Source organism: Aethalodelphis obliquidens, unplaced genomic scaffold, assembly GCF_003676395.1.
Source record: "Aethalodelphis obliquidens isolate GAN/ISIS:26980383/991018 unplaced genomic scaffold, ASM367639v1 scaffold3, whole genome shotgun sequence".
In the NCBI taxonomy this organism is placed as follows: domain Eukaryota; kingdom Metazoa; phylum Chordata; class Mammalia; order Artiodactyla; family Delphinidae; genus Aethalodelphis; species Aethalodelphis obliquidens.
The window spans coordinates 368,405-438,945 of NW_020837947.1; the positions used below are offsets into that span (position 1 = coordinate 368,405).

The following is a 70,541-nucleotide window of genomic DNA, read 5'->3' on the forward strand; positions in this document are numbered from 1 at the left end:
TTCAGAAGCGGGACAGTGAACAAGGAGGTGGCGGGAGCCCACGGGGCTGCGGGAACCTCACCTTCACGACGGGGACTGAGGAAGGGGGTTGCTTTCTGTTTGGCTGAGATGTTTCGTTTGCAGAGAACAAGCAGGGCACCCAGCGCCCTCCGTGCAGAGCCTTGGGGTCCAGCCCTGCCCTTTGGAAGGGCGTCCTCGCTGCTGCGCTGCCCCCCTCCCCCCATCCACTTCCAGCAGGCCAGCTGCACCCAGGCGAGTGCCTCTCAGTTGCTCTGTAAATATTTACTGGGCGTCCAGGATGCAGGACTGGAGGCTGTTGCCACATTAAAAAACAAGCAAGTTCCCGAAAATTAAGCGTCAGAGGAGGGCAGGGGTCTGGTGCATGAGGCCCTGCTCTGGCCCTGACTCCTGGCTGCAAGGGGCGAGGTGCTGGGGCTGCCCTGGCCAAGAGGAGTGCAGGCCTCCCGGGAGGGGAGAGTGGGGCGCGGGCCGGAGCTCGTGCGTCTGGGGCGGGGGTCCACCCCAGCCCAGCCCCATCAGCAGTCGTGGCTCTGGTGGCTTATTAGGCCTCCTAAGGGTCCCTTCAGCCAAGGAGAGGCAGGAAGCCGGCCGTCCACCGCCACCTGGGCCTACAACCCAGGAGCCGCCCCCAGGGGGCCTGGGATCAGACCTGAGGGGCTCCGGGAGGGGCTGCAGGCCCGTTGCTGCCCCACGGGGCACAGGCCACTCCGCTTAGGGGTTTACACGTGGCTTCAGGGAGGCCCCACCCTCAGGTGTCCGCGGCGGCAGTGGTGTGTGTGTGTGTGCATACGCGTGCCTGTGAGCGCTGGGCGCCTGTGTTCATGTGCCCACGTGTGCGCGTGAACATACATGCGTAGGCACCTTGTGAGGACCGCGCTCTGGAGCTTGAGCACGTGTGCATCTGGCCTGCTGTGTGATGGGCCGGGGGGCGGTGAGCGGGGACTGCGGGCCACGGCCCTGCTGGCTACTGCGGGCTACCTGCCGTCCTCAGGACAGTCTGGTCCACCCGCACGGACGAAGCCGGGTCTCAAAGGCCGTCAGGGGGGCTTTCACTCACGGTCGGCACTGTCCGCGGGGAGGCCAGCCTCACCAGTCACCTCCGTGAGCCTGGGCGGTGTGCGGGCCCTGTGCCCTGTCCAGGCTGCTGCGGGCTTCCTCGCACCCTTCGCTGAGGGCTGCCTCCCGGCCCCTCCTCCCTCCTGTTCACCCAGACCCACCACGCAGCCCCCAAGAACACTCCTGGTCTCCACAGCCTCTGCGCTTGGTGCGTTCTTGGTCCGTGCAGCACAGGAAGAGTCTGTGAAGGTTGCCCACTCAAGACGGTGGAACTCACGTGAGGACCAGCTGGAGAGATGCCCACGTCCACCCAACAGCTGCCATGGAGCCTGTGTGAGAAGAGGGAGAGTCTGGGGGCAGAGGACTGGCAGGAAGCACCGCCCAGCCCTACTCACTGCGGCACAGGCGACACCCCCAGGAGGGGTTCATCCTGGCAAGGGACCCCCTCCACCCAGGAGGACAGACTCACGGCTCAGGGCAGGAAATGCCCGGGGCCAGCAAGTCCCAGAGTCAGCCTGTGGGGCAGCGCACCCCAGTTCAGGAGTGGAGTTTAGCAGAACGCAGACGTGTCGCTGGGCGAGGGGGTGCCCAGCCAGGAGCGCGAGGCCAGCGCGACGCCCAGTTCCCGTGGTCGGGTCGGAGCAGCGGCAAGGTGAGCTGCCCCCAGGTGCCCCTGCCCGAGGCTGGGCTGGCCCTAGAGCCTGGACGCCCAGGTCAGCGGGCCAGCTGGGGCCGGCGGAGCCAGAGGCTGCTCCTCAGCCAGAGTGAAGACCAGGTGCCTCGCATCTGGAGTCGGGAAACCTCGTCTGTCTCTGCACATGTGGGCCGTGTGGCTTGAGCATCTGCTTCCCTGTCCGCGAGGTGGGAAGAAAAGTGCCCATCTGATCAGACGCTGGCTCGTTCAAGGGTCCAAGTCTCTGAGGCAAAGTGATTCTTCTACCGGGAGCTCCTGGTAAAAACCCTAGACTTTCGTGCTCAGCGAACCACGTTAAATTGTCCATATTCAGCTGCTTTGATCTACAAAAGGACAGTCTTGTGCAATTGACCTCTGTGAGTGTTACTTTGCGAAAAACAAAGGGAAGAGAAGCACAGCCGTCCATGGGGGCTCCTCCTGCAGGTGCCACTGGAGGCCCCGCCGCCAGCACTGCCGGTTTCAGAGACACCTGCTCTCCATCCGCGCAGCTGCTCTGCCCCGAGGGAACCCGCAGGCGGAGGTGGACGCGGGCGGCGTCACTCGAGCGTCTGCCTCGTGGCCCCAGCGGGTCCTGCCCCAGCCGTGTCCTCTACACGTGCGGGGCTCTTTGCCCGAGTTTGCACACAGCAGCTCGTGGGGAATGCCAGCACAGGGGCTAGACTCAAAGCTTCCAAAGGAGCACCCTGTGCTAAACCACATCATTCCGCCTGCAGCCACGACCAGCGCGTGGAGCCTGTGCCTCCACTTTTGGAGAAGTTGTGGGAAGGGAGGGAGTCTGGGCAGCAGGGAGGGAAGGTGGGGGGAGAGGGCAGCGCCCAGAGCCAAGCGGTGGCTGTGTTCTCTTACTTCTGAGCCTCCCAATCACCTGGAGGGGCTGGTTGTCCCTCAAGTCACATCCTGGCTGCCCCATCTGAACCAGAAGGGCTCCCCCGATCTCCCTCCGTGGAGATCTGTGGTGCCCAGCACGGCCCCGTCAGAGCAGACTGGCCTGCGTCCTCCCTGCTCTGGGATGTGAGCTCTGAGGGCGGAGGAGTTCTCCGTGTCCTCAGCAGCCAGACCTGCTCATGGAAAGTGCTCTGTAAGTCTGTGTTGGACGGATTGATGGACACGTGGATGGGTGGGTGGATGTACAGAAGCCTAGATGTCCCCATGGCTGGGTAGACGGATGAGTAGTGGACGTGGGGACGGATAGGCGAGGTGGACTGTTTTTGTTGGCTCAGGGCTGGCACAGAGACCACTGCAGGCAGATCTGTTGTCCTCTCAGGCATGTCTGAAGCGGGTGATCACGAGCCCTGTGCAGGCTGCCAGTGCCCCAGCCCTGTGCACGCAGAAGATGTATCATGGGATACGCAGAACTCGTCTCAGATTCCGCACCATTCGGACCATTTCAGATTCACTAGAGACATGCGATTGGTTCCATAAATCCTCCCACAGAGCCTGTGCGATGCTCCTGTTTTGCTGACTGAACTGCAGAGAGGCTTGAATCTCTTTCCCAACTGGAGGTGCTTTGCAAGCAGACGGAGGAAAGCCACACGCTCAGCAGTGCGTGAGGGAACCTCGACGCCAGCATGCATTCCCCAGCTCCGTGGTCGCCTGCCCGGGGGTGGGGCTTTACTGTCTCTGTGCAGCCGGCTGCCCTCCCCACCCCACCAGGCTCTCAGGCCCACCTCCCCAAAACACACATTCCCTTTGGACCCATCATGCACCCACGGTGGGCAGAGGCCATGCCTGGGGTGGGGTCTGTGCCTGCCGCACCTGACACTCAGCTGGGGGGCGGGAGAGCCCGGGCGCTGTGCGGGGAGCCGCGTAAACCTGCTGGACTCTGCTCCTCCCAGGCGGAGACCACCCACCCCTCCGACCCAGGGCCCCTCCAGGGGTGGGAGTGGGCTGGGGGCAGCAGTGCCCTTTAGCCTGGGCCTGAGCCAAGTGAAGACACTCAGATTTTGATGTTCAGTGTTACTTCCCAATGTGGTCTCACCAATTATCACAAAAATATAGTAACACGGTTGAGAGGTGACATTTTTCTTCTCTGGGTTTCTATAAAGGTACATACATTTTTAAACATGTGTCTCATTATCAGACCACCCTGCCAATAAAATAGTAGGAATTGATACATTTCTAAATCATACAATTATCATGTGAATGTCATAATTATACATAAAAGCATTAATTTGCTAAATGCAAACATTTAAAACGGGTCGTAACTGTTAAAACTCTGTTGAGGGGCTTCATTTCTCACTCTACTAGGAATGTCACACCCACACTTCCACCCACACAAACCGGAAATAACCCTGGAGGCTCCTGGTTTCTGGAAGACCCTCCCAGCGTCCCTCACAGCACGAGGCTTTGCCTTCATGGACTTGTACATTTGTGTCTTTGATGAGGAAAGGAAGGAAGGAGGGAGGGGGCATCTCAAACACTGACCCCACCATCACAGTGGGGCTTCAGATCAGTCGCCGCGGTGTCAGGGACATCTGGGTTCATCTTCCGGCGGGGTGTTTGGGAAGGTGGGGTCCTCAGTAATTTAGGGCTCGGTCTCTGGGGTCAGACGGAGCGCCACCCGTGCCCTAGGCCATGGCATCCTCATCTGTATGTTGAGGGTCAGAACTGACGGACGTGGGCGGGACGTGCTGGGACAAGGAGGGGGCATCGGCCCAGCTCTGTCCTGGGGCCCAAACACAGCCGCTGTCACCAAAGGGCAACGCCGTGAAAACGCCCTGGAAATGTGGACACGGCCCTGAGGAATCGCGGGCGCCAGACAGACCTTCCCGCACCCGCAGCGCCCGTTTGCGGGCCTTACGTCCGGGCCCCCGGTGCCTGCGTTGCGGTTGGAGGCGGCGTGTCGTGATCAGGTCTAGACTTTGACCAGAGCGCAGCGGGGGCCACGGAAGTTCAGGGAGAGGAAGTGATGTGAGGGAGGAGAGCGGGGCAGAGCCGGGCAGAGCGGGAGGTGGAGAAGCGGCCTGAGACCCCGGCTGCCCTGCGCCAGCGCCGCACACCCACAAGCCCCGGCTTTCCCTCCTCAGCACCGAGTGCCACGTCCCGCCCAGACGACAGACAACCGCTGCAGCTGAAGACACGGCCACACACCCAGTTCCTTGGGGCCCAGGAGGAGGGTCCGCGGCTCCTCATCACGTCTCTCCTCGGGGATGCTTCTCCAGGCCCGCGGCGGGAAACGGCACGAAGAGGAAGGGGCGGGCTCAGGCCCTCGCCTGCGCGGGGCTGTGTGTGGGGCGTGAACCCCAGAGACTGCGCTTTAAGACGCGGTGAGGCGTGCATCGGGGCGGGTCCTCAGGGACGCGGCCGCGGGGGTGGCTGTGGACCCTGGAAGCTCCCTTCTCCTTGTCCCCCTGCCCGGGCTGAACGGCGTGGAGCCCCGGAAGCCCCCAGCTCTCTCTCTTGCTGCGTCCTGCCTTTGACGCCGCACACGTGCTTACTGGGATCTGCTGGGGCCCGGGACTCAGGGGTTCTGCCCCATGGGGACCACAGTCTACAGGGAGCTAAATATAAAACTAATAGCCATGCGTCCAAATACTTCATTGCACGTTGCCCTAAACGTTGTGAAGGTGAGGTAGCGGGCCTCGTAACAGGAGGACTTGGTTTAGGTTTGGGGTGGGCACGGCCTTTGCCCAGAGCCCTGAACTGCCGGCAAGAGTCTGGTGGAGCCCGAGGGCTGAACGCCCTAGTCTGAGGGACGGTCACGGGTCGCTACAAGGACCCCGAAGCAGGGGCAGCTTGAGAATTAGGACTTGGGCCCGATGGGCTTCAGATCCGGTCAGGGGCAAGCCCAGTGGGAGAGAGGCTCTTCCCGGGGGGAAGGCACCCGCGGCCACGGCCAGTGCCATGTCTGCCCCGAGGCCCCCGGGCATCCGTCCTAAGGGTGGCCTGCCCCCCAACCCTCTCGGCTCTCCCACCTTTGCCTCAGCATCACTGTGGTCTCAAAGCCCAGCCCCGGCCCGACCGGCTGCCTTGCCTGCTATTCCGACGTGGCTGTCAGAGAGGCACTTCTGACGCAAACCCAGTGCGCCTTTCTCTCAACCCAAATACCTTGCAGTGGCCCGCCATGGCCCCTGGGCCTAAAGTGAGGTCCAGTGCAGCCCCTCGTGACCAGCCTGTGCCCCTGTGCAGCTCTGCCCTTCAGCTCTCCCCACTCTCCACGTGAAGCCGCTTTCAGCCTCATGGAATCTCTCATGGTCTTGAACTCGAGATGCTCCCCTGCCCTGGACCTTTGCACACACTCTTCTCCTGGAAGACCCTCCCCGCCTCTCTCACCCTCAGGATCCGCCTCCCCTCTGTCTTGGGTGCAGGCTCCCCAGGTGCCCACTCTCCCTTTCCATCAGGCCCAGTGCCTGCAAACTCCAGACAGACACGCGCGAGTTCTCTTGCCTGACCCTCCCGTCAGCCTGTGAGAGCCTGGAGGTGACGACCTGCACCTCTGTCTAGGTTACCTGCGCCCAACACAGTACCTGAGCTATGGGAAGGAGCTCAAGAAAGGAAAGAATTTGGGATGAAAAAATGACTTTCTGCTCCTCTCTGATTCCTAGGGAAACCAAGAGGCATTCTTGTGAGTCAGAGAGTCTTGGACTGTGTGATGCCAATGATTTATGTGACGCACAAAGAGCTATAATAGGAGGCAATTCGAGGAAAACAGGGCACTGGGCCTCTGAGGGAATTCCCTAAACACCCCAAATTAGTAAGTAGGAACTGGTTGCCATTTCAGGGAATGATGCGATTTCTTTTTGGCAACATGGTCTCTGAATTTTCACATTTAGCAGTGAGCTTTGCTACAGAACGAAAGCAGAGCAAAGCTCACCTTATGCCCACCTGGCGGCTTGGCTGGCCAGAAAGCCAGGCCAGGCCTCCAGCAGCAGTTATGAAGGAAAGGGGCCTCTGTGTGCCTTTGTTGGTTCATCGTGATCTAACCAGCTTTTCTGGGGGACAGGAATTTTTTTTTAATAACTGATCCTTACTGCGTATTTACAATGAGCTGTGCGTGTTCTAAGTGCTTGCACACACTATCTTATCAATTCTCACAGCAAGCCTACGGCACAAGGAATTCCGTCCTCACAACCTTACAGCTGAGCAAGCTGAAGCCATAGAAGGCAGCTAGTTGGCCCAAGGTCACACAGTTGGTAAGTACTAGAGCCAGAATTCACGCTCAGGAGGCCTTGTCCCCAATTAGCCACGATTCCACATTGTCATGTTTCCTGTAAGTCTCTCAAGTGGCTTGATTTCCAACCAAGACCTTAGTGTCTAAACAGGTATTAAGTGTGTTTTCTAGAAGTTGCCCTCCCTGGTGGGGGCTGCTTCACCCTGATTTTCTCGCAGGCCCGTCACGCTGCGTTCGCCTGGGCTGTGACGTCATCTGTTGCTCTCAGTCTCTCAGCTATGAGAAGGGGCGATGGCAGGAGTGCCGTGACCTGTGGAGAAGGCCTGCAGGAGCCACAGCCCGCCCAGCACCATCTCTCTTACCTCCAAACACTGCTCTCCTTTCCGAATCCTTCCCGAGTCCCAGGACACCCAGACCGACAGCAATGACAGCACCTCCCAAGTGCCTTGCTGACCAGGGGGCGCATTCCTTCCCACGAGACCAGGTACACTTAGGACCCTGATGCTCTGCACAGAAACGCCTGCATTTCAGACACATCAGAAATACTACAGAGAGAGGAAAATCCCTTCTACTCCACAGGCCCTAAGCGGGGAAGATCCATCCTTTTCCGGTCGCCGGGGAGGAGATCTGTCCTTCCAGCCTGATGAGGCTCCGTGATGTAGGTTGTGTCAGCAGATCCCTCGTGCCTTCTGCAGCCTAGGGAGGTCATGCTGTCGGATGTGTCACAGTGTCCTGTGGGCCAGCATCGGCTGAATGCTGGACGTGGATGATGTCACCACCGGGGACGACACAGGCCTACCGCTGGCTCAGCATCCTGGCCTCGTGGTCACTGCCCAGTAGCAGGGTGCCACTGCGCTCTGTTAATTCCTTCTCCTCTCCATTTTGGGCTCCAGAGCTGCCCTGTAGTGTTCACCACGTGGAAGAATAAGTGAACCCGGTCCTCTTCCTTTTCCATGTGGCGGTGTTGCCTGGTCACTTGGATTCAGCCTCTTCTCCTCCCAGTTGGCAGGACCTGTGTGTTGCTTGTCTCTCTGCCAGCAGCAAATCAAGAGTGTCTTCTGGGGCGAGGCACCCGGGAGGGGCAGTTTCCTCCACCAGGGCAGCCCGGGGCACCTCTGGCCCAGGGCCCTGTGACCTCTCTGCCCGCCAGCTGCTCTCCTGGTGCGCTGTGCGTCCAGGGGAAGGGCCCCGGTCAGCTGCCGGGCGGGCAGGCCTCACCCTCCCGGGAAGCGCTGCCCAGCAGTGGCCTGTTGTCCTCCCAGGCAGGGAATGAAGGGAGTCCTTTCCCTTTCCTTGGACACTCCAGCAGGCAAGGCCGCGCAGACTGAGACCCGGGGCTCAGATCAGTGCCAGGGGCACCTCTGGCCCAGGGCCTCCCTTTCTGGGCGCCTCTCAGCCCCGCGATTCCCCTCTGGGGTGGAACCACTTGTGTAATTAATAACTCATCGAGCGGGGAGTTGGTTGATTCCAGCTTCTCCTGGGGTGTGTCTGAGTGGCTCTGTGCTGTACCCCCAGGGCGGGAACGAGAGCGTCGTGCAGGAAAGACCCTCCTCACCTCCTCCTGTCCCCGCTTCTCCCTCCATCTCCCCTCCCCCTCCCACGCTTCCCCCGCCTCGTCTTAGTTAATAAAGTTGGAGGGAGGACCAGTGACTGAACAGCGCACATGGAGGTGCTGTCACTGGAAGCAGGGGCTGCACGGGGCCGGAGCAGGGCATCCGCGTCCTGGCAGGGGCGGAGAGTCAGAAGAGACCCTGGAGGAGACCGCCCGGAGCCATCTCCAGGCAGGAGGAGAGGCTGCGCCCGGGGAGCCGTGTCTGGCCTCCCCAGAGCCCCCAGTGACTCTCCTCGGGGCCTCCAGGCACTGTCGCGTGGGCTGGGGCTTGGCCTCTGAGAGCTCAATGACCTAAGTCCCTAAAGGGACACGAGGAGAACTGGGGCCGGCAGCTCAGAGAGTCAGACGCGGCCTGCTGACCCCCGAGAGGGCGTGGCTCGCGGCAAAGAGCACGGACCCCGCGGTTGGCCAAAAAGTCCGTTCGGGTTTTTTGCCCATCGTGCGGAAAACCCGAACGAACTTTTTGGCCAACCCAAACCCTTCTTCCTAATCAGATACGGTCAGCTTCTCGATACGAAGCCAGTGCATACACACGGATAAAAAATTAGAAAATATAAATATGCAAAATTAGAGGAAGAAAACTCACCAAACCCTGCCAGCAGCACTTCGGTTTACATCCTTCCATTGTTTTCCTGGGATGGGGGTGTGTGTGTTTAAAGCAATATAGGACCATGCCTTCCGACCTGTGGAGTGAGATAATATTTTCACTTGGTAGTAAATCATGAACGACTTGACAACTACATTTCGTTTAGAGGAAATTTAGAGTGAAGTCAAAGAGCCACACATATTTATAAAACTCTACACAAAATGGGTCAGACAATAGTATTCATTCTCTGAACCTCCCGGGTGTTAAAAGGCAAGTCACATTGCGTTTGTGTGTGTGTGTGTGTCTGTGTGTGTGATGGGTTGGGTATATTTACTCATTTAATAATATCCATTGAGGGCTTCCCTGGTGGTGCAGGGGTTACGAATCCACCTGACAATGCAGAGGACACGGGTTCGAGCCCTGGTCCGGGAAGATCCCACATGCTGCGGAGCAACTAAGCCCGTGCGCCACAACTACTGAGCCCGTGTGCTGCAACCACTGAAGCCCGCGTGCCTAGAGCCTCTGCTCCGCAACAAGAAAAGCCACCGCAATGAGAAGTCCGCGCACCGTAACGAAGAGTAGCCCCTACTCGACGCAACTAGAGAAAGCCCACGCGCAGCAGCAAAGACCCAATGCAGCCAAAAAAATTAATTAATTTTAAAAAGTGCTTTTTTTAAAAAAAATAATATCCATCGAGCAATTACTAGGCATTAAGCACTGTTTTGGGAACTGAAACTACATCTCTGAGTAAGAATGACAAGGCTCTGTCCTCATGGAATTTATGCTCTGGTAGCTATGAAGTTGGCCATTTTGGATCTAAAGCACAGATTACAAGGAGGAGAAATATATTTGATGCCAAAATATTATCAATTACAGATAATTTTTGAAATATCAGTGAAAAAATTGGTACCTCCTATTGCAACTGTTTCTAGCCCTTAAGATGCTAAACTGTGATTTAACTGCTTTTTAAGGATTCATTCAAAATTTCCCCAAATTGCTGTATTTTAATCTAAAAGAAAGTGGCACATTAATCCAATTTAAAAGAAATTTTTCTCATGGGCTTAATTCAATGTATTAACAGATTTAATTTTAAAAACCTTTATTATGTTTATTACAAGTTCAGCGATCAAAGCAATACCCAAGGTGGGTATAGGGAGGTCAGTTTTACAGCCCAGAGCCCTTGTTACTGCCAATGCTCACCCAGGGGTGTCCCGGCTCAGTCGCTCTCTTCCTGCGACTCTCACCAGTTGTGACTTTCCTCCTATAGTCTTACTGACTCAGCTAATGAAACCCTCAACATTCCGAGGAGCTAAAAATATGAACAGCCACCCCGTCACGCTTCATGATGGAGGCCGGCGGTGGTCCGATTACGGAGTTGCCATGGACACCACACGAGGGTCCCCATATCTCTGTTCTGAACACCCTCGAGTCTCCTTCCAGGGGTTCCCAGCAGGCAACACCGAGAACGTGGATTCCTGACCCTCTCTGTAGCCACCTCCTCAAATGAGCAAGTGGGCAGGCACGGAAGCAAGACCTTTGGAGACAAATATTCTAAGCAAAGGACTCGTCTGCTGTGTCCACGGTGCTGGGAGGAGCCCAGCTGGCCTAAAACTCTGCCGAGAACAGAATAACGTGTTAGGCTTGGAGCAGCTGGTTTCAGACCCACCTGCCTCACTCCTGGAAACGCCCCACCTCAGTGGTTTCAGACTATCTCCCGAGCCTGCACGCCCCTGTGGACCTCTGTCTGCTTCTCCTGGGGTCTCCCGGAGCCCCTTCCACCCCACTCGGTTCCCCAGGGTCCCCGTGCAGGGCGGTGCTTCTTTTGGCAGCTCTGCAGTGCAGTATAAATTAGCATCTTCCTATCATTATATGCACAGCACACACACACACGAGGAGATGCAAAAGGCTGAGGAAAAACACAGGCTCTGCTCCGTGCTGGAGCTTAATAAGCAGCAGTCGGTGAGAAGGACACGGAGGATTCCGGCTTATTATCCCCTAAGGAGCGGGGCCCCCGGCGGCGGCGGTGGTGGTGGCGTTAGGCGTCAGCTTGCATAAAGAAATCATTTGAGAAATCTCTAGGGTAGCTGGGGGGCGGGATTATAAACAACATCTATTGTGAGCATAAACTCCTGCTCAGTCACAAGCTGGGGCGCAGGTCTGCTGGATGCTTCCCTAAGAACAAAACAAGGCAGGGCAGGACCTTCTGAGTAGCAGGGAGGGGAGCTGTATGGCCCACGTGGTGGCCCTTTGTCATGCGCATGTCCATGCGGCTCCCCGGCTTTCACCTGAGGCACCGGAGATGACACCCTGGAGTGGCCCAGGTGACTTGGGGTCCTGACACGGGCGAGGTTGGTTCAACTTGATGTGACGCAGAGTGTTAGACCAGATGCGGGTCCTGTGGCTCGTGGCCGCCTGCCCGTGAGGGGAGTTGGCCCTGAATTGAACGTAATGCCCTGAAAACAGAAAATCACAAACACGCTACAGAGCTCTCTCACGGCCACGATTTAAACAAACTCTTTTGGATTCGGTGGGACACAGGCAGCAGTGTGGGCCCCGTGAGCTGTCCTGTGCTGAGCGGTCTCATCACGGGGGGGGCCCCGAGCCTCTCCCACGGGCCTGGCCGCCACAAGGATGTGAGGTGTCCCGAGGCAGCAAGGTCTACTCACCTGGAAGCTCATACCTTTTCGAGGGGTGAGTTCCTTGAAGGCAAGAATGGTTTGTCATCATATGTACCCGGTGCCTATCACAGGGTCTCAGTAATTTCTTTTGTTGTGGTGAAAAATGCATAACATAAAACTGTCCTCACCATTTCTAAGTGTACCGTTCAGGAATGTTAAGTACATCACACTGCGGTGCAGTCATCTCTAGAACTTGTTCATCTCGCAAAACTGAAACTGTCCTCATTAACCAACAGCTGTTTCCCCCGCCGCTGGCGAGCACCGTGACTCCATGCAATCGACGGATCTGGTACCGCAGACCAGTGGAATTGTACGGTATTTGTTTTTTTTGTAAATGGCTAATTTTACTGAGCATAACGTCCTCAAAGTCTATCCGTGTTGTAGCATATTGCAGAATTTCCTTCCTTTCCATTTGCTTTTTCCTCTAGTGGTATTGAGATAGAACTGACACACAGCACTTTATCAGTCTGAGGTGTGCAGCATAATGGTCTGACTTACATACATCGTGAAGTGATTATCACAGTAAGGTTAGTGGACACCCATCATGTCATATAGATACAAAAGACAAGAAAAAGAAAGAATATTTCCTTCTTGCGATGAGAACTGTTAGGATTTACTCTCTTAGCAGTTTTTATATATAACCTATGGCCATGGTACTCATATTAATCAGGTCTTACATTACAAACCTAGTACCTATTTGTCTTATAACTGGAAGTCTGTACTTTTTGATCATGTTCATCCAATTTCCCCACCCCCAGTAACCACAACTCTGATCTCTTGTCTGTTTGTTTATTTTTGAAATCCTTCCTTTTTAATATTCCTGAATAATATTCCATTGTATGCATAGACCACATTTTGCTAACCCATTCGTCAACGGACACTTGGGTTGCTTCCATATTTTAGCAATAGTGAACAATATTGCTCTGAACATGGGTGTACAGATATCTTTTTGAGACCCTGCTTTCATTTCTCTTGGGTATATAACCAGCAGTGGAACCGCTGGATCATATGACAATTCTATATTTAATTTTTCAAGAAAGCGCCACACCATGTTTTCCGTAGCACCTGCACCATTTTACAATGCCACCAACAGCGCACAATCCCAATTCCTTAACATTCTCACCAACACTTCTTACTTTCTGGTTGGTTTGCTTTTTTGTATAGTGACCATCTTAAAAGGTGTGCGCTGGCGTCTCACTGTGGATCTGAACTGCATTTCCCTGATGATCAGTGATGCGGAGCATCTTTTCATGTGCCTGTTGACCATTTGTATGTTTTCTTTGGAGAAATGTCTCTTCAGGTCCTTTAACCATTTTTAAATAAAGTTACTTTTTGTTGTTGTTGAATTGTAGGCATTCTTTATATATTCTGGATCTTAACCCTTTATTGGATATATGATTTACAAATATTTTCTCTCATTCGGCAGGTTGCCTTTCACTTTGTTGATAGTATCCTTTGATGGGAAATTTAATTTTGATGAAATCCAACTCATCTCATCTATTTTTACTTTTTGGCTTCTGTGCTTTGGTGTCACATCCAGGAAATTCTTGCCAAATCCAATGTCCTTTACTCCATGTTTTCCTCTAGAAGTTTACAGTTTGGGATCTTATATTTACGTCTCTGATTAGTTTGAGTTAATTTTTGCATACAGGGTAAGGTTAAGAACCCAACTTCATTCTTTTGCATATGGATATCCAGTTTTCCCAGCACCATTTATTGAAGAGACTATTCTTTCCCACTGAGTCATCTTGGACGCTTGTCAAGACTATTTGACCATATACATGAGGATTTAGCTCTGGGCTCTCTACTCTATTCCATTGGTCTATATGTCTGTCTTGCCAAGACCACACTATTTTGATTATTATATTTTTGTAATAAGTTTTGAAATCAGGAAGTGTGAGACCTCCAACTTTGTTCTTTTTCAAGATTGTTTTGGCTACTTGAGGTTCCTTGACACCCCATGTGAATTTTAGGATAGATTTTTCCATTTCCACAAAAATACCATAGGGATTTTGATAGAGATTGCATTTAATCTGTAGATCGCTTTGGGTATTATTGATATTTTAATGATGTCAATTTTCCCGATCCATGAACACAGATGTCTTTCCATTTATTTAGGTTATCTTTACTTTCTTTCAGCAACATTTTGTAGTTTTATTTATTTATTTATTTTTTGCGTTACACCGGCCTCTCACTGTTGTGGCCTCTCCCGTTGCGGAGCACAGGCTCCGGACGCGCGGGCCCAGCAGCCGTGGCTCACGGGCCCAGCTGCTCCGCGGCATGTGGGATCCTCCCGGACCGGGGCACGAACCCGCATCCCCTGCATCGGCAGGCGGACTCTCAACCACTGCGCCACCAGGGAAGCCCAACATTTTGTAGTTTTAAGTGTATGAGTCTTTCTCCTCCTTGTCTAAGTTTATTCCTTTCTGATGATATTGTGTCTGGATGTTTTTCTTTGTTTCCTTTTTGGATTGCTCATTGTTAGCATAGAAATGCAAATTAATTTTGTGTTTTGATTTCATATCCTAAAACTTTGCTGAATACATTAATTGGTTCTGACAGTATTTTTTGTGGGACAGACATTCAGTCATTTTTAAGCAAACATAACACCTGCCTTGGTCTTATTGGAAATAACAGTAGGTAACATTCATCGAACACCTGTCATGTGCAGGTCCCTTTACATAGTTTCTAGCCTGATATTATATATAATACCTTTCTTTCCTTTTAGAGGGGCAATATCTCTTTAAAGGCCCCAATAGCCCTGCAAGAGAGATCATTTTCTCCATTTCACAAAGGAGAAAACTGGGGCTCCCAGGTGACAGAGTGCACAGGTACCAGATGTGGGATGTTCCCCTGACAGTGCTGCCTCAGAGCCTGTGTTCTCTGCGTTAGTTACTGAATAAATGAACCATGACAGTTATTCATTCGTGGGTTTCTTTTGTTATTGTCATTCCTTTTGATTTATACAGAACCCTTCAACACATCTTTAACCACCATAGCAGCTTTAATTTAAAAACTTTTAGAAAGACCTTTCAAATGATTTTGTCTGTAACCCCAAAGGGCCAGTGGATCAACTGACGTTTCATCTGTTTTTAATACAGTAACACAAATAAAACCTAACGTCCTTTAGCACATCACACAAGCCTGGTTCAAAGGAAAATTACTCGCAGGCTATGGAAACCAGCAAGGAGCAGTGACGCACCCATGAGAACGCATGTTCCGTCGAGGCTCGGTGGTCCATCGGGGGCCACGAGAAGCCAGTGCTGTTGCGCTGGCCCTGCGGTCGCAGGGGAGGCTCCACAGGTCAAGGAAGGTCCTTGGGAAATACGGGCGGCTGGATGAAAGGGGCTCTTGAAGAAGTGATTCCTTCCTTTGCGAGCTGTTGAATCTAACTCGACAGCAGAGCCCAGGTGCCCTGCCTAGAGGCCCGTGGCTCCTGCACTAAACCTTCACAAGGCCGGCACGGAGTCAACACTGGGGTCCCGCTGGCCGCGGGAGCCTGTGCCGTGGGGCAGGCGGCACCAGCTTTTTCTTCTTTGTGTCCTGCCCGGCTCGGCAGGACAGGGGCTACCGCCTTGGAGGGGTCGTAGCTTGCGTCCTGGGGCAGGCATCTTCCCCTTCCGTCGGCACGCTGGCGCCCTGGCCGAGGTCACAGTCCTCGCTCTTTTGCAGGGGAGTGGTCAGAGCTGTCGGGGCGGTGGAGGGTGTTTTGGAGGCTTAAGCCCAGTGGCAAAGCCAGCTCAGCTCCTCCCTGGGGCCGTGGGAAGCTGAGGGCGTGGGAGAGGCCGGGCTGCTGCTTTTGGGGGGCACAGGGAATAACTTGGGTCACTCACAAAGTCCCCACACCCCTGGAGTCAAAGCCGTTCTCTCCATTTAACAGCCTGTAAAGACGCCATGTTTGGCCTCAAAGATGCAATTCCCCCAGAAGTGGCCCCAGCCAAGGGCACCACCAGGTCAGACGGAGCCCTGAGCTGAAGGAAAGAGAGCAAAACACGGGGTGGGCCTCCCCGGGTGGGAGCACGGGAGAGAGAGCAGGGCAGGGGTGGGCAGGTGGTGCCTGAGACGAGGGAGGAAAGGCCTCGGAGGGCACCAAACTCTACAGTTTGTAAGAAAAACTGCTCTCTCTTTCTCCACCCCGCTCACCCAGGCTAACAGGGGCCAGAGACCCACCGCCCACCAGAGGCTGAGGCCCGGCAGGGCCGACCCCCTCCTCCCTGGCCTCGGTTTCGCTTCCACAGGGTGAAGGAGTCAGTTCATTGGAGGGAAAAGGGGTCACTTCCCCTCCCCCGTGTGCGGCCTCTCAGAGGAAACACACCTGACCTTTGCAGAGCAGAAGCTGCACAGGCAGCTCTGACACCCGGCGGGGCCCCTGGGGGAGGCCGAGCTCCCCTCCGGGCAGGAGAGGCCACAGAGGCCGTTGGGGGTCTCCCGGGGCGGGTCTCCCTGAAGGACGGCGGGCTCAGCCTCCCTGGGCCTGTAAGACCCCTGAGTTCAGAGTCTGGCCCCCTCTTTGCTCTCAGATGATAAACTGTGCGTTTAGCATTGAAAGTTACTGGCCACAACGCACTCCCCTGTCCCCACACTTCCTGGACCCTGGTGATTTCCGCCAGGGTCAGCTTGCTTTCTCTTCTTCTGAGAGGAATGCAGGACCCAGCCAGCCGTCAGCCAGGGAGGGGGGGGGTCCTCTCTGCCCTCCGTTCTGCGCGGCCACACTTCCTGCTTCTCCTGGGGGGGTGTTACTTGCACAGACACCGACCGGTCTGCCTCCAAAGTCTCTTGGGGGCTACGCCATTTGCCCCAAATAATGTCTGCAAAATAACACCCTTTGTCTCAAAATAGCCGGGTTGCATGAATTTCAAGGCAAAAAATTAAAACCTCTGAAGAAGTAAGGAAACCCAGGAAATATCCTTAAAAGGAGGTGAGACTTTTAGCAACCAGTGCGGTCCCGGGCACTCCCTCCTCCTCAGAGTGGGGAGCAAGCTGCGGGTGTGCTAGCCGAGGAGAGCGCAAAGCGGTGCCCAGCGCGCCCCGCCAGCCCCTGGTCAGCCCTGGGGCCTGTGGTGTCAGCCCTTCCTGGGAGAAAGCATGGCCCTTCATGAGGTCAGCAGAGGAACGGTCCCAAGGTGTCCACAGCAGAGCCTGTTGATGTGGCCCCTCGCTTGGCAAAAGGACGCTGCTGGCGAAGGACCGGTGGAGGTCATTCCGGATTCTCCTGGTGGCCTGATGCGACCGCAGGGTCCTGAAGCGGCAGAGGGAAGCAGAAAGAGAAGCAGAGAGTGGGCAGCACAGAAAGGATGCTCCTGGCCCTGAGGACGGAGGAAGGCACCGAGAGCTCTGGAATGTGGGGCCCCCAGTTTGAAACTGGGCCCCGTGAGGAGGGACTGGACAGGATGGGCGCTTGGGCTTGTTCTGCGCTGAACACCTGGCGTCTCATACCTGTGCGGGTGGCTCCTTGGAAGAAAGGTGGGGACCCCGCGATCCAGCAGTTTCTGGGATGATGACCCTTGGTTTGTTCCTGATCTAAATTATGTTTCATCCAGGGTGTTGCTGGCTGACGGGTGAGGGGACAGTAGGGTGTACAGGCTGGGGGAGGGGTGCAGGCTGGGGAAGGGGTGATGCTGGGGGAGGGGTGCAGGCTGGGGGAGGGGTGCAGCCTGGGGGAGGGTGAGGCTGGGGGAGGGGTGAGGCTGGGGCCTGTGGTACAGGCTGTGGGAAGGCCACAGTACCCCCATGAGGCTGAGCATGGCTCAACCCACTGTGGGAGAAGCTCCCAGACCTGGGCTGCTTTTTTAAAGTGGAGCCTGGGGCTTGCTGGTGGGTGGGAGGTGGTGGGTGAGAGGAGGGGAGGGGACCAACCCAGGGTTCCTGGGGCTCAGCAGGAGGGGGGCAGGAGCAGCTGGAGGTGGGGGAGAAAGCCGGGCGGTGGTGGGAGCCTGCGGTTGGAGGTCATGGGTGATGCCACAGGGGCGCAGCCTGGGACGCAGGGGTGTGGGGTGGCCGCAGTCCACGCAGCTCCAGCGCCCGGCCGGGCTGCGGGCTGGGGGGCCACAGGCCGGAGCACAGGCTGCCCACATGCTCACCCTGTTCAGAGTCTGCTTCCTGCCGCCTCCTCCAGGGAGGTGGGCGGGTCCATCGAGTTGGGGGACTTGGGTGGCAGCCAGGGCCACCGCGTGTGCAGCACAGCCAGGCCACGGGCTTCGTAGCAGGTTTGCTTCCTGCTCAGGGGAGCTTAGGTGGGCGGACCCCAAATGCTCAAAGCCCCCTTAGAGCGGCCTTCTCCTAGAAAAGGGCACAGCCGGGGCCCAGGCAGGGGCCCAAGGCTGAGGGCATTTTTCTCTGAAATAAGGTAAACCTGAGGGTGCTTTTCTCTTCTTGGAATCAAATGGGGCAGAAGTAAAGAGATTCTTCTGGAAAACGCACAGCACCTACACCTGCAGGCTGGTAATCCCAGGCCTGAGGGGGAGGCGCTGCCCCTGCTGCGAGCAAGGACGAGGTCAGCGTGAGCCCGAGTCACTCAGGGCAGCGGCGGCCCGAGTCCGGGACCCGCGGGTCACACATGTCCCTGGGGAGGGTGGACAGGGGAGCCTGCCTCTCGTCTAAGTCGTGCCGTCACTGTGGCTCCAGCAGAGAGAGCTGGGTCCGCCCGGTGGCCCCGCACCAGCTCTCTGCTCCTGGGAGGTGGTCACTCGATACGTCCCGATTAGCCGATTTCACAGAGGCCGGAACTGCTCGGTGCAGGGGGTAGCGTATGTCCTCCCCGCCCTGACGACCCCTCGCCAGTGCCCTGGACTGTGCCTGGAGCTCACCGGCCCTGTGCCTCCCCGAGCTTGAAGCCACTTCTGACAGGAGAGCTTCACCCCTGGACCGAAACTCGCCGCCAGGCCAGCGGGCATTTGGGGGGTGGGGCCTCTGGCCTCGATGGGAGGGAGGGGTGAGCAGGGAGGGGTGACCCGAGCGTCCCAGGTTCCTGGGGAACAAACCCGTGTGCCACACACTAGGGACCCCAGGACGGACTCCAGGGAAGATGCCCTGAGGCCTCTCCCTGGGGGGAGCCCCCGCTCAGCTGCTGCAGCCCCTTCCAGTCCCCTGGCTGCGAGGACCCCACCCGCGGGCTGTCACAGCTGCAGGCCTTTGATCTAAATCCCACCCTGGACTCAGCCACCACTTGCCACAGCTTCCTGCCGGTTTCGTGTTCCCAGGCGGTCAGACCCTGTGTCCTCCACTCCCTCCAGGGCGCCGGGGGTCCTTGAGTGACGACCACACATGCGCCTCCGCTGGCCTTCCAGCGTCTGACCTCAGGGAATCCCTTCCTCCCTCCTGCCCTCTGGTGCTCCAGGAGGTGGCCACAATTCACCAGCTGTCGTCCCCGCCCGGCCCCCACCAGCCACTCACTTTCAAAGGCCTGCGTGTCCTCCTGGTCTCCTGGGGCAGAGCCGCATGGGCGGGGCTAAGCCCTGTGCTTCGCGTCCTGATCTGCACTTAGTGATGCCTGTTGCCTGGGAAACCAGGCAGGCGTTTAGGGTGAAGGCAGGCCTTGGACGCCACCTGGAAAAGGGAAGCTGCACTGTCTGCAGTGTCCACTGCCCTGTCTTGGAGACACAGCCCTGCCCTGGCCCCAGGATGGAGCCCAGAGAGGGTCCGCACAGGCGCTTCCTTCTCTGTGTCTCGCGGGAGACACACCTGCGGCCTTCGCCCTTACTCCTGGGGCCGCGGCCTTGGCAGGCTGTCGGGCAGCACGGGACGTGGGGAGCGAGCGCTCTGGGAGCGGCGATCACCGCCCAGCACCTGTGTGTGCGCAGAGATCGATCCCCGACCCCAGGGCCGCCACTGCTCGGCAAGGCCCGTCCTCAGGCAGGAGCCCAGACCAACTGTTGCCGAGGATTCCAGCAAGAGCTCCAGGCTTCCGGCTGCAGCGGCCAGGCTTCAACACGGGCCAGTGATTCAAATCAGAAATTCCACCTCACGCTAGGCCAGCCCTGTCCAGGCAGGAGCGGCAGGCAGGCTTCTGGTCTGGCCAGACCTGCGAGTTATTCCTCAGGAAACGGGCCCCAGGAACCAAACACGCTGGAGGACAGCCATGAGACCCACGTGGGCGTTCCACACATGTGGAATCCACACACGTGGGTTCCACACAGCGCAGTATCATGTGGGTACTGAGTGTGAGAGAGTGGTCTGTCCCGTGATGTCCATCGTGGCAGTTCTGGTACATTTAATCTGGAAGGCTGTGGAATATTCCATAATTTGCACCATAGTTCAACTGCTTCTCTATTCACGGATTTTTGAGTTGTTTTCATTTTTTTCCTTTTACAAACAATGCTGCAAAGAAAATTCTCACTCATGAATTGTGGACGCGAGGGGATGGGCTCCACTGGATGGGGGGCTGCGTCCAGCCGCAGCCTCCCGTGGACAGACGCCCCACGTCCCGGCAGGCCCCCTAACCCCGTATGCCTGACATGGACACTGAGACCTGGGCTTGTCCCTGGGTTCTCTCCCTTCGCTGAGCCTTGCTGTTTCCCCAGTAAAGCCTGTATCTTTGCTGCATGTTCTGTGTGACTTGCTGGACACTGTTCTGAGGCCACGTGTGATGCCGCGGCAGACGTGGATGGAGCCGTGAGCTCAGCGCTGGTCAGCACCCAGCGGGGACCCCGCAGAGGTGTCTGAAGACCTGGGCGTGGCTGGAGCCAGGAAACGGGCCCCAGGAGCCAAACACAGTGGAGGAAAGCCACGAGACCCGCATGGGCGTTCCACACATGGGTCAGCCAGTGGGGCAGCGTCCAGGAAGGTCTGATGCCAGTGGGGCGGTGGTGCCCGGCATCTTGGGGTCGCAGGGGAGGCCCCAGAGAGCTGGACACAGGCCCTGACCCTGGAGACCCAGCATCTACCCAGCAAGGTAAGCCAAGGTCGGGGACAAAGGGGAAGCTGCAATGCCCACCCGGGGCCCCACCCACCCTTTGGTACCGTCCATCTAAGAAAGACAAGATTGGCGCTTGCTTCTTTGCCAGCGTGCATCTGTTAAATTGTTTTTAAAACTTTGTTCAATGGCATTCTCCAAGAATAACCAATTATATACTTTTTCTTAAAGATTTTTAAGAATTCCTTTGATATTGCTTACCAAGAACGGCTCTTCTAACATATTTATAAGTTTTATAATCATGATTTGCATTGATTGTGTTATTGTTTTTACTTGCTTTGTAAATGTTGATTTGTTCATAATACCAAATGACAACAATCAGAGACACCGATTCTATGTCCAGTGTTACCGTGAACTCATGGGTCCAGCATACTCAGTGGGTTTCATGTGCCGAGGTCACTGTCTCGCCGGTGTTAATCTTCCCGTGGTGAGAGTTTGTCGTTTATGTGTTTATCTCCGTAGGCATCTGGAATCTAGCTTTGTGTCTGGGGTGAGGAGGGTCCATCCACCCACCACCAGGCTCTGTGGAAAAAGGAGAGGAGAGGTCTGTGCAGTGAGGGGGGTCCCCCAGGAGATGCTGCATCCGGGGCACCGTCCCTGAGCTCAGACTTAGACAGGGAAGCTCTGGGGCCAGCAGGGGACCAGCCACAGCAGAGCAGGCGAGAGGGGAGGGTCTCAACGCACCGTCGCTCCAGCAAACCACGGCTGCTCCCAGAGCCGCCATCCAGACGCCCACCTGCCCCTCCTGGTGCTGCAGCGAAATCACTGGGAGCACAGATTATGTGCAACTGGAAAGCGTGTGAGTCATTGCTTTGTGGGTAGGAGAAAACCAGAGTCATGCTTAGAGCTGATGAACGGCAGGCTTGGTAGGGGCTCTGCACCCTGCGCTGCCCCTTCCCAGTGAGAGGCCTCTTCCTTGCCCGGAGGCCACGGGTGAAATCTCTGAATCCTGCCCCAGCCATGCTCTGGCTTGTTCAAGGACAGCTTCTGCGCAGTCTTAAGTGAAGGGTTACCTGCTGCTTTTCTTTTCAACAGCTTTTCCTAAATATGCAGCTGTAGTCAAATGGATCCCGCAGCAGCTGGCGGAAACACTATTTAGTAAGACTCTACTGATTCTTCGCAAATTTAAGTTTCCTTTAATTAACCAAAGTACTTGATAGCTCTGAAGAAGCATTTTTAATAAGTAGGAATTAATTAATCCTTTAATAGCAGTAGGACAAATTAAGCAAGATTTTGAAAGGGAAGCTACTTCATATCTTTGACTGTAATTACTTCCTGCTGAATTTTTGAAGAGTTTTTTTGACACTGTCCTCGACCTGAAAAGCTCCAAAAGCAGGGTGAAATCAGACATTCCACTCACTTGCTACCATGTTATTGAGCTCCCACTTTTTTAAGGGCACTCTTGACGGGAATCCCAGCATCAGGGCCTCTTGGGGGTGCGGAGGAGCCCAGCTGTTCACGGTGGGGTTGAGGTTTCCCAGAAGGTGCCTCCTTGCTGAGGACACTGGGATCTGCCCGCCATGATCCCAAGCACGTCCCCTAAAAGCCCCGGACCAGGCAGGAGGCTTTGACTGGCAGCTGGGGCCACAGGGCACCATGGCCCCCCTTGTCTGACTGCCATCCTGCCACTCACCTCACAAAACAGCAGGCACCTCTGCCGAAAGCACGCCTGGTCTCCTGCAGCCTGGGGGTCAAGTCCAGACTCGGGGCCCCCACAGCCCCCTGCACACTTGCAGCCCCACCACGCACAGCCCCCGCCGCAGCCAGCCCCTCTGCCAACACCCACTTGGAAGCGCCGGGCTGTCCGAGTCCAACCTCTCTCCTCCCTGCGACCTGTGATTCCTCCTGACCCCTCTCCCTTCTCCACCTGAGTCCCCACGAGGGCCTGTCCCACAGCGTGAGGTTGAAAATGTCCTTCGAGTGAGAGGAAGAGGGAGGAGGTGGTCAGAGGGGCACCAGCCATGCGCTGACCCACAGTTTAGACCCACCTGCTGCAGGACGCGCAGCACGACCTTCAGGAACGCGCCTCCCGAGGGACCTCGGGGCTCACGTGCGAGCGGGCTCCCAGTCTGCCGGCGTGCAGGCCGGGGCCCACGTGGCCCAGCACCGCCGCGCCTGAAGGACACACTGTGCCCTGCAGGGGTGCGGGGAGGGGAGAGGTGAGCAGGGTGTAATCTTTCCCCCAAACCTCAAAGGGCTCCTGCTCTCTCCAAGAGCCCAAGAGGACCTCGGGAGCCCTGTGCCCCCTCTTCACAGGTGGAGAAACGGAGGCACAGAGGGTGCACACGAACCAGCAGCTGGGCCGTGGCTGCCGGGTTCCCATGGCTGCCGGGCTCCCAGGGCTGCCGGGCTCCCGTGGCTGCCGGGTTCCCGTGGCTGCCGGGCTCCCAGGGCTGTAGGGCTCCCGTGGCTGCAGGGCTCCCAGGGCTGCAGGGCTCCCATGGCTGCCGGGTTCCCATGGCTCCTGGGTTCCCAGGGCTGCAGGGCTCCCATGGCTGCCGGGTTCCCGTGGCTGCAGGGCACCTGTGGCTGCCGGGTTCCCATGGCTGCCGGGCTCCCAGGGCTGCCGGGCTCCCAGGGCTGCAGGGCTCCCGTGGCTGCCGGGTTCCCATGGCTGCAGGGCACCTGTGGCTGCCGGGTTCCCGTGGCTGCCGGGTTCCCGTGGCTGCCAGGTTCCCATGGCTGCCGGGCTCCCAGGGCTGCAGGGCTCCTGTGGCTGCCGGGCTCCCAGGGCTGCTGGGCTCCCATGGCTGCCCTTCCTGGAGGACATGCCTGGGTGCCACGACACTTCGTTCCCACAAAAGGACCCATTTGTCCCCATGGGGCCATCTCGCCTTTGTCACCGAAGCGTCTGCAAGCAGAGGGCCCATCCTCCACGCCCATGGGTGGAGCTGTCTCCCTCCAACCCCAGTGCTTCCCCAGACCAGCTTTTTCCAGAAAGCAACAGGCAAAGACGAACTTACACGTTGACTATAAAATTCTAAGCCGGCTGCTTGAGGTGCAGAGGGCGGAGAGTGGGGCTGCCTCGGCCTCAGGCAGGAGGTGTGTGCACTGGAGCTCGGGGTCAGCATCCCCGCCCGGCCTCAGGCAGCATCTGTGGAGCTCGGGGTCCCTGCCGGCACCCCGAACAGGGGAGCAAGAGGCCATGCCTCTGGCCGAGGGGCGTTTCCACCCATGCAGGGCCCACACGTGGCCTGGCCAGGCTCTGGGCACCGAGGTGCCTGGCAGGAGGCCAGGAGGCCGTTTGCCACCCCCGGGGCCTCCATCAGAAGCCGCCGTCCCCCAGCCAGGCAGACCTGTGCTCACCGGTGGGGAAACGGAGCAGCAGCGTGGATGCAGGAGCCCGTGGGCCGGGGTTTCCCCGGCGTCCAGCCCAGGCCCGTGTTGAGGTGCTGTTCCGCTTGAGGAGGCCCACAGGGCCCCTTCTGGCCTCTCAGGGGAGGGGCCTTGGCTCCTCTGGCGCAGCCCGACCGTTCTCCTGCAGCTTAGAATTACTCACCACACACCCAGGCCAGTACGGGACAGATGGTGCCCGTGGCCCAGGTCCACAGAGAGGCCCCGCCATCCTAAGAAAGGGGCTGCCTTCACCCTGCAGGGCGTGGGGACCAGCCACCCAGACAGGGTACCTGCCAGGAAAGGGCTCAAACGTCCTAGTTGGAAGCTGGGGTTCACTGCCACCCAGTGTGTGTGTGTGCATGTGTATGTGGACACGTTCCCAGGCCCCTCCTCTGTGCACACGTGCACGTGCGTGTGCACAGGTATAAGTCCAGGGTCCGTGGGCCGTGTTCCCAACCTCATCCCATCAGGGGAAAGCAGCAAGTCTGCACGTCTCCATCCTCCTGGCCCCGAGGAGACGCTATTGCCCCTGCTCCTCAGGAGGAAAAGTTCCGGCACATCCAGGACGCGAAGCACTGAGGCGAACGAGTACCAGCTGAGCATTTCAACGTCGTCAGGGACCAGCATCTGTGTGAGAACATGAGCTCCACAGACACAGCCTGGAGGACCCACAGCATTCAGGTGTGCAGACTGGCATTCACACACCTCCCTCAAACTGCTGCGTCTCCAGGTGCCAAATACTCCCGTCCTCTGCTCCAAATACACCCTGGGGTCGGGTCACTCGTCCTAGAGAAGGACTGAGCGCCTGCTGGGAAGAGCACGAAGAACGCTGTAAATTCGCAGCACAACCACCCGTCACACAGCCACTACCCACCCCGTCTACACAGCCACGCAGGACACACTCCGTCTACACAGTCTCCCTGGAGCCGACCTACCGGTCTCCCGCAGAAGCTCTGTGGGGGCTGTTTGCTGGAGGAGCAGTCAGGGGACCCTAGGGGTGGACTTGTGTGCTCGTGGCCAGAGGTGACTGGGGTCCCTGGGTGGGCGTGGACGCTAGGTTCTGCTGGCTGCCTGGGTCCAGACTTGAGCTCGCGATCCTAAGTCACGCTTGTTTAGGGGACAACGGGGCTGGGGTCCTTCCTGGCCTCCTGTCCCTGTCTGGCCGCCTGCTTCCTGGGCTCCCTCTGACTTCGAGGACGAGCACCCGCCCCCCCTGCACAGTTTGCCCTCAGACCCCCCAGGTCCTGCCAGCGGAGGAGTTAGAGGCCGGCCTGTCCCCCCGAGAGCTGGCCTGAAAAGCCCGAGGCAGCCCCGTCTGCACCCTCTGGGTCTCCTAGCCCCGGGACCAGATCCAGAGGAGCTTCCTTGCCCTCCACCAAGAGGAGTTACCAAATCCTTACTCATCCTCAGGAAGCATGAATGTTTCATGTCTATTTCTTCCCCAAAGTCTATTCTCTTATTATTGTGTCAAAATTAAAAACAGCTGGGCTTCCCTGGTGGCGCAGTGGTTGGGAGTCCGCCTGCCCAGGTAGGGGACACAGGTCGTGACCCGGTCCGGGAGCATCCCGCGTACCGCGGAGCAGCTGGGCCCGTGAGCCATGGCCGCTGGGCCTGCGCATCCAGAGCCTGTGCTCTGCAACGGGAGAGGCCACAACAGTGAGAGGCCCATGTACAGAAAAAACAAAACTATTTCTTTCCACAAGGCAAAGACACCCAGATTCATCTCTTTTTCTTCTTAAAATATCCTTTTCTTTGAAGATATAGAACATAGATGCAGGTGGGGGACAGCCCTCCTGGTGGTCTCCATGCTGGGCAGCTGGCTGACCTCCTGCAGGCTGGACTGGGGCACACTCGGTCCCGCCCTGTCTTCAACATAAAGCAAGTTATGTGACAGGACAGTGAGGAGGACGGCCAGAGCCTCCCGCTCAGGGCCGCAGGCTCCGGGAGCGGGGCTGGGAGAGCTGGCGCAGTGCGGGCGCAGCGCTGCCCGAGGCATCTCAGCATCACTGCCTGCCTGGACAGGACCCCAGCCCCCGTGCTTGGCCTGGGTGCTTGTGTGCCAAAGTGCAGTCACCCCAGACCTTGCTGCGCACAAGGGCCGTGAGCAGGGGGTGAGAGGCGCGTCTGTGCTGATGGACGCCACTCCCGTGGTCACGGCCCATGCAGGGACGATGACAGACGGGAGAACACCCAGTGCCTGCGGGCGGGGCCCCTGGGAGGCACACCTGCGGGCAGGGCCCCCGGGGCTCTCTGTGCACTGAGGAAGCCCTACTGACTTAGCCGTCAGTGAGCCAAAGGGGTTCCCTCCTCCAGGGCTGCTCTCGGGCTGGATGAGATGCACAAACCCCCAGCCCAACGGCGGGTGTTTAGCAGACGCTGTATTACGTTCATGATTAACTTACTGTCTTATCCATTGTCTGGCCATCGCTATGCAGTTACTACATCCTCCTCACGTCAGATGATGAAAAGTTAAACTAGTTAAAGCAATGACCTCTTCAAAGGCAAATAGAGCAGAAGGACATTCGTGTCCGGTGGAACAGCCGATCACCCCCAGATCGAAGGACTGAGGACGCTCTTTTCGGCACGGAAGCCAGCACTGAGGCCAGCGGGAGGGATTGGAGCCCTCCCTGGACCACCTGATTGATGCCCACCCAGCTGACTCGGCCCAGCGTCTGGGCTTCACTGGGCTCTGAGTTCTCGTCCACAGGACGGTCACTTATGGCTGCTCCCGCCCCAGACACTGCCGCTCAGGGGCTGGCTCCTCGCCGGCTTCTCGAGAGTAGGTGGCGGCCAGTGGGCAGGGACAAGGACGGCCAAGGCCGCAGGGTCCCCGGGGAGGCGTGGCGGTGAGTCATCCTGTGAGATCTGAGTTAGTCCCTGTGCTGTGCTCGGCCTCGCTGAGTTACTTCTCTTTCCTTTGTTCGTCAGGAAGACGACAGCTTCAGGAAGGAGAACGGGCGAGAACAAGAGGCCGCGTGAGCCGGACGCACGTCCTGAAGGAGGCCCCGTCCCTGCGGCTCGGTCCTCGCAGGAAGGAGCGGCTGCCGGGCCCCCCCAGCAGTTCAGCAGCGAGAGGTCACCTACCCAGCGGGAGCTGTTACTGCGCAGCTGGTGTTTCAAAATGTGCTACCGAGAGTCAGAGACATGGGCGTCCCAGTCTCCTCCCGTGGGTCCAGGTGCCGTGACTCAGTGGAGGGTCCCAGACCCTCAGTAAGGGGAGGGCTGCCACCTGCAGGCCCGCCGGGGGCAACAGTTTCCAGGAAGAATAGAGGCCGTGGGGCGAGACAGCTCTATTTAGCTAACACCCTTTTCATTAATTAAACCTGTATTTTTTTTTGTTTTTTTTTGCGGTTCGCGGGCCTCTCACCGCTGTGGCCTCTCCCGTTGCGGAGCACAGGCTCCGGACGCGCAGGCTCAGCGGCCATGGCTCACGGGCCCAGCCGCTCCGCGGCATGTGGGATCCTCCCGGACCGGGGCACGAACCCGTGTCCCCTGCATCGGCAGGCGGACTCTCAACCGCTGAGCCACCAGGGAAGCCCATAAACCTGTATTTTTTAAGTGCCTGTGATGTGCTGGGAGCAGAGACTATGTCCTGGATCTGTAGGAAGAAAGTCTCCTGGGCCAGCTTTGGTCCCACCTGTCGGGCATGAGAAATAAACTACAGGCGCTCCCTGCCTGAGACCTGGCTGGGAACTCGCTGGGACGGCTGAGACAGAGTCCCGACCTCACAGGCCACGGGCCACCCATGGGACCACAAATGGCACGAATTGAAAACAAGACGTGGACGCCCGCTCAGCTCTGTGAGCCCCCAGAGGGAGCTGGGCCTGCGGTCAGAGACCCAGCCTCAGCGTCACAGCTGGATGCCCACCACCATGCGGGTGTGGACACACTGGCACCAGCCAACCACGTGTTTCACTAATGAAGTGTTGTTGGCAAAGCTTCAGTCCTGCACCTGCGTGGCCCCTCTGTGGCTGCTTCAAGGACAGCAGAGCTGGGCAGCCCACGAGGCCGAGCGCATCTGCTGCCTGGACAGGAAGGCCACGGGCCGGGAGGAGGGATGGGCTCACAGCAGGCACAGGCCATGGAGCGGGCTCAGGGCTCCCGTGACCGTCACCAGCGGCGTGGATCCGACACTGCAGCAGAGAGACGCGCCCAGTGTGCACCACGTCTGCGTGCTGGAAAAAAGAGAATCATCTGAGATTCCATTCATTCACCAAAAACAAACAGGAAGACGCAGAGAATCAGAACAGAGGTTGCAGGGTCAGCTCACTGGCTGCCTGCCCACCCAGGACCCGGATCCGTGGCTGCAAATGCAGGGCACGGGTGCGCTGCCCATAAAGACGGAGGCTGAGCTGCCGCAAACCCAAGGCTTCCTGTCTGGATGGAGACAGGACAGCCAAGGAGAGGCCAGGAGCTGGGGGCCCGGGGAGGCGAGAGCAGGGCCACGGCCAGCCCACCTTGCAGACCTGCAAAGTGGCCAGGCCCAACAGCCTGGGGGCAGCTGGGTGAAGGGGGACACAGGATAGTGGCTCCATGCCCCCCGCCCCGGGCCCAAGGGATGACCGGCTGGCAACAGCAGGGGAGGACGCCCTCCGGGAGGACCGGGGCAAGCAGCAGACCCGGCAGAGGGTCTGAGACGCTGCCCGCATTTCTGCCCCTCCCCTGAGGAGCGGTGGTGTGCGCGCAGGATGAGCGTGGCCGCCTGCCACCTGTCCCCTGGGGCAGCCCCTCCGGGGGCCACGTCTGAAGGCTCCCGAGCCCCGAGCCCAAGGCCTTCACTCCCGGAGAATAAACACGACTCTGGGAAGTGTGCTCACACCGGGCTTGCTCTGGAATTAGTGGTTTCCGTCCCCTGCCCCCCACCCCGTGCCCCGTCGCCTCCCCAGGGCCCTGCCTCTCGGAAAGGCCCCACCGCACACGTCGGTGCTCGGGCGCCTCAGGCCCTGAGTTCATGGTCCCAGTGGGGCTGGGACACTGCTTAGGGGATCCCAGGCCCAACCCAGGCACAGCCCACTCCACCTCGGCTCTGCAGACGCAGGGCTCCTCTCACTCTGCCCTGGACACGTGCTCCAGCCCACCCGGGAATGCGCTGGCCACCCAGGCTCAGGCTTGAGGACGGCCTCGGGCTGTGGCTTAGCATCTGCTACAGCATCTGGGGCTCCGTGTGGGGCTTGGTTGCTGCCAGCCTTCACAGGCCAGCAGCTTGGACGCTCCCAGGCCCCCCAGCGTCCGCACACTCCCTGCAGCCTCCACGTGCCGCTGGGCCGGGAGCTAACAGCGGTGCTTTTTGGGACCCAGCTGCAACCTCCCACCAGCTTCCTGGCCAGTGGCCACCCTACCTGGGGATAAATCCCAAACTTGTTCCTGGGAGTAAAGAGTTCCCCCTGGGATGAGAAGCACAGGCAGGAGCTTGGGGTCACTGGCCCTTCCCGGTGGCCTTTTCCCCCTGACTCTTACTGCACGTTTGCGTCAGTGACACAAAGGCCACCTGTGTGCCTGCCGGCAGAGTCCAGGGTCCCTCGTGGCCAGTGAGGGGTGTCCGCCTGAGCCCCTGCTGGCTCCCACCGCGGTCTCCTCACACACACACAAGCCCCAGCCATCGCCACCTATTCTGCTTGGCCTCAGACTTTGCAGAAGGAGGTCCCACCCTGCAGTCTCCTGGGGCCCGCTTTTCAGTCCTTGTGCTGGTGTCACATGTGCCTGTCCTGTGTGTCTCGACGTGCTGTCACCCCCAGGTCAGGTGAAAATCAGGCCGTGCCCTTGAGGATGAGCTTCCCCTGTCCCTGCGGCCCTGCTTCCTCCATTCTTGGGGCTCGGGGCGTCCCCCACGAGAGGGGCCCTTCTCCCCGGAGCCCGGAACCGGCGCAGCCTGACAGCCGAGGAGAATGGCTGCTCTGAATGAAGCCCGAAGCCAGACACTGGGTGGGGAGGGGGGAGGGAGGGAGGAGTCGCTGAGGACTCACCAACCGGGGTGGCCTGGATGAGGTCCCTAGGCCTCATCAGAGCATCACAGCAGGCACCCTGACCCTCTGCGGGGTGCGGGGGGGGGGGCATCACGCCGGGGCCACTCACGAGCCTCCTGGCCCAGGGGAGGTGGCGGGAGCCCCAGACGCAGGGTCACAGGAGTCCCTCTGAGCCTCTGGGAACAGCTCGGGGCAGCGCTGGGATCCAGGCCCGGGGCAGCTGCTGGAGACAAAGTCCATCAGAGAGGGAGAGACTCCTCGCCCCCAGAAGAGGGCCCGTGCTGGGGGGGCCGAGTCGCCTTCACTCCAGAGGTGACCGCACTCGGGGGCAGGTGCTGCGGGCGCCAGGGAGAAGGCGGGTCCGAGACGAACTCTCCGAGCTCCCAGGGCTTGTTCGCAGAATCGCCGCCAGGCACACGCATCACAAGCCACAGAGCAAAGCGAGCGCAAGAGGCCCCACAAGCAGGAGGCTGTCGCGGGGTCTGAGGGCCTGAGGCCGCCGCGGCTCCGCCGTTGAAGGAGCGGGAAGCACAGGGCCTCCAGGCGGGCGCGCTCGGGGCCTGGGCGCCACCCCCACCCGGCAGCCAGCACCCTCCGAGGCCTGGGGAGCGAGCTGCCCGGCCCGACGTGAGGCCCTCAGCCCGTCACACGGCAGGTCTGCCTTGGTGTGCAGACGAGCTGTTCGCGTTCAGCCTGAGAGAAACGCTGAAAACAAGCAGCTGCAGCCCAGGGGCAGGGTCGGGGCCTGGGGTCGGCAGCACATAATTAACCACCCGCCCCTCGAGGAGCCCTGCCCAGGGTCTGGGCCTCATATACGCCGGGCTGGGCCCAGATGCTCAAGAACCGCGGTGGCCCCTGAGGGAGCCTGTGGGCCGCCGCGGAAACAGCACATAAACCCACCAGCTCCACTAACCTGCTTCCCTGGAGACAGTGGTCCCCTCGCCCAGCCCTCCAGCTCCCGGCGTCCACCGCAGACCCCTCAGACGGGGCGGTGAGGAAGGAGCCCTGCGCCCACCGCAGACCCCTCAGATGGGGCGGTACCTTAAGGTCCTTGCAGAGGGTCGGCCTCCGTTTTCCGTGGCCCTCGCGCCTGTGCAGTCCCCTCATCGCAGGTGCAGGCCTGTCCACACACCTGCCTTCCAGATGCTCAGCAGGGACGGGGTGCTGTGGGGAGTGGGAGGGAGCCCAGAAGCTGAGGGGGCGGCTGAGGGGCCAACAGGAAAGGCGGGCTGCGCACAGGCGACAGCCCTGCGGGGGCCGCACAAGGCCCTGCCAGCTCCATGTGCAGCCGGCCAGGGAGTCCCCACAGCCGTCATTTCTTGGGAGCAAGGCTGGCTACCGTTTGTCATGACTGTTGGCAGGGAAATGGGGTTTATGGAGAGAATCTCCTGCAGGCTGGAAAAAGTGCACAAAGGATTAGAGCCGCTGTTGGGAGGTGGCCGGGGGAGAAGCACCGACACTGAGCTGAAAGGAGCCCAGCGTGGCCCCTCCCTCCCGCCGTCCACGGAAAACAGGCCAACCCCGGAGCGCCCCTGCGCCCCCGCGTCCCCGCGCCCCCGCGCCCCCGCACCTCCGGCTCCCGTGGCGCGTCCCGCCCCTCCTCCGGCTCCTCCACAGACCTTCCCCGTGCCCTCGCCGCACAGCCCTGCTCCAGCGCGGGCCTCCCCAGATCCTCCTCGCATCTCAGCCCCCTTAATAATTAGACGGTTTAGTTGCACGAAACGGAGACGACTTAGACACCAAAGTGAAAAGGAATTTGTTGGTGGGACACTCGCAGTCACAGGATGGACAGGAAGCTGGGAGGAGGTGGGCCCGAGCCCCGGAGAGCTGGGCCGTCTTGTGGTGAGAGCAGACTGGACGGTGGCCTTGACCCAGAGGCAGGGGGACGACGGCCCTGGGCATGGCTGACACGGTCCAATGCTGACCCTTCGAGGGGCAGGGTTGCACTCCAGAAGGAGTTGGTGCTGAGGCTTCTGGGGGGAGGGCAGGCACCCAGATCCACTGTTCCTCTAAGACTCACCCAGCGAGAGGGTACATCACCCCCAAGGAAACAGTGGACGCTGTAGAGAAGAAAGGATAGCGGAAGACTGGCTGAATTTTAATGTCCATTGCCCTCCTCTGCCCACTTCTGAGCCCTGGCTGGCCCTTCCTGGGTGTCCCCCGCTGTGTTTTAATCCTTTATTCACATGCTCACCCCCTGGTGGATGCGAGCTTTCTGGGGGCTGGTCCTGCTGTGCCTGTCTTTCTGCCTTGACACCCAGGAAACAGTCAAGCTGCTTTGGAGAAAAGCAGATCTATTTATATGTACAAAGCTATCAAATTTATCTCTTAAGATTTATTTAATTTATCTCTACTCAAGTTCAAGTGCCCCGGACAAAAGGACGATGCATGGAACACACAGTAACACGGCCTCGGGCTGAGGGGGGGGCACCTCATCAGTTCCCTTCAGAAGTTCTTTTTTAAATAACAGTAAGTCCCCTACATAAAAATGTTTCATTCAGAGAGCACGTTCATAAGCCCAACAAAGTTAGCCTAGGTACCCAGCTAACACCGTCGGCTATACAGTGCTGTACCGTAATAGGTTTATAGTACTTTTCACACAAATAATACATAAAAAACAAACACAAAAAATAAAGAGAACATTTTTAATCTTACAGTGCAGTCCCTTGAAAAGTACAGCAGTGCAGTACACAGCTGGCATCCAGGGGCTGGCATCGAGGGCACAGGCAGGAAGAGTTACTGACTAGAGGAGGGAGGGGAGGTGGGAGACGGTAGAGCTGAAGGGTCGTCAGCAACAGGAGACGGAGGGCGAGCTGCCATTTCCTTCACGCCTGACGCTGACGGCACAGGCTCTGGTTCCTTGCTGGATTCAGTTCTATCCACCCTCTTGAAAAGACGATCGAGTGATGTCTGGGTAGTAGCTCTTTTTTTCTCGTCATAGATGACACGGTAGCACTGGATTGCATTCTGAACGGCTGCTGCAAACTTTGTGCACTGTTGTAGGTTCGGGTCCTGTGCCTCGAAAGCTAACAGTGCCTCCTCAACTAAAGAAAGTCCCCTGCCGTTTCCTGCGTCGTGACTCTCTTCAGTTCTGCAGTTACTTCTTCTTCCTCGTGTCTCCCTTCGTCCTTTCTCTGGGCCTCCAATCCCTGACGCTTCTCAGCAGTACAGCTACATCACCACTGCTTTTACACTTGCTTCCGGACATCCTGGGCTGGAAATAAAGATACTGTGCTACGGTACTCTATACAGTACTGTACAGTGAAGTACACAAAAGCACAACCGGTTGTAGAGGATACACGCACGTGACAACGTACTCCAGACTCGTGAACTAACTTACGTGATTGGACGTGCAAACGCACGTTCCCGTCTTGGAATGTTCGCAACTTGAAGGTTCGTATGTAGGGGACTCACCGTATGGAACACTTCACGAATTTGCTGTCATTCTTGCCCAGGGACCTTGCTAATCTTCTCTGTATCGTTCCAATGTTAGCCTATGTGCAGTCGAAGCGAGCGCCTTCGGAAATTCTTCAGGCATCTGTGACTGTCAGTCAGTGATACCCACCTGTGAGTGTCTCCTCACTGTGAGCCTTATGTCACACTGGCCTCACAGGGTCCCTTGGAAATTAGCTGAGACGATACACCCAAGTCCTGAGCAGTGCACCCAAGTGCTGCTGTCGTAACCACAGTGCCTTGTTGCTTGGTTCAAGACTTTGCATAATATGATGTGCACCCTTGGAGAGGGTCGGTCGGTTCTTCTCATCCTTACGGAATTGAGCTCTACCTTGAGCTTCTGCCAGGGAAGCGTCCCGCCCACAGTCAGCTCTGGGTCCACCATGCTGCAGCCCCGTCACCCGTCACCGCTCACCCCTCACCAAGCACAAGTGCTGGGAAGGGTACTGGGTTCACAGTGGGGACAGCTCAGACCTTGGCTGCAGCTGCTGGTCCAACGGGAGAGGTAGACGTTAGGCAAATAAAGCAAACACATTTGTAACAGTGTGGCTAACAGTACAGGCTTCATACCGGGGCCTGCGTGAGGTCGAGGGCCCTCCACGGAACTGACGTTTACTGGCCCCTCAGGGACGAGAGGGCCCACCAGGGTGGAGAGAAGCAGGTGTGCTGGAGAGACACAGAGAGCAAGGTGGGACGCGGACACCTGGCCAGCCTGGAGATGTTGGCGGGCCAGGCCTGCATGGCCACTGGGATCTGGACTTTGTTCTAAGTACAGAGGGCCACACAGAAGGCAGACGGCCATGCCTGCGTAACTTTTAGGAAACAGACTGTGGTTGCACGTGCACGTCGTGGGTCACAGAAGGGGAGGCAGGAAGCGGGAGCTCCTTAAGGATGGTCTGGGGGAGGTCAAAGCTGCAGGAATCAGGGTGGAGGCTGCAGAGAGAGAAGGGGAGGCTTCTCGGGGCCTTTTGGAAGTAACACTGACAGGTTGGGGAGGGGCTAAACTTGGGGCGGGTGGGCCTGACGGAGAGACCAAGGGGGGAAGACCGCCCAACAGGACTCGGGTACAGAGCTGCCGCTGACCCAGATGGGGAGGAGCTCTAGGCAGAAATAGTCTTGCATGACGGCCCCGTGTGACACCCTCCACGTGGAGACCCGCAGGATTACAGACGACACGACACGACCGCCAGCCGTGAGCTGGGACCTGGGTCAGATCCACCCAGCAGAGCGGAGGCCGTTTCCTGCGGCCAGCTCTCCAAGGGGCCTCTGTTCTCCAGGAAACAGAGGGCGTGTTATTCATCAGAACTTCACGAGGTGGAAGAAGTCGCCCGGCTGTGCCCCCTCACGGACGGTCGCCTTCACCCGCTCCCGTTTGTAAGTGCCCATCGTGGTGCCAGGTCCAGCCGAGAGAGACGGGCACAACCCGACTCTGTCCTCCGAAGCCCGCCTCAGCTCCCCAGGCCGCAGCCGGGCGCCCACGGCCCGCCCCCGCCGGGGCGCATCTGCCTCAGGGGCGACGGTGGGCTTGGACGAGGAGTGCGCGTCACGGAAGGGCGATAACACGCCGAGCCCTGAGAACGGGCCGCGTTCCCAGCTACCTGCTTCCATTCATGGGCACACGCTCTCACATGCGTGTACGCAGACGTAGCTGCGTGTCTGTGCCCTGACTGTTGACAGAGTTGGAATCCTCTTTCCTTCCTCTGGCTGGATGACCGTGAGGGTGATGTACACTTTTCTCAGAGAATTTGGAAGGTAAAAATGTGTGTGCATCTGTGCGTCTGTGCAAAATGAACCATGACCTCACCTTTCCCCCCAGGACCCACTGTCGGTATTTTGGTTTGGGGAGAACTTGTAGAAGGAGTTTAGAGAGACACAGCCGTTCTTGACTCTGCCCCCACCAGACGTGAAGGGGGTCACAGAGCCTCCCGCTTTCCGAGACGCTCGGGGACCTGCCACGGGCCTCGCACACTCGGGGGACCAGCCATGAGACCCGGCCCTCCACCCGGTGGACGCCGGCCCACACGCCTGTTCTCATGGGGATCGTCGCCGTGTGCTGGAGACGGTTTTCTGTTCCTCAATCTTTACACAAACTATCAATGAAATCAGCAGTGGCCGTAAGTAGTGAATTTAATGGCTTCCGCACTATCGTCTGAGAAGTTCTTTTAAATTAAAAATAGTCATCACTGCTTATTTCTTCACCAGAAAAATGTAACTGGGGATGTTTTAGGAGGAACGGCGGGCAGGGCTCAGAGAAAGAGGCCACGTTTCCTGCGCAGGCGCCTGTCCCGCGACTGTGCACACGGCCTCGTTTGATGCTGGCGGGGCTCCCGTTCCTTCAAGGAGAAGCCCCCTCACCCTGAGAGGAGAGGCCAGCCCGAGGCTGCACGGCCTGTGCTGGGCGGCTGGGGTCCAGGCTGCTCGTCCGCGGAGCTTCCCTGCAGCAGTCACCAGGCTGCCGTTCTTAACTCATGCCGGGTAGCAGGGAAGATCTGTGAGATTCTCAGGCGCTCTTAGACACCAGCGTGTTTGAAAGGGCTTCTCATTGTGACCAAACTTTTTTTTAAGTGAAGAGTGAGTGATCTTAGATGTTTCCTGGGAGCTGGGATACTGCTCTATGTCTTTCATATTTGGGTTCACACCTTCAACTGTGCATAAATTATAGGTAAATGCCACATTTCACAGAAGAGATTCCAAGGCGGGCGGGACTGCCCACCGTCGCCAGGCTCCCACATGCTTCAGTGCAACTTCCGCCTCCCAGACCTGGGCTCTTGGGGATGATTTGGGGTCCCAAGAAGGGCAGAAATCAGCTGGGGGTGTAAATACATCCAACACAGAGCAGGTGAAGAAGGGATCAATAAGGCCGCACCGTGTGTCTCTAGGCGCTGGTGGCTCAGCCCAGCCGGTGCGTGAGCGGAGGGCTGCTGACGCTGACGCTCGTGCCCCGGCCCCATTCAGCGGGCGGGCGGAGATGCACATCGGCACAGACTGCACCCCACCTCTGTCGGCCTCCCCCCACCCCCGAGACCCCCGCTAAGGACAGATGAGCAGGTGTGGGCCCTGTCAGTGGCCTCTCGGGGACCACTCCCATCTTTGTGTCGCTGTTGCTGGGACCCCACTTCCTGTCCACGAGCTCAGGGACCCGAAAGCTCTCTGTCTGCACCTCCCTGCTCAGCCCACCTCCTCTTCTCCCCGCCGGCTGCCTACATGTTCGAGCTGGGCCTCCAGCCCCTTTCTATCCTCCAAAAGGCAAAACGTTCCAGTCCCCGAAATTGCTCTGCTTTTGAGTGGTTGCCTCTGCGCTTGGGCTGATGCTACAAGCAGAGTCTGCAATCCCGTTGCCAGTCCCGATGTGGACAGAAAGAAGAGCCGCTCAGATGCCTGCTTCTCTACCTGAATGATGCCCGTGAACCCCAGACAGAGACATGAGTCTCCGGTCTGTGGAGCCGGCCTCTCCTCCCTTCTCATCCCACTGCCCCAGCCTTCACAGTGTCACCGGGGAGTAAAAGAAGTATAATAACTAAGTGTGGGGTTTGACCAGCTTGATGTGCACAAATACCCATGAACCCATCACCATAATCAAAACAACAAGCTTTCCCATCACCCCTGGCGTCTCTTCCTGCCCCTCAAGCTCTGTGGGGTGAAAAACCTGCTTCCAGCCTCACTCGCACGGCTGCCCATGGGCCCCAGTGTCTTGGAGTGGATGGAAGGATGGACTCGGGAGGACAGAAACCCCACGTCCCAGGGTGTCGCCCGGAGCAGGGCCTTCGGCGGTCTTGCCAGGAAGCCAGGGCTGGAAGCCCTTCGCAGTGCCGCCAGGCCCGAGGAGAGCACATCCTAAAGGACTGGCCCGTTGACCCTTGGCAGGGGTGATGCCGGGTTCCTGGGGGACCGTTCACAGTGGGGGAGGCAACCCTCCGATGGAGTGTGGGTGCCGCCGGGGGTGGGGATGGAGGCTGGGACGCATGCGTGCACGCGCTCCCGGGCCCTGCCCTTCACCCGTCAGAGCAGATTTGCCTTGAGCGGTCTCTGCTTTAACCATCTGTGGGAGGAAAGATGCCTCGTATTTAAGAACTAAACTGGACAATGAGACGTTTTTTATTCAAGATTATTTTTCCAAATGAATTTCAGAAGATGAGTGATGAGGTCATCCTGCCTCCTGACAGGGGTCCCGGCCCCTGCGTCCCTCCCTCTGTGGTCAGTGGTACCGACAGCCCTCTGTTCCCCTCCCTCGGGACGTCAGAGCCCCAGGCAGCAGACCTGGTGAGGGGTGAGTTGGGGAGTGACGGGAAGGCTCTTCAGAGCCGCACGAAAGCAGCACTTTTAACTAACATTGTGGAATTACTTAGCTTCCTAGATGAAGCCCTTTCTTTCTTAACTTAGCATGAGTTAAATGTAACTGCATGTCTTGTTATGGTTAGTTATTTCTCCATGTTTCCTGCTTACCAGTTTACTCAGTTTGCCTTCGAATCTTAAATTAATTCTGATTATTTGGACAAGTGAGAACAAGTTTTCCATTACTCCTAACACCAAAACAGCCTTTTGAAGTCCACGAGCACACACGTTTCTCTAAGAGCTGTTTGTCCCGGCCTTTTCAGAACCCTATTTGGAGTGGGGACTCAGTAAATCTTTGCCAACTTGACTTAAATTGAATTCCCTTCAAGTGAACTCCATTAACAGCGGTTCAGGACATACTCAAGACGTGTCCACTTAAACTCTGAACCACCCTCCATTCAGCAGATGTCCTCAGAGGCCCCTGGAAGCCCCGGGGTTGGCAGCCAGCTCGCGGGGGCGGACGTGAGCGGGGGCTTCTGCTCCGGGTCTCCGTTTCAGAGTCCGGCTCCCCCGCTTTGTCCATGGTCCTCCCAGCATCTGAGACAGAGCTTCTCCCCGTGGACCGTGACTCCGGCAGCCTGGGGTCTTGAACGCCCTCAGGAGCAGGGAGGTTGGTCCACAGTTGGCACCGGCCAGCCCGATGACGCGTGGGTCCTCTCTGCTGGATGGGGATGGCGTGGACGTCCCCCTGCTCTGGCCCTGGAGGCTTGTCTGGGACACAGCGACCTGTCCCTTGGAGGCCTGGTCTGCCCATCTGTCTGCACGGCTGCACCAGGGGCCAGACCAGCTCTGTCCTCTCCGCCACTCTGCAGCCTGCTGCTCGGCTGCTCGCGCGCATTCAAAACTCCGCAGAAGCTCGTTTCTGCGATCCCGTGCCGCCGCTTCCCTTTCCCCTGGAGAGTCTACTACTCTGTGCCCTCCCGGCAGCTCTGTGGCTCCCACGGCTCTGCAGCTGGAAGGCGCCCTCGGCGCCGCCCTCACCCGCGTTCTGAGCCTGGCGGATGGCAGGAGGCGCGATGTAGCGCACTTAACGCTTCAGCGCGGCGCAGAGCAGTCTCTGAAGGGATGAGGGTGGCGAGGGAGGCCTCAGAGGTCGCGGGGGAGCTCAGGGACAGGGCAGGACAGGGCAGGGAGGCAGGGAGGATGTGGCACCTCCGCCGAAAGCATGCCAGGGGCTGCAGGCGAGCTCTACTATTTGACGCTTTCTAGAGGCCTTGTACTTACAAGGGGAAATGTCTGCCTCTGACCTGACTTACAGGACTTCAGCCTGCCGTGGTTTGCTCTGGCAGCAGTATGGAGAACAGACGTGGAGACCAGACGAGGTGCCCAGGGAGGGTGTCCGAGCCCAGTGGCCTCAGCAGCCTGCCTCCTGGGAAAGGAACTCAGCCTGTCGTGAGCGAAAAGCAAAAGCATCATCCCCCCTACCCCGTCTTCCCGGTCCCCAGTGGTGAACTTACACGTCTTTGTGCAAAACTACCCACACCACGTTCTGTGGAAAAGACCTGGCCCGCAGCCGCCCTGAAGCCCACGCGCCCGTGCAGCAGACGCGCCTGTTCGCCATTTTGAACCAGCACTTCCTGATCCTACTTGCATGGAGCTCTTCTTTGTTTTTGCAAAACACACATTAACATTTGGGAAACACTCGTATTCTTTTAAGAAGCTGTAAAAGTTCCTGTTTATAAATATTTTTTAATTTAACGAGTGTTATTCAACGAGGGTTTTTTTTAAACAGCTTTCTTGAGATCTGATTTACGTGCCATACGTTCACCCATTTAAAGTGCACAGTCCGGTGGTTTTTAGTGCACTTCCAGAGGTGTGCAGCCGTCACAATCTCATCCTGAAGCATTTTCATCACCCTCAGACAGACGCCCTGCTCTCACAGCCCCTCACTCCCCTTGCCTCCTCCCTCAGCCGCGCCAAGCCCTCATCCACTTTGTGTCTCCATAGAGCCGCCCCTTCTGGATGGTCCCTACCCACAGAGTCACACAATGTGCGGCCTTTGTGACTTGTTACTTTGATGCAGCTGACATCTCCGAGGTGCATCCTGCTGTAGCAGGAATCGGACCTTCATTCCTTTACTGCAGAAGAACACTCTGCGGTGAGTGCTACCCCGCTCTGTGCCGACCTCCGCGTCCGCTGGGGGGTTATATATGACACCTGCTCAAGCACAGAAGGGCAGCCTTTATTCAGGGCCACTGCAGGTGCAGAGACCACCTACTGTGCGGCTTCACAGTGGGGGAGGGGGAGGGGCTCAAGTCCAAATACAACAAGGAAAAGTGGGAATTTATAGCCTAGGAGCCGGTGGGAGTTTGTGCACAGAAAACCACGAGAAGGAAACATCTGGGCTGATGGGCGTTCCGGCTAAACCAACCTGCTGGGATCCTGGCTGAAGGCAGGCCGGGCGCTCAGACATCACCTGCAGACGGGGGTGAGGATCCCGATTAGATGCTGCGGGGGAGCAGATCTGGTGGGTTCTGACCGAACTGGCATGAGGATTCTTGCTCAGTTTGGACAAGGCAGAGGTGAACGGAGAAGCCCCAAAGGCGAGGCCTGCAGGGGACCCGGAGCGGAGTTTGGTCAGGGAGAAATCCGTGTCAGTGGACACCTGGGTGGTGCCGATTTTGGGCTTTTGTGAATAGTGCTGCTATGAGCCTTCTTGGACACGTTTTTGGTGGAAGTACATTTCCGTTTCTCTTGGGATTTATCTAGGAGTGGGCTTGCTGGACCACGTGGTAATTCCGTGTTACGCTGAGGCACTACCAAACCCATTTTCCGAAGGTGCTGCATGATTTTACATTCTGATGGGTAATGGATGAGGGCTCTGGGTTTCCCCACAGCCTTGCTGATACTTAGTGTCTGTCTTTTGATGACAGCCGTTCTCACGCGTGTGAGCTCGTGTCTCCTGGGGTTTTGATGTATGTTTCCCTGGTGACTCGTGACGTTGGACATCTTTTCATTGCTTATCGTCCATTTGTGTATCTTCTTTGGAGAAATAACAGTTTGAATCTTTGACCATTTTGCAATTAGGGTTTTGTCTTTGTTAGTGAATTGTAAGAGTTCTTTGCATATTGTAGGTATTACGTTCCTTATCAGATACATGATTTGCAAATATTTTCTCTGTGGGTTGTCTTCTTACTTTCTTGAGAGTGTCATTTTAAACAAAAAAGTTTTTAATTTTGGTGAAGTACAGTTTACTGATTTTTTTCTTTTGTTTTCCATTCTTTTCTATATAAGAATTCATTCCTTAATCTAAAGTCATGAAGATTTACTCCTATGTTTTCTTCTAAGGGTTTTATAGTTTTAGCTCTTACATCAGGTTGTCGATTTAGTTTTTTAGTTAATTTTTATGTATGATATGAGGTAGGAGTCTAGTTCCATTCTTTTGCATGTGAGTATCCAGTTGTCCCAACACCGTCTGTTGGAGAGGGTCCCTTCCCTCATTAAATTATCTTGGTGCCTTGGTCAAAAATCAATTGACTATGAATACGTGCGTTTATCTCTGGACTCAATTCTATTCCATTGATCTGTACGTCTGGTCTCATGCCTTATGCCTGCACTAAATACGAACACTCACGGGGCTGTAATTCTAGGTCAGGGTGGAGGGGTGAGAAGTGATACTTTTGAGACAAAGAAGGCGTTGTGGCCACGCTGATGAGCAGTGGGGCTGGTTTTCACTTGCTAGACCTTCCCCAATGGTCCCAGTCATCCACAGCTGTGTAACCACCTCAGCACTTGGTGGGTTAAACCAGTGACGTGGATTCTGCTGGCAAACCTGCAATTTAGGCAGGGATCCATGGGCACAGCTCAAATACCGGGGCGGCGTCACCCACAGGCATCCTCGGGCGTGGGTCTGGGGCCGCAGTGGAGAAGGCGGAGTTTTGAGGCCTCTCCCTATGACTTTCCACGCGACCTCTCAGGCACAGGGGCTTCTCACACGTCGGCCCAGGGCTCCCCAGGGGTGTGTCCCAAGAGAGCTTGCTGGGAAAAAGCTATAAACAGTCTACTGCTTTAAAAAATCAGCTTTATTGACAGTAATTTATGTGTAAGGAAATTCGACAGTTTTCACTGTAACATTCAGAGTTTTGGGGAAGTGCAGCTTTACGGTTGTGAAATCATCACTGCAATCAGTAAACAGGACATTCTATCCCCCAAAAGTTTCCTCCTGGCCCTTCACGGTCAGTCCCCTCCCCAAACCCTGGACCCGGCCACCGCCTCTCTTTCTGTTACCGTTCTGTTGCCTCTTCTAAAGTTTTATATACATTTTATATACATGGCATCACACTGTATGTACGTAATCTTTAGTGTCTGGCTTCTTTCACTGAGAATAATGTTTTTCAGATGCACCAGTTTGCTGCAAGGATCAGTAGTTCATCCCTTCTCCCGTTTTGTGGCAGAGCAGAGTCCCAGTTTAGGAAGAGACAATATTCGTCGATCCACTCAGCAGCTGATGGTCATTTGAGTCACGTCTAGCGCCTGAATATTATGAATAAAGCTGATATTAACATTTGCTTTCAAGACATTGTGTGAACTTACGTTTTCACTCCCTTATGAAAACACTTAGGAATGAGGTTGCTAGTTGTGTGGTAAGTGTATGTTTAGCTTTATTAAGAAAAAAAGCCGTGTGTTTTCCAAAGTGTCTGTACCGTTTTGCATTTCATCCACAATATATGAAAATTCTAGTTACTCCACATTTTCAACAACACTTAGTATTGTCAGATTTTTATTTTTTAAATTTGCCCATTCCTAGTGAGTGTGGAGTAATATACTGTGGCTTTCATTTGAATTTTCGTAATCACTAATGATGTTAAGCATCTTTTCGTATGTTTATTTTCATTGGTTTAGCCCTTTCAGTGAAGTGTTTATTAAACTATTTTGCTCATTTTTTTAAAAAAACCTAGGCTGTTTATTTTATTAGAGGGTAATGAGGTTCTTTATATATTATGGATACAATTCTTATTTTTTTAATATGTATATTTCAAATGTTTTCTACCAACATATAACTTGTTATTTTATTTTTTCTTAACAGTGTCTTTCAAAGAACAGCAGTTTTTAATTATGATGAAGCAAATGTATCGATTTTTTTTCTTTCTTGGATCACGCTTTTGGTGGCACATCAGAGAACTCTTTGCCTAAACCCAGGTCATAAGATTTTTTACCTGTTTTCTTCTGGAAGTTTTGTAGGTTAGGCTCTTACACTGAAGTTTTCCCCACATCTTGAGTTGATTTTTGTACATGGTGTAAAGTAAAGGTTTACGTTTATTTTCTTGCATACGGCTATCCAACTATCCCCATTGATTGTGTGGGTTCATTGTCTAACATCAGTTGACCATAAATGCAAGGCTTATTTCTGGACTTTCTGTTCTGCCCAGCCAACTCACACCAATGCCACACTGTCTTGATTACAGTAGCTTTATAGCAAGTTTTGAAATCAAATAGTGTAAGTTCTCCAACTTTGTTCTTTTTCAAAATTGTCTTGGCTGTTCTAGGTTATTTTCAGTTCCATATAAATTTTAGCATCTTGTTTTTCCATGAAATCTGAAAATATTTTACTTTTATTTGGTGTGTTATATGCTTCACAGTTCATGTAACTACCTACATAGTTGGTTAAATCTACCATCTTGCTATTTGCTTTCTACTTGTTCTGTCAGTTCTTGGTTCATTTTTCTTTCTCTGTCTTCTCTTTGAGCTTAAAAAGAAAATCCCTGGGCTTCCCTGGTGGCGCAGTGGTTGGGAATCCGCCTGCTGATGCAGGGGACACGGGTTCGTGCCCCGGTCCGGAAAGATCCCACATGCCGCGGAGCGGCTGGGCCTGTGAGCCATGGCTGCTGAACCTGCGCGTCCAGAGCCTGTGCTCTGCAGTGGGAGAGGCCACAGCAGTGAGAGGCCCGCATACCGCAAAAAAAAAAAAAAAAAAAATCCTTTTTTATCCACACGTTGCTTATTAGCCGTAGGTCTCTCTTTTACTTTTTCGTGGTGGTTCTAAGGCTTACAGTGTTGGTTTTAATGTATCCTAGTCTGCTTTCCAATAATAATAAACACTTCATGTTGGGAGCAATAACCTTGCAAGAGCACAGTCCCCGTTCACACCACCTGCCCTTTGTGTTATTGTTGTCATGCATTTTATGTCCATACATTCTATAGATCCTACAATACAGTTATCATTATTGCTTTAAACAGTCCATTATCTTTTAAATCTTATTTTTAACTTTATTTTTGCTGTTGACACTACACAGAGAACTACCAATTATCTTTTTCAGAGACTAAGAGAAAGCTCTTTCCTGCTCACCTGCATATTTGCCAAGTTCGGCGTTCTTCTTTTGTGTCGGTCCAAACTTTCACCTGCAGCACATTCCTCTAACAGAAGAATCTCCCTTAGCAGTTTATGGTGCAGGTCTGTGAATTTTTTCAGTGTTTATCTAAAAAATTTTCACTTTATTTTCTGGAAAGTACTTTTTTGGGGGTAAATAATCCTATTTTAACAGGGTCCGCCACCCCTGCCTTGTTCTTAAAGATGCATCTTCGCTGTTCTCTAGCTCTTGTAGTCTGTACAAGTCTGTTGTCGTTCCTGCCCCTGTTCTCTGTACATATTGTGTCTTCTCTAGCTGCTTGTAAGATTACTGCTTTCCCATTGGTTTTCAGCAATTTGGTTATGAAGTGCTTTACTGTGCTTTTCATTTAGTCTTGCTTTTAGGTTTATTGAAAGAATTTATCATATTGAGAAATTTGCAGCCATTTCATTCTTTCTTTTTTTTTGCAGCCACTATTTCTTAAATACTTTGTCTCCGTCTCTGTCTCTCTGTTTCTCTCTGTCTCTGTCTCTCTCCCTATCTATATGTAAGTAGATACACACACACATCTCCTATTAGTTCTCTGGAGAAGCTTAATACAGGGTAGGAAGAAGTACTTTGCATTATACGTCGTTCTGTACTTTTTAAATTCCTTATAGGTTAAATTAATATTGAATTAATTTAAAATTTCAATTTTAAAATGAAAATTAAGTTATGTTGTACATGAGAAACTAATATAATATTATATATCAGTTATATCTCAAAAACGTAAATTAAATTATTTTTCAATTCTTACTTTCAAATTGAAAAAAAGTTTTGAAAATTATGTAGATATCTCCCATTTTAAGTAGCAGCAGAATCCATTTGCCCTCAAGTAGATGGCTCTGAACTGGTTCATGAGATGTTCGTGATATATCTTTTGAGAAAAGTGGAGGGGGGAGTGACTCCATGGTCAAAACGATGGCATAAATACTGGGCTAAACCAGTTGGATCACCAGAAATCAAAGTACCTGGCCTGCAACCAATTTCTCCTGCGCATTTAATTTGTTACTGCGTGAATTTCCAAGAAAGGCTGGCGATCCGCAGTGTCCCCCGCTCTTCTGGGACACCTTTTTCTTAGGACAGTGGTGACATCTGCAGGGGCGCAAGGGCTCCCTGGAACACACGTTGTGAAGCAGCACTCGGAGGCATTTTCCGCACCCCTGACAGAAGCTGTGACATCGCCGCAACGCGCTCCTGCGAGCGGCTCAGACCTCTGGCGCCAGGACCTTTGCCTCTGGTCACAGTCGGCAGTCAGGCTCTCCGAGCTCTCACCCCACCTCAAGTGGGCGCTAGAGCGCCTGGCTGCTGACGGGAGCTGAAGGAGCTCATTTCCAGAATCATCCACGTAAAACATCTCTCTTCGGACCATGGCACTGCCGCTCCTGCTGTGCTGTCCCCTCTCTGTTGGATGGGGCACTGCCGTCCCCGCAGAAGCCTGCGCAGATCCGTTGTGCTCCGCCGGGCGGTCTGGTAAACGGAGGCCCCGGTGCTGACAGGCCGTTTCCAAAAGCAGGTTGCATTCTCTTTGAAAGGCAATAAAATCCATGCAACAAGCACACCTTTCACTTCAGCTGCTAGAAAATCCCGCAGCTTCTCTGTGCCTCCTGGAATCCCTTCTTCTCTCTGCTCCTCTGAAAGAGCTCCATTCTGCCTTTCTTCCCTGCGGGCTCCCTTCACTTCGGAAAAGAAGAAACTCTTTCAGAGAAAGGTGGGTTAGGCATCCTTCCAGTGCCACTATTTGTGTCTTGCCTCCAATCAGGGCCCTTCCAGCAGGAGAATGGGCACAGGTGGGAGCCGTGACCCACCTCCCTCCACAGGCCCTCCATCCATCCCACCAGCTAGCTGGTCACCAATCCCACAGCCCTTGGCATCCCTCCTTGTGCCGTCCAGGGACCCATGTCCCTCCCCGTGCCATTCAGGGGCCTGCGTCCCCTCCCCATGCCTTCCAGGGACCCTGCGTCCCCTCCCCGTGCCTTCTAGGGACCCTGCGTCCCCTCCCCGTGCCTTCCAGGGACACTGCGTCCCCTCCCTGTGCCGTCCAGGGGCCTGTGTCCTTCCCTGAGCCATCCAGGGGACCATGTCCCTCCCTGTGCCATCTCCATGCCAAGCCCACTCCAAAGAAGACTGTGCCGGGGAAGCCTCTAGGCTGTAAACGTCCTGGCCCGCCGTCTTTGCTGGCCCTCCTCAGAGGCACAGGGTGTTGACTTTGACGAAGCCCTTCCTGTCATCACGGCCTGTGATTTGCAGACCTGCCCTGCTTTCTCCTCCCAGCAACCGATCACCTTACAGGAGCTGGGCCTGCAGGGTCACGCCTGGTGGCCTCCACCTACTTCCTGTTTCCTCTGGGGTCCCAGCCCTGCCTCCCTCCCTTTCTTTTTTTTTGCTTTCCTTTGGAAAAATAAATCAGGTAATGCGTCTGGAAAAGACGTCTCCAGCTGGGTGTCTTCAGCAGACTTTCCCACGAGCCACGCTGCTCCCTGTGGACGGGCCACGTGAATGCTGACCCCGAGCGTGTTACGGTGGGCAGCCCTCCAATCAGCAGCGACTAGACCCCCGTGGGAGCAAGGGCAGCCCCCGGGGGAGTGAGGGTGAGCCGGTCCCAGCCCAGGCTGTGACCCCAGGTGTCCTGTGCACCACTTCAGGACCATGTCAGGTGAGTGGCAGGTGACTTCCTGGGGTTCAGGCCAAAGTCAGATGCAGCCCGGCTGCCTTGCACGGTCTGGACTGCGGGGCCTCTGTCACTTGCCCGCTCTGATCCTGGTGTTAGGGGAGGATTGCATCCCCCCAGGTTCAGGTGTTGAAGCCCTAGCTCACAGTACCTCAGCACGTGACCTTCTTTGCAAATAAGGTCTTGCCAATGCAATTAGTTAAGATGAGGTCAGAGTTGAGTTGGGTGGACCCTAATTTATTATGATCATGTCCCTATAAAAAAGAGAAATTTGGACACAGACACTCAAGCAGGGAGAGCACAGTGTGAACACTGGCGTCATGATGCCCCCAGCCAGAGACCTTCCAGGTGTCGAGGGGGGGACCAGAACCCTCCCTGGAGCCTCGGGCAGCCCTGCGCCCTGACTTCCGGCCTCAGGGCCGTGAAAGGATGAAGTGCAGCTGTTGAAGCCAGTACACGGTCCGTGGTACTTTGTTACAGCAGCTCGAGGAAACGACCACACTTGCAACTTACGAATTTCTCTGGGTGCAAGTGTCCTCCTTTGTAAAATGGGAATGGCCTTGGGTCATTGTGGGGATTAAATGAGATAAGAGAGCAAAGTGAAGCACCTGGCAGTTACCGGAGTTACTGGAGGTGCGCAGGCGAACGCAGAGGAGGCTGCACACTCACGGAGCTGAGGCGGGATTAAAGGGAGCCATGAGGAATCATCAGTTCAAGGGTCAAGAATGATTCTGAAGTATGATTCACCTCCATGTTTTCTCACAGGAAGACATGGCAGCAGAGGGATGTGTTGACAGGTGTCTGGGTCGTTCTTTGTCATGGGGAACACTAAGGAATTCATAATTACTGGAAATTACAGGAGAGAAAACACATTTGGAGATTCCTGAGAAATTAAAATATTGACAATTTGAAGGTGGTTCATGAAGTTGCTGTAATCAAAGGCAACCGCGTTGACGAGGCAGGTGGGGAGGTCAGGCCACCTTGGCCGCCTTCCTTAGGGTGGACGGTGACTTGTGTGACTGTTGGGAGGTCAGCCCGAGGGACGCTGGTCTTGAAGCTCCAGATGAAGGTCCCGGGACGGCTCGTGCCCTGCCTGCCTCAGTTTACCCACCGACGTGAGGAGCAGACGGGGTGGGCGGGGCCCAGCGTCCCATCCTGACGTGAGGGGCCCTGAGAGGCGGGTGAATGGCTGCTACGTGTTCAGGGGGGCTGCTCCCCAAGCTGGTGAGAGCAGAGGTGCAACGACACCAATGTGGTCGAAACGCAGGCCAGAGCCCACCAAGGCCTTCGCGTTTCAAGTCCAACCCGTGTGCACTTGGGTCTCGGGAGACGGTGTCCGGATTCAGGAGGGAACAGAGGGGACGTGGGGATGGAGGAGCTTCCTGGCTCACCCTCCTCGGAGCCCGGGGCAGAGCAGGCGCCCAGCGGGCGAGCTCGGCCGCCGTCCTCCCCTGCGGTGGCGGAGTTTCAGCAAACATGCCGCGAAGGATTAAAGCCAGACTTGGGCACACAGGTGATAGTTCCAGTTAAGGCCAGGTTCTCAACCACAAATCCAGATCCCGGCGTGCCAGGAGGCACAGTGTTCCTTTGGCCCAGGCAGCCTTTCCCTCGGCACAACCAAACTCTCAGGTCAGCATTTTAATACGAGCAAAGGTGAACTGAAGACGCTCTCCAGAGCCTTCCCGCGCGTTAGCGGATGGTAGGGGTCCTGGGTTACCGGGCCAGCCCCGCACAGGGCAGAGCAGGGCCAGACCTCAGACGCCGCTGCTTTGTGCATGGAGCTCCAGGCTCCGCGGGGATTGCACTGTGAGACCCCCTTCCTGCCATGGCTCTGGGTTCCGCCCCCTCTGGCAGGTTTGCTCTTCTGTCCGCTGTCCCTGTGCTGGGCCTGCAGGGAGCCCTGGGGCCTCTCTGAGCAAAGGCGTGGTGAGGCTGCGAGCCCAGGCGGGGTTCTGCCGAAATCCAGGGCGAGGTCAAGGGGGCGAACACTTCCTATGACGTCCAGCGGGCCATCCCCCAGGGGGGTTCCCCTTCCTCGCAGGCCGGGCCCCCTGCGTCTGCAGCTCCAGCTTCTACCTTTGCCTCCGTGAACGCCCTCCACTCAGTTCACCTGGCCGCCCCCTGGCCTTACCGTGCTCATTGTCTGCATCTGCGCGTGTGCAGGTGACTCTGCTCCCAGGACGCTGTTCACTCGTGCTCTGTGGGTCCAACCCCGCTGACCCCAAGAGCATCTCCGATGCCCTGTGGGGACCAGAGCTGGCCAAGGGCAGAGCCCAGCTGCCCCGGGCCCCTGGCCTCCCAGACACCTGCTGCCCTGGGCCGCCTCCCCCGGCGGGCGGGGCTCCTCCCCCGGGGCCCAGCACAGCGCCTGGCAGCAGTGGACGCTGGGCGGGCGTTTCCTGACAGCCCAGGGAGTGAAGGCCCACGCGGAGGACAGAGGCCCTGCACCTCTGTCACACATATCCTTAGTGGACGGAGCTGCCACAGGCTGGGGCGGGGGAGGATGGGGGCGTCCCTGCAGGTGCCCTGGGACCCTCACACCCAGGTCATCTTGTGCCGCTCAGGCCTCTGGGCTGGTGATTGGCGGGGTGGGGAGGGGGTTCCCTTGGAACGCCCTTGCTTCCTGAGGTCGGGGCAGCAGGTTGGAAAGGAAGGGCTGCTGACGCCGAGCAGGGCCAGGGCGCGCCGCGCCCCCCACCACCGAGATCTGGCAGCCGGTCCTCCGAGCAGCCTCCGTTTTCTGCTTTCCTGAGGCCACTTTGCTCCTGAGACCTCAGGGGAGGAGCTCAGGCCGGAGAGCAAGTGAGGCCCAGAGAGGCCGTGCGGGGCCTTGACAGTCGGGTGGAGGAGGGGCGGGCAGTGGGCCAGGCCCGGGCCCAGACCAGGGACACCCCGTGCCCACCTGTGGGAGACACGGGCTTGGTCAGGCCTTGCCGGGCCCACTCAAGCTGAGGGCCGTGCTCCCCGAAGCAGGCTGGACGCCGTCCGCACTGGGCGGGGGCCCAAGGCGAGAGTCAGGCCCAGAGCAGTCTCCGCGGTCTGCTCCTGGTGCCGCCTTGAGCCTCGAGAGCCACCGCAGGCACACCCGCCCTGGCAGGTGCTGGAGACGCGGGCCCTGCGCGCATCCCGGCCTGGGAGGAGCAACGGGCCAGGGCGATGCTGTGCTGGCCACAAAGTTTGCCGCGGATACCGAAGGGGAAATCACGAAATGAAAATAAACGTGGCTGAAGCCCCCAGGTCCTTGAGGGCGGCCGAGAAGACAGCAGAAATCACAGCCGCAATGACGCTCCTCTGTGCACATGGGCGCACGTGCCGGCTGCACACCAGGGGCTTCCTCAGACCTTTGCGCCTGGAACGTGGGAGGTTCTGATTTCCACGTGACCGACGCCAGAAGAAGCGCTCCTGGCCCAGAGGAGCCTCAGAAAGAGGTGCTGTGAGGCCCTGCTGGCCCTCCCCATACCTCCGCACCACCAGCAGAACCACCGCCCACCAGCCCTCTCCTTCCTGGGAACCGGGGGTGGGTTGGCAACAGTGCCATGGATCACGGCTCCACGCTGCAGATGCTCCAGGCGGAGGGACAGCCTGGAGCCAATGCGGGCCCCTGGCGCTTGGCCACTGGCCACTCACACCCTCTGCAGCTCCACCCAGCGCCTCTACCACAGCTGGAAGAGCCCAGCTGACTGTCAAGGGCCCTTGGTCCAGGGGTCGCCCTAAAGAGAGCTGAGAGCCACCCGACGGCCAGGGGCTTGCACGCCCAGCCTGGCCCTCCCAGGACTGGGAAGCTGGGCTCAGCAGGTGGGAGCAACGCAGCCTCCAGCTTCGAGGCCCCAGGTCCCTTCGGCCTCCAGTCCCCCCGCCCCCACTCACCCAGGTCAGGCGTCCACAGCCCGGGAACCTGAGCCTCCGCCTTCCCGCCTACCGGACAGGGTGCCCCCGAGCTGCACCTGGTAGGCCTCGGAGCCCCGAGCTGCAGGCCTGGACACGGGACGCTGTGGAGCCTTCCTGCATCCGGCCTGCTGTGAGCACGGCCAGCAGGTCCCACCGAGCGCTCTTCCCTCCCAGGCGCCTATAACCCTGTGCAGACTCGTGAGGCCTGCAAGGGCGGGTCAAGTCCTGTCCGGTGAGGACCGAGGCTGGGGGAGACCCTCGGGCCCCGGGGCTGCAGACGGAGCCTGCTACTGTGTCCCGAGGAAGTGCAGGGGTCCTTCCCAGAGGGTGTTGCCCCAGGGCAGGGGCAGCGAGAAGGGAGCAGGGGGTGCTGGCCAGACCCCGACTTGGGACTCGGGTGGTGGCTTTGTCACCTGGGAAAGATGTTAGCCCTGCTCCATCCCATCTGTGTGACGTGGACCGTGGTGAAGGCGAGCCTGGCGCCGGCCCGCAGGACGGGCCTGGTCTGCCACGCAGGGTCCGAGCTCTCGCGCCTGTCCTCCCAAGCCTGCGGTTGTGGAGCCGGGTCCGGACGACACTGACACACAGGTGAGTCCCGCAGAGCGGGGGCAGCGGGCTCGCCAGCGTTAGAGGAACAGCCTCTTGGCGACCCCTCCGTGTGTCGTGCGCCAGGCACTGTGGGACTTTTAACAAACAAGGAGAGGTCTGCAAGACGGGGCTGGGGGGCGGCCAGTCCGAGTGACGTCCTCAGGCCGTAGGCCTCCCTGGAGGACAGGCAGGCGTCTTTGGCACCAGAGGTGCTGGGCCCTCGGCAGGCTGCCCTGTCCTCCGGCAGAACCCCGGGGACGGGGCCTCTTGGGGGGTCTTGCTACCAGTGACGAGAGTCATCTGTGCCTTTCGATGCCTGAGACGTGGGGGGAACACAGGGGGACAGAGCAGAGTCTGTGAGCCCCGGGCCTCCTGCCAGATGCCCCCTGCCGCTCCCCTCTCTGGGCACCGACTGGCGGTCAGGCCAGCGTGGATGACCTTCCAGGGGGCAGTGATGCTCCGGTGGGGGGCTAACCCCGGCGCGGGGGCCTGTGCCCCGCGGTCTCCCGTGGCTTGTCCGTCCTCACCCGCCAGCCGCCCCAGCGCTGCTTAAGGAGGAGATGGGCTCTGGGCGTCTGTGTCACCGGACGCCGTCCCTCTTCCACGGATTCAGGCACACGCCCCCTCCCCGCACCGCGGTGACGAGGGTCCTGCTCTCCCCTTGCGGAAATCCCCCAACCCCACACGGCCTCCCAGAGGCTGCCGGCTGCTCCAGCGCAGGCGGGGGCCTGGCGGGGCTGCTGGTTCTGCGGAGGCTCGTCACCGCCGCACCCCTCCCTCCTCTGCCTGCAGGTCAGCTTGGCAGGCGCGGGCCTGGGGCCGCTCCAGAGGGCGGGGGAGGGGTGGAGCCGGCAGGGTGGGATGCGGCGGGGCCCAGGGGTCAGTGACCCCCGCAGGTGCCAGGGGCGGTCCCGGCCCTCCTGAGAGAGGGGAGCGCAGCGCAGGTGTGCCCGGCTCCCACAGGATGAGCGGGTCCCGGGGAACAGACAGCTGCCTGACGTGTGAGGCTCAAATCAGATACCTGCAGAACATTCAGCCTCGATCAGCGCTTGTACGGAAGGCCGCTGTGCCTTACTGTGTGCGGCATCCCTCCCGGGGGTCCCGGGGGCCGGGCCTGGGGGGAGCAGCCCCGTCACGGGGGAAGGCCCACATCCTGTCCTCCCTTCCTGCCTGCAAACCCATCTATGCCGAGCCGTCTGGCAGGTTTGCGGCTCAGCGGGCAGTGCCACGCCCCTGCCTCACCCCCCTCGCAGGAGATGGTGGCGACCCCGCAAGGCACAGAGGCCGCCGCCCAGAGACCCTCCACTCTGGCATTCGGGCCACGGGGGCTCCATCCTCTGCCTCGTCTTCACAGGCGCAAATGTCCAGCCTGACCCCAGACCTCGGCCCCTGCATCTCATGCCACCAGTGCTCAGGAAGCTTTGTTTTCCTCAAGGAAACAACAGGTCAGAGGAAAACCGTGGTTTTGTGCCAACACGTCAATGATGTGGACTCACCACGGCTGGAGCTGAAGACCGTCCCCCTCCCTCCGACATCTTTGATGCTGAAACACTGCTGGGCTTCGTCAAGAAGAACAATCACTTCCAGATGACTTCTTCTGGGCAACCGTGTAGGTTGTGCGTAAGGGCGCGTATGGGTAGCTATGGATACGCTTGTGTTCACGCCCATTGCGCTTCAGAAACAAAGAGAAAAACTGCCTTTACAATACTGTTTTCAGTGCTCAGACATAGCGGAAAGTTATTGTTATGGTTATTGTGTTTTCCGCAGTTATCACCTAGCGTGCATCTGAATCTATTTAGTAATTAGTATACTGGGGTTCTCTCAGTGTGCGGCATCTGTAACGGTGACGATGGTGGTGGCTGTGTCTAAAGGCCACCACGGCCAGCAGGGTGCTGCGGATAAAGGGCTTCTCACCAGGGACGAAACAAGATCCCTTCTCCTCAGGTTCTGTGCCACGGAGATGGCGTGCGGCCACAGGGCAACAGTGCATCTCATGCCGGGGATTAGCCGTGACTGTGAGTAACCCCGGCTATGACAGGGCTTGCCAAGACAAACACTGCAGGGATTATCAGACTTTTTGTTCAAGAGCAAAGCCTGATTACCAGATGGGCCGAGGAGGAAACGGCTCTGCCCGCCCGGCCCTGGTCACCGTCCACCCCACAGCGACATGTCTGGAATGGACCTCTCGTTTCTTCTGGGGCAAGGTCACCGTTTACCAGGCACAGGACGCCCCTGGGTGGACCCTCACTCCTCAGGGCCACGTGGCCTTCAGGCGTCACATTCCCCAAAGAAGAGAAACGAAGGGCACAGGGGCCTCAGGCTCACGCTCACACGGCCCCCACCCCAGCTCAAAGCAGCGGTCCCACTCTTTCCGAAGGGAGGGCCGACCAGCTGGGTTCTCTCCAGGCTGTTGGAGACCAGGCGCGGGAGCTCAGCCACCGCAACGAAGTCCACGGGCCAGGGCTCAAAGAGCAGACTTGCGCCTCTCGCCGTCCAGAGGCTAGGAGCCCAAGGCCAGGGTACCAGCGGGGGTGGTGCTGGCTAGGCCCCTTCCTGGCCTGCAGGCCTGTGCGTTTGGGGGACAGTTCAGCCCAAAGCAGCCGCGCACCAGAGACGCCCTCTGGTCTCATCTGGTTAAGCCACAAGCTCCTGTGTCCTGACGCTCTGGCCCAGACAGACGGGAACTGATGTGAAGTCGCCCGAGTCCAGAGGGCGTCCTGCCCACCTCCTGCTCCCCCCGCCCTGGCTGGGGGCTGCGACCAGCTCCCAGGCCTGAAAACCAATTTACGTGCACAGTGGAAGGTTCAGGGGGCCTTTATTTTGGTCGGAGTGGAAGACAAAGTCCACGAGGATCAGGGGAGGCACAGGGCGGGAGCAGGGTGGACGCAAACCCTGTGTGAACTTCCCTCCACCCTGCAGCCAACCGCCACTCCCCTGCCCCCGCCGGATCCTGCAAACCAGGCTTAATTTCAAAGAGCACCTTTGCTCCTGGTGCCCAGTTGCGGCAGAACGAGGTGTTGCTGAGGCCGGAGGCCCCGGGGAGCGCACGGGCGTCACCCGAGAATTGGGGGCGCGTCCCCGTCGCACACCCGAGAATCAGGGGTGCGTCCCTGTCGCACACCCGAGAATCAGGGGCGCGTCCCCGTCGCACACTCACTCACTCAGCACCTGCTGTAGAGCGTTCGGGGCAACGTCTCCTGCGGCGTGGAGGCCGGATCTGCCCGGGCGTCTGGCATCTTGCGTAGGCTTCTCAGCATCCTCTTCACACCTCGCTCAGGTTGCTTTCAGAATAAAGTTCCAGGAGTTGATGAGAAATTACAGCGCAGGCAAACTCCAGACACCAAGCGGGGACATCCATGAGGACATGACTATCCTCCTTTTTGTGCCATAAAATCTCAACCCCCAGTACACCATTGTTGTTAAAGCTAAGAGTCGTCACCTCTGGAGCTATTGGGTTCATTTTACCTCTGGGGTGCCCTCCTCTGAGCGGGAGGGAGGCCCGGGGAGCCAGGTCCCCAGGAGAAGCCCCGGGAGCAAAGGCAACGCTCAGGGCGGCACAAGGGATTCGGAAAAGAAGGCAGCCCAGCACCCAGTGAGGCAGAGAAGCCGAGCAGGCGGTAACCAAGTGCGTTTTCACTGGGATGGTTTGGAGGCAAAGGCTCGTTGAGGAGCCGGTGGCTCACAAAGGAGAGTGTTGCTGAAAGACAGCTGCATCAGAACAACATTGCACAAAGAAATGCAGTTGCAGTTGCAGTAGCCACGGCAGCTCCGGCCTGAGAAAGCAGCAGTGTGCACCTGTGACTTCCCGTCCACCGTGCAGTCGCCAGGAGCCCTCATGGAAGGCGAAGGCCCAGGCTTTGATGCAGCCCCCCTTGCTGGCGCCTTCGGCAGCTCCAGGGCTCCTTAGAACAGCTGAGCCCACGTCGTGGTGCAGAAGAGGCAGAATGTAAGGAGGTGTAGAGGAGGCCTGGCGTGGACCTGAAAGCACAGACGTCCGGCTGAGAAGGGCTTCGCCGCCAGCCGTGACCCGTGACCAGGGAGCAGCCGCTGTGCCCTGGGAGCTGTGCGTGTCCGGTGCTGGGGAGAACGCGAGAAGCACAGCGCAGACCACTACCAGGCAGGCTGTGCACCCATCGACCCGGACAGGCGTGCGGTCCACACTCGGCAGGCAATTCCACCAGCACCGAGCAGGGCTCGGACGGCTGTAAACCCGCCAGGTCAGAATGGGCAGTAAGAGTTTGAAGACCCTCTTCAAGCTACCTTGAGAAGGAAGCTGGGCTTGCGGGCCGCAGGGATTGGTGGTGCCCAGGCTGCAGGAAGCATGTGGCCCTGAGAGCGCCAGGAAGGGCCAGTGGTGTCCACTCAGGGCTGTCCTCCTACCAGGAGCCTGGGGCACGCTCTGGTCTCAGGCCTCTCACCTGCATTCTGAATTCCTGTCTGACCTGAGACTTGACCAGACCCTGGGCACACGTGACCTCAGGTGACCTGGGTGGCAGCTCCCCCTGCTCCCTTTGGGGACAGTGACTTCAGGAAGGAAAACAGCCAGGTGCGGACCCCACGTTGCGCAGTAACAGTCTTACTATCTGACAACTGGGTGTGGCAGCAGGTTGGTGATCGTAAGGGTTTTGATCTTTTAATTTTCAAATGCATTTGAGCATTTATATGCATCTAAGGTAGGAAACTTGTGATTTTAAGAAAATTCTTAGGGGTTAGCTAATTAAATTTTAATCATGTTTAAATATTTAAGACCATGATTCTTAACTTGGGGGGATTTTTGCCCCCATCCCCAGGGAATGTTTGGTGATGTCCAGGGACGTTTTTTATTGTCACAAGGAGGGGTTGCTCCTGGCATCTGGGGGGGGCAGGACCGCCCCACAGCAAAGACTCACCGGCTCTGCATGTTGACAGCACTGCAGCTGAGAAACTGATTTAAGGGAATTCGCTTTATTAAATCAAGCCATTTATAAACATTGTTTAATGACGTAAGAAGATTTTGTTGGTGAGATTTACGAGTTTTCCTTATTAGGCGTTTGAAGTACCCAAGGAAATCAGATATGTCAAACTTATGATGATGGTCTGAAGTGTAACCTCTGAAGACATTTAGTCAATCAACTGGTATAAAATATTTATTTAAATTTAATCTAAAAAATTTATAGCTGAGTATTAAACAAAGAACAAGAGAAGAGGGATACTTTTAATCTTAATACAAAAGTACTATATTCATAAATAAAATGAAATGTATGAGTTATATTTACAGTGCTTTAATTTTACACCGTTGATGAGTTAGTGTTTCCTGAAATAAATAAACAGCCTCTGTGAGAGAACGGGCAGCAGCCTGGGGAGGACACTCCTTCACGGCCGGTCAGTGCAGCTCGGACACCAGGAAGCACAGTGCACCGGGGCCTCTGAAAGTCCCAGCGGCTGGCGCACAGAGCAGGTGTCCAACGACGGGATCACTCCTGAGCCCGGGGTGCTGAAGGAGACGGCGGCTCCAGCGGGGTGCAGGCACTGGGCAGCGATGCCCTCTGCGAAAGCAGGGAGGCGTCCCGAGAACCGAGCGGGATGAGGTCTGGTTCTCCCTAGTCCTGTGACCACCGGCCCCACCCAGAGACGGGGCTCCTGCTGCCTCGCATGGCTGACACCAGGCATTGTTGTCCTGATTTCAGTGCTGGGACACCAGGCCCACAGTCATCCAAAATCAACCAGCTGTGGAAGTAGCTGGCTCACGGGTGCAGATCTGGCTCCGTTCCCGAATTCCGCTCCCCCCGCCAGGCTGTGTAAGAGTGGAGGGTGGGGGTCAGAGGTCAACCACGATGGCTGCCCTGGCCAGGTCAGGAAAAAGTGGGCTCTTCCGTGAGCCTTAGGACAGACGCCACATGGCCACTGCTGGCCGTTCATCCTCACTACTGACCACTGCAGCCTCAGGGTCACAGGCAGCCCTGCGAAAACGCGCTCACCACCTTCCACCAAGTCATCCGCCGATTCCAGCTCTACCGCGATCAGTGGTACTTGCCGTCAAGTGCTCCGCCTCAGCGGGGACCCGGGAGCATCCTGAACCACCGCGTGCCGTCGCCGATAGGAGAGGACGCAACAGGACCAGGGAGGGGCGGGAAGACTGTGGACGGCTGAGCACGAAGAAAGAGGCAGCAGAAAGAACACGGGGTGTGAGCCCTGTGACAGCACCTCACCCCCCGATGTGCAGGCTCCCCGCCCACAGAGCAGAGCCGGGCCTTCCGGCTGCACTCCTGCGCCGCCCTCTCTCCTCTGGCCTCTTCCGCCGCGAGACGCGTGACCAAGGCTCTCAAAGGAGCGCCAGCTGTGGGGCTTCTTCCTCCTGCAGGGAAGCTACCTGCAGCTCCACTCACGCCCGCAGTCCTCGGCTAGGCAATTGGATCCTGAGAATGAGTCATGGTGACGTTGTTTAGTAACTCTCTGGTTTGCAGGAAACACTGAGGAAGTATGTGGAACAGTAAATGGAGGAAGCCCGGGATTTTCCAGTCCATGTTGTTGCCAGTAACCATCATTAATTCATCATCAAACGGAGAGAGACCCAGTAGTGATGCTGGCTACTGGCAGCACAAAGGTGCCTGTAACTAATGCACACGTTCCCAGGGGGATCTGGACACACGGCAGTGGCCTGGGACCGGGGGAACGAGACCCAACATGTTTCAGAACACGGCCCTGATGTCTGTGGCTGCAGCCTCCAAGCCCACCCCCACAAAGGTGAGGGGCAGACGGGGCCCAAACCAGCAGGAGTCTGAGGCCCTCCAGGACCTGAGTTCTGCCTGAAGCTCCGTGCGCTGCCGGGTGACAGCCCAGCCCTAGCAACCCTGGACACAGCCTGCGGGCGGCCCCGCCGAGCCGCGAGCAGACATCTGGGCCGCGGCCTCGGGAAGCCCTCAGAGACAGCAACACCCATGCACGGTGAGCCGCCTGCAGGCCGCGTGCTCACTCCAGAAGCACTGGCTTCTCCCTTGGGTCGGCCTGGGCCACCGCACATTCCTTTACTCATCCTCCCAGCCCCTGGCACCTGGTTCATTCTTCTTAACACCTTCAGTGACTGAGAAGCAGAGTCACTGCTCTGTGAACGGACACCTGGGCCCTGGCGGGGCGAGAGGGGTCCCTGCTGCCACGGCGGGTAAAACAGACAGGCTGCTCCTGGATGGGCCCTTGCAACGCGGAGGCCAGGACCCTAGAACCGAATCTGACCTCAGGTACTGGAAGAGGGAGCGTTTGAAGCCCCCGCGGCAGGGAGAGCCTTGCCGACTTTTCTGAATGTCTGACATTTCGCTCAGCTCCTGGGCACCTTGCTGCACAGATAAGGGAGGTTCAAAAGTGTTTTGGTCATCGTTGGACCAAAGAAATGACTTTCCAAAAACAGTATTCTGAAAGATGCTCATCTGAACATCTAACTTTATAAATGCTTATTTAAGAAAATCTCGTTATTTTAGTCACTTCAGCTAAACAACGGCCTATTAGGTACCAATAACACGCCTGGAACTGAGCCTCTGTTTGGGGTCAGAGGAGGCGTAAGATGAGCTGCATTCCCTTTAGGAGTGTGTGTTCTAGGGCGGAGGTGTGCGGGGGCGGGGGTGTGAGCATGTGAATGTGAACCAGGTGGGACTGGCGGGACCAGGTGGGATTGGCCTTGGGGAGTGGGTGTTGAGTGGCCGGCGTAGCTGTGGCAGGTGTGGTTCTGTCGGGCTGCTGGGAGAGGTTCATGCAGACAGAAATGGGCAATAGAGGTAACTAGCAGGAAATAGTGTCTAGAGGACAGTGACAGCAAAGGGCTGAGTGATCTGTTGTCCCCTCACCAAATGCCAGATGACAGCTGCTGCAGGGTGTGCGGAACAGGACCAGATGTGGGGAGCCGGCCAGGGCATCAGGTCCCAGGTGAGCATCTCAGAGTTCAGGCTGGACTCAGGCTTTGCCTCAAGTCGCAGGTGCTTGGCCAGACAAATGAGACCCACAGGATGGGGATATAAGGCACGCCCAGCTCAGATGCTGCAGGAACACAGGCTTATCCCCAACGCCTCACACTGGGAAATTAGAAACCAGACCCAGACCCGCCCCTCCATTCCGAGGGGGCGCTTCCACATGGGGGCCTGGCGTCTAGAGGGCCCAGGGGTGACTCCTGCCAGAGCGTTAGGAACACAGAACCAGCAGCTACAAGCCAGGGGCTGGAATAAGACCCATCTGGGTTGGCGCCCCAGTCCTGCTATGGGAGGCTTGTCTCCCTTCTTTCTTGCACGTAAACTTAAGATCTACCTCAGAGGAGTGGGACGCTCGGTGGGTAACGTGCACAGCCACGGTAATACAGAGCCAGGCTCACTCTTCGCTCTGAGGGTGGCTGCCTCCGGCATGGTCCCTGCACTCCTTTTCAGAACGCCGGTGCCACCCCAGGCATTTCCACATCAGGCCAGTTCAGGCTCTGATCCTCGTTTGCCCCAGGGAGGGGCACAGCTCACAGGGCCCACTAAGAGGCAAGTGGGGTGCTCCGGGGAGCTCAGGCCCTGAGAATCCTCCCAACGTGGGAGAGCTGCATGTGACGGGAGGCCAGGTGGAGCGTTTGTGGTGTTGAGGTCAGACCAGGCTGACCTCCAATATCAGCTCCCTTGCCTCAGCAGGTGGCCCAGGCTGGCAAGGTGCCTAACCTCCTGTGATTCAGCTCTTCAGACCACAGGGTGTTGCAGCAGCACTTTGGGAGAGACTGTATCACACAGGGCAGCTTCACTTCAATTCCACTGCTCACCTGCCACGTGTACTTGTGCGTTGGCCTGTCTGAACTCAAGTTTCACCTCTGAAATGGAAACTGTAGATAAGATCTTTGCCATAGGGTTACAGGAGGATTCGATGAGGTAGTCCATGTAATGTGTTTAACATAGAACCTAATGTAAATGCTCAAAATGTTGTTGACGGTGATGATGGTGGTGATGGTGGTGATGGTGGTGATGGTGGTGGTGATGGTGGTGATGGTGGTGATGGTGGTGATGATGGTGGTGATGATGGTGGTGATGGTGGTGATAGTGATGGTGATGATGGTGATGATAATGGTGATGGTGATGGTGGTGGTGATGGTTATGGTGATGGTGATGATGGTGATGGTGATGATGGTGGTGGTGATGATGGTGATGGTGGTGATGATGGTGATGATGGTGGTGGTGATGGTGGTGGTGAAGACAACATACAGGTCTTTGGTTGCTGTCCTGTAGCCAGCTCCTTTCATACGTGTTCTCTCCTGTTCCTCTGTGGCGCCCAGCACCCCTTGCTGGTGGCCCTCTGGGACCTCACCTGTTGTGGACACCCCTCTAGTGTCCTGTGTGCCCCTCCCCCAGTAGAGTTGTGCTCACCGAGAGTCATGTGTGCTGTTCGTCCCAAGCCAGTCTATGCCTGTGGTAATTATGTGAGTTAACCGTTACGTGTCAGACACTTAGGAGGCACTAAATATTTTTTGAATTAACAAATTACACAAAACATTGCTTTACATATGAGTGTAAAAAGAAAAGAGAATTGTTTCTGTGAAAGCTAATAGGAATGACCTTTTAAAAGTGAGCATGTAAAGGAAATTGTCAGATCAGATGTGGATGAGGCGCCGTAAGCCAGGGGGTTCCCAGCACCGGCTGCTCCTGGAGGGCCCCGCGCCCCCATCCCGCTTAGTGAAAGTGAGTCCCGTCAGCCACGGCTATGGTGGTTTGCACACAGAAGACATGTGGGCTCCAATAACACAAGTGCTGACTCACCCTTGACAGATTTGAAAAGCAGCATTTTGTTTTCAGAAAAATTAAAACATTATCTGATGTGTGTCAGCATTTCCATAACCTTAAACAGACTTTTTCAACCAACAGGACAACCCCCTGCCCCATGTTGGACAAACCACCCTCCCCCATATCAACAGACTAGAATCAGATCCCAGCAGAAAAGGCAGCTGCTGCAGGTGGCACGACGTGGCCAGGAGCTGCTCCTGGGGTGCTGCAGGCAGGCCAGTGACACGGCCACTGGAGCAGAGCTGCCACAGGGCGAGTCATTTCCTGACCCCTGACCGCGGGGCGGACGGCGTGTCCTGGGAGCACCTCCAGCTGCGTGTCGGCGGCTCTTCCTCTTCGCTGAATCTCTGGAAAATGCCGTCTTCCTCCTTCCCAGGCACCGTCCTGGGAACAGCCCGCTGGAGAGGAGCCGCCGCCTGGCCAGTGACCCCTGGTGACAGATTAAACAGACGTGGAGAAACTAGCGGGAAAGTAAACTTCCTGGGCCCGGCCTCAGCCTCCCACGCCTTCCCCTTCCTCTCTCCCCACCCCCATCCCCAGTGTCCAGCAGCGTCGCTGTCCATGATGGGCCCCCCTGCCCAGCAGTGCCGGTGAGGACCCTATGGCCGCCGTTTCCCAGCAAGGCCTGGGCTCCACAGCCGCCCTCGAACCTGCTTCTCCGCTGAACTCTCCCAGCCTCGGTTTCCGTGTCTGCACACAGGGCTGTGGGTCCCTCCCCTGAGGCCTGCCCATCGGAGATGACACACAGGCCGTGAGCTGGTGAGCGCAGCTCCCTTGGGCCGCAGCTCTGCAACACTGTCCGCACCATCACTAGCTTGGAAAGCCACGAAGTCCGCTTTCCTCTGTGAAAACCACCACGAGCTTCTCACTTCCTATAAATTCCCTATCTTAACTCTCATACGCGGCCTCAGAGAGACACGGGCTCAGCATCGCTGGACCAAAGAAAAGGGCGATGGGTCTGGATTTGAACCCAGCTCTAGCTTTAGGCATTTCCGTAACCGTCACCAGCTGAAGTAAGAATTGAGGAGGGCCTTTTGCTTTTATATATTTATTTTCAATTGAGGCACAATAGATACACAGCATAGCTTCAAGTGCACAATGTAATGATTCGATGCTGTGGACATTGTGAAATGATCGCCGCTATCCGTCTCCTGGACGTGACCCTCTCATCTTTACGCTCGATGGATTTCCATGAAGCTGTCGCACTGGCACACAGCAGCCCGGGCATCCTCACGGGCCCAGCCCAGACCCCTGGGGACTGAGCCAGGCGGAAGCACGCTAGCTTGTCCGAAAAGCCACTCCACAGGTAGGGGGACGTCCACCTATCCTGGCCGCCCTGCCCCCACGAAGCCTTTCCGGCCATGAGGGGTCGTCTGTCCCCCTTTTCTCTGATGCTGAGGGAGCATTCCCAGGAGGGGGAGTCATCCATGTGGCTATAAATTTGACATTGCAGCAGAAAGTTGGAGTTGGAAGCCGTGACCCGTGAAATTAGATGCTCTCAGATGAGAGCCCTGCGCCCTGACTCGTGTGGGACTGCTCTTCCCAGGGCCTGAGGGAACGCAGGCTGCGGACACCAAGCTTTTCCTTTTGGTCCCCTCCCCAGCCCCAGCGGTAACTGACGGAATCAGGCCCCTCGTCTTGTCTCTGAGGTGTGCAGGCCCACCGTAGGTCAGCTGCACACACATTCTCTGAACGCGTGTCCATGAAACCCTAGACTCCGTGGGAGACAGTAGGGCTCCTATGACAGGAGCGGTTCCTCACTCTCCAGTACGATGACCCCAAACACACATTCATTCACGACTAATTTATGCAACACCACCTCCACCCGCCTGCCCTGGGGGAGGCGCACAGTTGGCGATGCTCACATGCAAACGGCAAAGGCATGGTCCCTGCGCGGCAGCCCTACAGATCCGAGACTGCCCAACTTCCACTTACCCGCCGTGTGCAGTTCACAGCACTGAATTGACTCTCATGTTTTTTTTAAATTGCCTTTTTATTAGCAATTTGTATTTTTGCTTGTGTGATTTACCTGTACACATAATTTGCCTACTTTTCTAAAATTGAAGTATAATCGATTTACCATATTGTGTTAGTTTCAGGTGTACAGCAAAGTGATTGAGATATATATAGACACACACACATACAGATATGCTTTTTCAGTTTCTTTTCCATTATAGTTTATTACAAGATATGGAATACAGTTCCCCATGCTATACAGTAAATCCTTGTTGCTTATCTATTTTATGTATAGTAGTGTGTATACGTTAATCCCAAATTCCTAATTTATCCCTCCCAGCCCCACCCCTTTGGTAAACATGTTTGTTTTCTATGTCTGTGAGTCTGCTTCTCTTTTATCAGTTCATATGTATCATTTTTTCTAGATTCCACATATGAGTGATACCATGTGATATTTGTCTTTTTCTGACTTACTTCACTTAGTACGACAACCTCTAGGTCCATCCGTGTTGCTGCAATTGGCATGATTCCGTTCTTTTTTATGGCTGAGTAGTATTCAGCCGTATATATGTACCACCTCTTTTTTATCCATTCACCTGTTGATGGACACTTAGGCCACGTCCATGTCTTGGTTATTGAATTGATTCAATCTATTTTATGTACAGTAGTGTGTATATGTTAATCCCAAATTAACCAGGCATGACAGACCTCGACGCAGAGGTCTGTCATAAAATACTGGGCAGAGCTGCCTGACAAAAAATCATGCAAAAGTCAGCGGATTCAAAGACACGAGAGAGCAAAACTTCGCAGGTAACATTTGCTTTCATGATTTATGTACATGAACATCAAAGTGATGGGTGGAGTTTTCAGTGTTCGTCCATGTATGCGTCCTTCTCTGGACCAGGACAAAGGCTTTTGATGACACCTACCAACTCTGATAACAAAAGCTAGAAAACTAGGGGGAAAAAATAGGAATTTTATTCAACCCATGCTAGGTTATTTCAAAAAGGATCTAATTTCAGGTCTGCCGACATATTGTGACATTCTTGTTGACCTCATGGCAAAACGGTTCCTTTTCTGGATCTGTGTATGAATAGAAATGTCAATGATCTTTTAAAGTATTTTGTTGGCAGTGTTCTCATCCTGGCAGTTGGGGAATTCCAGCAAAAATAACAAAATGTTTGCCTTGTGTTCAATGTTTACCAAAGCCAAACTCACAATTTTAAAATCCCAAGTTCATTTTCTTCTTAAACTAGGAAATGATGTAATTTAGTTTAAACCAAGAAATACTGAGTTTGCGCCCAGTCTTCTGGCACTGTTGCTGTGGCATAAAGTGGTTAAGAAATGAGGTCTTAAGATGATGGGCCTAGAATTTAATAGGAGGATGGAAATAGGACACACATTCAAAGACACCACCACACCTGGCGAGTCGTGACCAACCATGAGGAAACAGCCCTTCAGAGGCTGCACACGTTAGAGATGGAATCAGCTGATTCTGTGCCTCTGGACCTTCCAAAGGCAGAATCAATGAGACAACAGACACTGAGGAAAATACGGAGAAACATACTACTTTTTTTTTTTTTTTTTTTTTGCGGTACGCGGGCCTCTCACTGTTGTGGCCTTTCCCGCTGTGGAGCACAGGCCCTGGACGTGCAGGATCAGCGGCCATGGCTCACAGGCCCAGACGCTCTGCGGCATGTGGGATCTTCCCGGACTGGGGCACGAACCCGTGTCCCCTGCATCGGCAGGCGGACTCTCAACCACTGCGCCACCGGGGAAGCCCAAAGCATCCTACTTTGAGAGCACTCCAGACTGGAGTCCACATTCCTTGAATATGGACGTCATACAAGCACACACTCAACAGCCCTGATGCCCCAAGCACAAAACAGCAGAAACAAGTGTCTCTCAGTGGTTCGCTTCTAAACCAATCAATGCTTCTAACTGCAGAAGAGATGTCCTTACAGCACGTAGATCTACACGCACATGTGCACACACGCACACAGGCCTCGCTGGCGGCCACAAGGGTCCCTCCCCTGGCCCTGGTCCTCATGTGCACACACACTTTGGTGTCTAGAAACTCCTCATATGCCCAACATGCCCTGGCATTAACTCCATTTTCCTGCAGACCTCAGGGGCTCCGAACCCGACAGCTCGCAGTGGACATGAGGTCCCCGCGGGGCTGTGATCGCACCAGCGTCTCTGTCCCTCCAGCCGCCAGCCTGGGACAGAGGCTGGGGTTTCATACGAGCCCAGAGTGCCTGGCTCAGCACTTGTTCCAATTAAATGTCCAGTGAACGCACGTGAGCGTCTGGGCTGTCGCTCTGCCACTTGCTGGCCAAGTGACAAGGCGTTAGTGGCCATCAAGGGTGAGACTCTGGCCACAGAATCTTCCGGAATCTGCCCACAGTCTGGCCAGGTAGATCTCACCTCCCGGCCCAGAGAGGTATCCACTTGTCACATGGAGGCCACAGCTGAATTGGCTTCCCTCCGTCTCTCCCAAACGACTGGGCCTCACAAAGTCGCACCTGCCTCACGGTGATGAGAAGAAGATAACACACATATGCAACATTTCCTTATAAAGTGCAAACTGCAGACAAGTGTCAGCTGCCTGGCTGTTCCCAGGCACAGAGCGTCAACTCTGCGGAACAATCGCTCACGTGTCTGCGTAAGCGTCATGCCCTTATGATACCAGCCTGCGCCAGGGCTCGGCATGGCTGGGGAAACCCAGGGTTTGTCTGTCCCGGGACGTGGTGGGGACATGGTGAGCAGTGCCATCCACCCTGCCCTGGTCCCCAGGCAGGACCACCCCTGCTGGCGTGTGCAGAGAGGTTGGAATGCAACCCATCCCTCGGGCGTGCAGGCACACACGTGCACAAATGTGCACACACGGCTGCATGCTCTCTTGCTCCATACTCTGCCCTGTTATCTCATCTCAGCGAGTACTCAGTGTTTTCACCAGGATTTGGAGTTTAAAATACCATGGACTGGCTTGTTAAGACTTGGAGAGCATCTTATGTTGAGGCCCCCGCCGAGGACCGGCCGTGAACGTGGGCTATGCCACGGAGACGGCATTCCAGTGCTGTTTCTGTCTAGTGAGATGTAGTTTAAGTCCTGGGTTTTATGCTTTTTGTTTGTTTTCTGAAAATCCTTTCTTTCCTGCTCATTCGGAGGAGTAGAGAAAAGGGGGTGATTTTCAGGGGTTAAGAATTGGTTCCCATTATAATTTCAAGCGGTCCGCACCCTGGGCTCCAGACGGTGATAATTAGGGGGCAGCCGCCGGTTCCTGGCACTCTCCAGCCGCCCAGGCTCTTGCCGCGATTCGCAGGCCCCCCGCGTCAGGCAACGCTACTCTCCCAGATCGCTATCATCTCCAGCCCTCGCTGTGGACCAGGCAGAGGCTTTGTCTCAACCCGCAGGGACTGACCTGGCTAACTCCTCCTGGAGCAAACTGCTGTTACTTTCCAAACTCAGCATAAATACTCACAAGGAAGGCGAGCAAGGGACGCGCGGCCAGGCCAGGATCTCACGACAGTCTCGGCCGCCCACGTCTGCTCCGACGGCACCAGGTCGACAGGCAAGCTCTTGGTGTGGACACACATCCAACGACACTGAACCCGCAGGGCCTCACTTTTGAGACAGGGCTGCTGACGGCTTATTCAGGCTGACATCTGGGAGACAAGATTTAATTGCAATTAACATTCAACCACAGAAGGAAGAAATGAAAAGACCAGGAAGGAAGGTAAGGCCTCTGACTGAATTCCAGAATATCCACTTTCCTTACTGTCCACAGGCAGAGATCGAGATGAGCTCAAAGCAAGGCTTTTTCGTTAATTAAATGAGAAGCGTCTATTTTTGTGGCGACAACACGGGATGTTTACTTAAAAGGGCTTATACCGGGCCGGCTCTGCTCCCTATTAGCTGTGCCTCCTTCGATGTGTCATTTAATCTCTGGGGACCAGTTTGCCTGTGTGTAAACAGAGTGCAGACGCACCTCACCTACGTGACTAGCAGGCCGTTGAGGACACCAGATGGGCTCACGCTCAGATGCTCAGCTTCCTCACAATGTGCTCATTTGGGAAACTGGTCAGTGAAATCCTGCACACGATTGATAACAGCATCAGCAATAAACCGTCAGGCTTAGAAATAAATATTAAGCCATAACACCTCCTAGAGGTCAATATTCCTTATTCCGTTGAGCCCACTGGAAATAAAAGGAATAACACTGGCATTCTTACTTATCACCTGGGTTCAAGAATCCTCATTTTTGTGAAGTGTTCAGTGGTGGTTTTCAATACTAAGTTAATAATACACAGAAAATGGAATTTTAAAAATTTACAACACCCAGAAAGACCTAACAGAACACAGTAGCAGCTTCCCTTTTTGTACAAGAAACATTAGCGTGAGTGTGCTGAATGGCATGGTTAAGTCAGTGCTTGAAAGGTCCCCCAGTAGCTCCTGAGGGGCAGGAAGACATGTTCCACCCAAAGGCCGTTTTTCTCAAGGTTCAAGAAGACGGGAAAGCCCACCATGCTCTGCCCCTTCCTCAGCCAGGTGGATGAGACGCCAGAGGAACAGGGCGTGTCCGCACAGGAAGCGTGGACCCGCGTTTGTCCTGTCGCATGTTTGCTCTGAGATGACTCACTGAGGAACGTCCTGAAATGTTTCAGTCTTATCCCCGCTGACAGCAAGCCACGCTGACACGCACCCCCCGCCCACAAAGCTGGGCCCTTTTTGTGCCACGGCCCCCCATCCAGGTCCCACCACGAGGTGTGTCAGGCGCCTTGCCAACCTCATCTCGCTGTATGTTTCCCTTTCTTCCCACAGTAAAATAGCCTTATTGCTCTTTTCCTAGTAAGTAATATTAAAAATATTTTCGTGTAAAGATTCTAACAAAACTTTAGGCATTAAAAGGAAAGGAAATCATCAGAAACCCTCAATCCTGCAGTAACCATCACTTATGCATCTGTACACAGAAACACACACTGTTATGTAAATAAGATAGTATCACAGGTGAAGTTTCTATCATGGCGGAACTTTTTTTCCAAAAAGACTGTTTTTGGCGTCTTGTCTTTCTCCTTCAACCTCCCCACCCCCACACCAGACCGTCAGTATAAGCCATGGGGGCGTGTCTTCCAGATTTTCGCCTTGTTCCAATGAGAAGCACACGCAATTACACGTGTTCATGTACACGTATGCAACTGCAAGTGTATCATTGTTGAAAAGATTGAATAACATTATGTAATTTTACCTCGTCTTTGTTTTTCTCACTTAAGCGTATGTTCCAAGTCAGCTGGTACCAATCTCATCATTTTCACAACAGCTACAAAATAGTCCACGACATGGCCGTACCACAACCAATGAGCTTCAACTCTGTTTCCTTTGCGGGGAGAGGGCGTTGCAGAGAGGGCGGTAAGCATCCTTGTAGGCCTGCTTTCCGCACGCGTGTCCTCCCATGTGGAACGCAGAGCGTGAATTCCTGGGTGCGCAGAGATTTTCTTCTTCACTAGGTGGTACCAGATGCCTTTCCCCAAAGGCTGTAACTATTCACATTTCTACCACCTCCTCCCCAGCAGTGACTATCACTCTTTTTAATTGATGTCTGTGGATTGATATCTCCCGGTTCCTTTAATTAGCGTTTTCTGAATCTCACTAGTGTTCTTCTAGATTTGTCTTTCCGTTAATCACTGTTCACATCCTTTCTTTCTATTGGGTTATCTTTAGCTAATCAATTTGTTAAATCTCTCCACAGATTATACCTTATTGTAGGTTAGCCCTTTTTCTCTCGTAACTTTGCAAATATCTTCTCGTGTTCGCCGGTTGACTTCGATTAAGGGATCTTCATCTCTTCTCTGTAGGAAGTTACCATCTGACACGGAAACTCTCCCGACCCCTGGGTTGTACAGAAGGCCTTCTAAGTATTCTTCTAAAAGGTTTGTTGCATTTTTACAGTTGTCTTTACTCCACGGCATTTATTAAATTAGTCTTTCACCATTGCATTGACAGTGTGGCTTTGCCATGCATGAAATGCCCATCTCTCTTGGGGTCTGTTTCTGGGCTCTTTGTTGTGTCTCACAGGCCTGTGTGTCCGCGTGTCCTGGTGTAGCTCGGGACGTGGAGACCCCGGGAGGTTTCCCTCCACCCCAGGTGTCCCAGGGTGCTCAGGTTCCGTCGCCTGTAGGCGGCTCTCAGACCCACACGCCCCGCCGGGACAGCCTGGCTTCTCCTTTGATTTTCCAAACAGAACCGCGAAGACGATTTAGAGACCCTGTTTCAGAGACGACAGAACTAAGACTCCGGGAGTTAGAAGAAGCCCAGGGCTCCCGGCACCCTTGTTTTCGACCCCACCTCCCCGCTTTGGGTTGTGTGCCTGTGTGTGTCTCACTGAGTCCTGACTCTCAGGTCCAGCTCAAGAGAAGGGTGATCTCCCGCCCAGACCCGGAGGCCTCCCCGCTGCCCCTGCTCCCTTCCGCATGCCCTACAGCACAGGACAGTCTCTGACCTGCTCCCCGCAGTGAGACCCACGGCTCTGCAGGGCTGCACTGGCAAGGGACCTGGGACAGTCACCTTGCAGCAGGCCTGGGGGATGCAGCGGGGTCTCTCTGGGGTGCGCTGGGGACCCCGGTGGACCGGGCCCCCCATCCTGGCCCTGAGAAGGTTCTGAAGTACTGCCAGCTACTGGCTTTGGGCTGGCAGACTTTCCCCGAGAAAAGCTCTCCACACAGACCCGCCCTGGACCCCACATGCCTCCTGCTGGCGGCTGGCCCACTGCTGCAGGGTCAGCGGACCCGCTGCACGGGTGTGGGCAAACCCGCCTGTCAGGCAGAGAACTTGCCGCGAGGCGGTTTGTGAAATAAAAGTTGCCCTAAACCTGCAGGCGGGGTCCTGATGCACTCAATGCCCTGCCGGCTCTTCTCTCAAAACCTGTTACCTGGTCTTTAAGTTGCTGACAAATGACACATAACCTGGCCGGTGACTTCCTTTGTTAGGGATTCCCTTTCCGCCACCTGGTTTCCGATCTGCTCCCTGCACCGCAGGTGGAATCATCCTAGTGTCTTCGGGACCCCACTCCAGCGCGGCCACTATTGTTTTTGAAGTTGTAGGCAAGTCACCTCTTCTGGGGTCTGTTTCTCTTTGTTAAATGAGACAAATACCAATTACTAATATCTTACTGTGGGCCGTGTTCCCAAACTGCTCACGGGAGCCCATCTGTACCTTTCCTGACGGTAACTTAAATTCAACAATTACTCTGTGTACATTGGTTCACGTCTGTCTCTCCCATTGTACTTTAGCTCCAGGAAGGAAGGAGCTGTTTGTCCGACCCCGGCCTTTCCAACACCTGGGAAAGTCTGGGCACCTGGAAAGGCCCTAGTCTCTGAATCAGCCGCTGAATCCAGGAAGGCAGGACCGCGGGCAGCCCCGGGCATGGTGAGCGCGGCGTCCTGGCAGCCCTGCCCTCTCTGTGCTTCTGCGCTTGGCTTCCAAAGGGAGTGGGTTCCATGGGATGTTGTGGGAAACAACCTTCTCTCCCATTAAATTGTCCCAGACCTAACTGTCCCAGGAGGGCAGCGCCACGCAGGGCGGAGGCCCAGATGCAGC

The 70,541-nt window shown here is 56.2% G+C and overlaps 1 non-coding gene across 1 annotated transcript; it reads right to left on the reverse strand.

Annotated features, from left to right (window-relative positions):
• Positions 1-33,378: 33,378 nt before the first annotated feature.
• Positions 33,379-33,484, reverse strand: LOC113613342 (U6 spliceosomal RNA). The gene has a single exon (XR_003430196.1). It is a non-coding gene; the product is annotated as a U6 spliceosomal RNA (small nuclear RNA).
• Positions 33,485-70,541: the final 37,057 nt, after the last annotated feature.